The 56,382-nt window shown below is 44.1% G+C and overlaps 17 non-coding genes across 17 annotated transcripts; all 17 read right to left on the bottom strand.

Annotated features, from left to right (window-relative positions):
• Positions 1 to 1,296: 1,296 nt before the first annotated feature.
• On the bottom strand, positions 1,297 to 1,368 carry TRNAE-CUC (transfer RNA glutamic acid (anticodon CUC)). The gene has a single exon. It is a non-coding gene; the product is annotated as a tRNA-Glu (tRNA).
• Positions 1,369 to 4,073: 2,705 nt separating this feature from the next.
• On the bottom strand, positions 4,074 to 4,145 carry TRNAE-CUC (transfer RNA glutamic acid (anticodon CUC)). Its single transcript has one exon. It is a non-coding gene; the product is annotated as a tRNA-Glu (tRNA).
• A 2,712-nt stretch (positions 4,146 to 6,857) lies between these two features.
• Positions 6,858 to 6,929, bottom strand: TRNAE-CUC (transfer RNA glutamic acid (anticodon CUC)). Its single transcript has one exon. It is a non-coding gene; the product is annotated as a tRNA-Glu (tRNA).
• A 2,720-nt stretch (positions 6,930 to 9,649) lies between these two features.
• On the bottom strand, positions 9,650 to 9,721 carry TRNAE-CUC (transfer RNA glutamic acid (anticodon CUC)). Its single transcript has one exon. It is a non-coding gene; the product is annotated as a tRNA-Glu (tRNA).
• A 2,712-nt stretch (positions 9,722 to 12,433) lies between these two features.
• Positions 12,434 to 12,505, bottom strand: TRNAE-CUC (transfer RNA glutamic acid (anticodon CUC)). The gene has a single exon. It is a non-coding gene; the product is annotated as a tRNA-Glu (tRNA).
• A 2,758-nt stretch (positions 12,506 to 15,263) lies between these two features.
• On the bottom strand, positions 15,264 to 15,335 carry TRNAE-CUC (transfer RNA glutamic acid (anticodon CUC)). Its single transcript has one exon. It is a non-coding gene; the product is annotated as a tRNA-Glu (tRNA).
• A 2,720-nt stretch (positions 15,336 to 18,055) lies between these two features.
• TRNAE-CUC (transfer RNA glutamic acid (anticodon CUC)) lies at positions 18,056 to 18,127 on the bottom strand. Its single transcript has one exon. It is a non-coding gene; the product is annotated as a tRNA-Glu (tRNA).
• A 2,714-nt stretch (positions 18,128 to 20,841) lies between these two features.
• On the bottom strand, positions 20,842 to 20,913 carry TRNAE-CUC (transfer RNA glutamic acid (anticodon CUC)). The gene has a single exon. It is a non-coding gene; the product is annotated as a tRNA-Glu (tRNA).
• A 6,097-nt stretch (positions 20,914 to 27,010) lies between these two features.
• Positions 27,011 to 27,082, bottom strand: TRNAE-CUC (transfer RNA glutamic acid (anticodon CUC)). The gene has a single exon. It is a non-coding gene; the product is annotated as a tRNA-Glu (tRNA).
• A 6,046-nt stretch (positions 27,083 to 33,128) lies between these two features.
• On the bottom strand, positions 33,129 to 33,200 carry TRNAE-CUC (transfer RNA glutamic acid (anticodon CUC)). The gene has a single exon. It is a non-coding gene; the product is annotated as a tRNA-Glu (tRNA).
• Positions 33,201 to 37,442: 4,242 nt separating this feature from the next.
• On the bottom strand, positions 37,443 to 37,514 carry TRNAE-CUC (transfer RNA glutamic acid (anticodon CUC)). Its single transcript has one exon. It is a non-coding gene; the product is annotated as a tRNA-Glu (tRNA).
• A 2,751-nt stretch (positions 37,515 to 40,265) lies between these two features.
• Positions 40,266 to 40,337, bottom strand: TRNAE-CUC (transfer RNA glutamic acid (anticodon CUC)). The gene has a single exon. It is a non-coding gene; the product is annotated as a tRNA-Glu (tRNA).
• A 2,722-nt stretch (positions 40,338 to 43,059) lies between these two features.
• On the bottom strand, positions 43,060 to 43,131 carry TRNAE-CUC (transfer RNA glutamic acid (anticodon CUC)). Its single transcript has one exon. It is a non-coding gene; the product is annotated as a tRNA-Glu (tRNA).
• Positions 43,132 to 45,865: 2,734 nt separating this feature from the next.
• Positions 45,866 to 45,937, bottom strand: TRNAE-CUC (transfer RNA glutamic acid (anticodon CUC)). The gene has a single exon. It is a non-coding gene; the product is annotated as a tRNA-Glu (tRNA).
• Positions 45,938 to 48,673: 2,736 nt separating this feature from the next.
• TRNAE-CUC (transfer RNA glutamic acid (anticodon CUC)) lies at positions 48,674 to 48,745 on the bottom strand. The gene has a single exon. It is a non-coding gene; the product is annotated as a tRNA-Glu (tRNA).
• Positions 48,746 to 51,481: 2,736 nt separating this feature from the next.
• Positions 51,482 to 51,553, bottom strand: TRNAE-CUC (transfer RNA glutamic acid (anticodon CUC)). Its single transcript has one exon. It is a non-coding gene; the product is annotated as a tRNA-Glu (tRNA).
• Positions 51,554 to 54,292: 2,739 nt separating this feature from the next.
• Positions 54,293 to 54,364, bottom strand: TRNAE-CUC (transfer RNA glutamic acid (anticodon CUC)). The gene has a single exon. It is a non-coding gene; the product is annotated as a tRNA-Glu (tRNA).
• Between the last annotated feature and the right edge of the window lie 2,018 nt (positions 54,365 to 56,382).

The raw sequence follows: 56,382 nt of genomic DNA, 5'->3' as shown, positions 1-56,382 counted from the left end.
GCCTGGTGGCGAAGCTAGCGTGCTCTGTCACACTACAGACCCCTCCCTGTGTGCGTGCGTGTGCGTGTGTGTGCGCGCGCGCGGGTGTCTGTGTCTGCAGGGGGTATCTGTCCCATCCATAGATATCAGGGGTACTGCGGCTGCTGCTGTTCAAACTTTAGCATTAGGCACATCCCTTTGGTGTTACTGTAATAAGCGTTTCTAGTACCATCTTTTTTGCTCTGTTCACCCACATCTTTACATTGCAGATAGTGCTGTGTGTGTGTGTGTGTGTGTGTGTGCGTGTGTGCGTGTGTATAGCATGTGTTTGAAACACTATACTGTATCTGCATAGAAAAAAAGCCTTCTTTTAGTAATGTACAGTTCAAATATGAACATGACCCCATCTCATCTCATCCCCTGACTGGATACAAAACATTCATATATTCTTTTGCAACTTTTCATGCAATTTGCTTGCACCATTTCAGAGAAATTAAATATTTAAAATGGAAATAAATTGGTAACCGCAATAACAAACAACACTGTACATGCTAATGGGTACATCCATGTAAGCAGTACATACATGCTCAGGAGTCGTTTTTTTGGATCGGTAAATACTTGTCATTTTCCACTTCAGCCATTTTAATTCCCCCCCTTTAAATTATTGAACTGGTTGATGTGTATATATATATATATATATATATATATATATATATATATATATATATATTTCAACCATTATCACCTACAGTAGCATACAGTGCTCCCACTGCAGCAAGGGATTCTGGGAAATGACATGCAATGTTTACTCGCTCATCCCACAACGTGGCGGTATCAAATATAGCGTTTTCCCAGTTATTATATCCCTGCTGGATGTAGGATAATCCCAGCCAAACCCACATACTTATTACATTCCCGTTATGTCACATGTATTATTTCCTGTGAAGGAAGCACTAAGTATATTCCCATTATGGTCACAAATTGGACGATAATGTATTTCCATTATGTCTCCTATTATTTTCCCAGGATATCTCATAGAATACTGTCATCCAAAACCACCTATGGATTGAATGATTGAAAAATATGCCTCGGTTTTGTGCCAAGATTGTCTTTCCCCGACTAGCGTATTCTCTTCTTGGAATATTTCAATTGACATGCTCACTTAATACAATTCTTAACGTCACTTCCATGATCCTTTCAGTTTTATTAATTGAATTAGCAAGAGCTCTGTTTATGCAAATGTAAAAAAAAAAGGAAATTCTGTTCAACTTAAGACATGAAAAGAAAAAGAATCATTACGGTTTTCAAAACAAAGCTTTCCCTGACCGGGGATCGAACCCGGGCCGCGGCGGTGAGAGCGCCGAATCCTAACCACTAGACAATCAGGGAGGATGTGTAGTGTAGTGCTCTGTGGTGTGGTGACTATGGGTTTATTTACTGGGGTCTGATGATTCCACGATCATTCTCACCCAATCTTCCACAGCCCCTGGACTCAGAGCTATTTCTGATAACTAGCATTAAACAGTGCACGTTCACAGCCACATTTGCCCTGCAGAAAGTACTGTAAAGCAACCGGCACTGACAGCCACCCACCTCCAAAAGTGGGGGATTAGCTCAAATGGTAGAGCGCTCGCTTAGCATGTAAGAGGTAGCGGGATCTTTAACTTTTTTTGTGTTTAGTCAGTAAGGGAAGTTGTTTCAGATATTCTACTTAGAAATAAAAATTAGATCACTGATTTAAATGATGACTTTACTGTACTGAAGCTTGTTTGTGTTATTGATTGTAGCAAATACATTACAATAACTAAACTAGTGCTAGGCTTTTTACCCCCTCAAAGCTCTGAGACACCAAGGCAGGTGAATATTTCCTCCACCAGAGCTCCAAGAGACACCCACCTCAGCTCATAGACTCAAGAGAAGAAGACGACACACATAAAACCTTCTTGCATTATGTATATTCCAATTATGGTGACAAACTGGATAATATTTCCATTATGTCTCCTATTATTTTTCCATGATGTCTCTTATTATTATTATATCATACAGGATGTAGGATACTGTCATCCAAAACCACATCATTATTGAATGATTGAAAATGATGCCTCCGTTTTACGTCAAGATTGTCTTGACACTTAGACCCCCAAGATATCAATAGAGCCTCACTTAAAAGACTACATTATTTTTGATTCAAATGGACTTTTATGGTGCAGAAGCCGCATGGCGCCTGTGCCTACAGTGTATGTATTTGTCAGTGTGTCTCTATCTGCATTTCTGTCTCTTGATGGCCAGTCAGCCTGTGTGATGATGTCAGCCTGTCTGTGATGTAAGAGACACATTGTGATATCATCACATACTGTAGACTGGCTGGCAGGTGTAAAGCTTCTAAAAGAGAGAGGGAGAGAGGGAGAAAGAGAGAGAGAGAGAGAGAGGAGAGAGGGGGGGAGAGAGAGGAGAGAGGGGGGGAGAGAGAGAGAGGAAGAGAGAGAGAGGGGGAGGGGGAGAGAGAGGGGGGGAGAGAGAGAGGAAGAGAGGGAGCAAGCAGCTCCTCCCTCCCATGCAAATCACCTGGAGTGAGAGGAGAGGAGCAGAGGGACAGAAGCCTGTGCTGCTTCTTATGGGACAGGATTTGGGGTGCTGTTTCTTGCTCTATCTCCCTCCCTCCCACTGTCTCAGGTGCAGAAAGTTTTCAAGGGAGAGAGGAAAGGAAGGGGAAAATGGAAGCTGAGGAGAGCTGGTCCTGTCCCTCTTGTTGGTAAAGAGGGGGCATCCAGAAAGAGGTAAGGAGATAGTTTTATTTTAATTCAAGAAGGAGTGCCTGGTGGCGAAGCTAGCATGCTCTGTCACACTACAGACCCCTCCCTGTGTGCGTGCGTGTGCGTGTGTGTGCGCGCGCGCGGGTGTCTGTGTCTGCAGGGGGTATCTGTCCCATCCATAGATATCAGGGGTACTGCGGCTGCTGCTGTTCAAACTTTAGCATTAGGCACATCCCTTTGGTGTTACTGTAATAAGCGTTTCTAGTACCATCTTTTTTGCTCTGTTCACCCACATCTTTACATTGCAGATAGTGCTGTGTGTGTGTGTGTGTGTGTGTGTGTGTGCGTGTGTGCGTGTGTATAGCATGTGTTTGAAACACTATACTGTATCTGCATAGAAAAAAAGCCTTCTTTTAGTAATGTACAGTTCAAATATGAACATGGCCCCATCTCATCCCCTGACTGGATACAAAACATTCATGTATTCTTTTGCAACTTTTCCTGCAATTTGCTTGCACCATTTCAGAGAAATTAAATATTTAAAATGGAAATAAATTGGTAACCGCAATAACAAACAACACTGTACATGCTAATGGGTACATCCATGTAAGCAGTACATACATGCTCAGGAGTCGTTTTTTTGGATCGGTAAATACTTGTCATTTTCCACTTCAGCCATTTTAATTCCCCCCCTTTAAATTATTGAACTGGTTGATGTGTATATATATATATATATATATATATATATATATATTTCAACCATTATCACCTACAGTAGCATACAGTGCTCCCACTGCAGCAAGGGATTCTGGGAAATGACATGCAATGTTTACTCGCTCATCCCACAACGTGGCGGTATCAAATATAGCGTTTTCCCAGTTATTATATCCCTGCTGGATGTAGGATAATCCCAGCCAAACCCACATACTTATTACATTCCTGTTATGTCACATGTATTATTTCCTGTGAAGGAAGCACTAAGTATATTCCCATTATGGCCACAAATTGGACGATAATGTATTTCCATTATGTCTCCTATTATTTTCCCAGGATATCTCATAGAATACTGTCATCCAAAACCACCTATGGATTGAATGATTGAAAAATATGCCTCGGTTTTGTGCCAAGATTGTCTTTCCCCGACTAGCGCATTCTCTTCTTGGAATATTTCAATTGACATGCTCACTTAATACAATTCTTAACGTCACTTCCATGATCCTTTCAGTTTTATTAATTGAATTAGCAAGAGCTCTGTTTATGCAAATGTAAAAAAAAAAGGAAATTCTGTTCAACTTAAGACATGAAAAGAAAAAGAATCATTACGGTTTTCAAAACAAAGCTTTCCCTGACCGGGGATCGAACCCGGGCCGCGGCGGTGAGAGCGCCGAATCCTAACCACTAGACAATCAGGGAGGATGTGTAGTGTAGTGCTCTGTGGTGTGGTGACTATGGGTTTATTTACTGGGGTCTGATGATTCCACGATCATTCTCACCCAATCTTCCACAGCCCCTGGACTCAGAGCTATTTCTGATAACTAGCATTAAACAGTGCACGTTCACAGCCACATTTGCCCTGCAGAAAGTACTGTAAAGCAACCGGCACTGACAGCCACCCACCTCCAAAAGTGGGGGATTAGCTCAAATGGTAGAGCGCTCGCTTAGCATGTAAGAGGTAGCGGATCTTTAACTTTTTTTGTGTTTAGTCAGTAAGGGAAGTTGTTTCAGATATTCTACTTAGAAATAAAAATTAGATCACTGATTTAAATGATGACTTTACTGTACTGAAGCTTGTTTGTGTTATTGATTGTAGCAAATACATTACAATAACTAAACTAGTGCTAGGCTTTTTACCCCCTCAAAGCTCTGAGACACCAAGGCAGGTGAATATTTCCTCCACCAGAGCTCCAAGAGACACCCACCTCAGCTCATAGACTCAAGAGAAGAAGACGACACACATAAAACCTTCTTGCATTATGTATATTCCAATTATGGTGACAAACTGGATAATATTTCCATTATGTCTCCTATTATTTTTCCATGATGTCTCTTATTATTATTATATCATACAGGATGTAGGATACTGTCATCCAAAACCACATCATTATTGAATGATTGAAAATGATGCCTCCGTTTTACGTCAAGATTGTCTTGACACTTAGACCCCCAAGATATCAATAGAGCCTCACTTAAAAGACTACATTATTTTTGATTCAAATGGACTTTTATGGTGCAGAAGCCGCATGGCGCCTGTGCCTACAGTGTATGTATTTGTCAGTGTGTCTCTATCTGCATTTCTGTCTCTTGATGGCCAGTCAGCCTGTGTGATGATGTCAGCCTGTCTGTGATGTAAGAGACACATTGTGATATCATCACATACTGTAGACTGGCTGGCAGGTGTAAAGCTTCTAAAAGAGAGAGGGAGAGAGGGAGAAAGAGAGAGAGAGAGAGAGAGAGAGAGAGAGGAGAGAGGGGGGGAGAGAGAGGAGAGAGGGGGGGAGAGAGAGAGAGGAAGAGAGAGAGAGGGGGCGGGGGAGAGAGAGGGGGGGAGAGAGAGAGGAAGAGAGGGAGCAAGCAGCTCCTCCCTCCCATGCAAATCACCTGGAGGGAGAGGAGAGGAGCAAACGGACAGAAGCCTGTGCTGCTTCTAATGGGACAGGATTTGGGGTGCTGTTTCTTGCTCTATCTCCCTCCCTCCCACTGTCTCAGGTGCAGAAAGTTTTCAAGGGAGAGAGGAAAGGAAGGGGAAAATGGAAGCTGAGGAGAGCTGGTCCTGTCCCTCTTGTTGGTAAAGAGGGGGCATCCAGAAAGAGGTAAGGAGATAGTTTTATTTTAATTCAAGAAGGAGTGCCTGGTGGCGAAGCTAGCGTGCTCTGTCACACTACAGACCCCTCCCTGTGTGCGTGCGTGTGCGTGTGTGTGCGCGCGCGCGGGTGTCTGTGTCTGCAGGGGGTATCTGTCCCATCCATAGATATCAGGGGTACTGCGGCTGCTGCTGTTCAAACTTTAGCATTAGGCACATCCCTTTGGTGTTACTGTAATAAGCGTTTCTAGTACCATCTTTTTTGCTCTGTTCACCCACATCTTTACATTGCAGATAGTGCTGTGTGTGTGTGTGTGTGTGTGTGTGCGTGTGTGCGTGTGTATAGCATGTGTTTGAAACACTATACTGTATCTGCATAGAAAAAAAGCCTTCTTTTAGTAATGTACAGTTCAAATATGAACATGACCCCATCTCATCTCATCCCCTGACTGGATACAAAACATTCATGTATTCTTTTGCAACTTTTCATGCAATTTGCTTGCACCATTTCAGAGAAATTAAATATTTAAAATGGAAATAAATTGGTAACCGCAATAACAAACAACACTGTACATGCTAATGGGTACATCCATGTAAGCAGTACATACATGCTCAGGAGTCGTTTTTTTGGATCGGTAAATACTTGTCATTTTCCACTTCAGCCATTTTAATTCCCCCCCTTTAAATTATTGAACTGGTTGATGTGTATATATATATATATATATATATATATATATATTTCAACCATTATCACCTACAGTAGCATACAGTGCTCCCACTGCAGCAAGGATTCTGGGAAATGACATGCAATGTTTACTCGCTCATCCCACAACGTGGCGGTATCAAATATAGCGTTTTCCCAGTTATTATATCCCTGCTGGATGTAGGATAATCCCAGCCAAACCCACATACTTATTACATTCCCGTTATGTCACATGTATTATTTCCTGTGAAGGAAGCACTAAGTATATTCCCATTATGGCCACAAATTGGACGATAATGTATTTCCATTATGTCTCCTATTATTTTCCCATGATATCTCATAGAATACTGTCATCCAAAACCACCTATGGATTGAATGATTGAAAAATATGCCTCGGTTTTGTGCCAAGATTGTCTTTCCCCGACTAGCGTATTCTCTTCTTGGAATATTTCAATTGACATGCTCACTTAATACAATTCTTAACGTCACTTCCATGATCCTTTCAGTTTTATTAATTGAATTAGCAAGAGCTCTGTTTATGCAAATGTAAAAAAAAAAGGAAATTCTGTTCAACTTAAGACATGAAAAGAAAAAGAATCATTACGGTTTTCAAAACAAAGCTTTCCCTGACCGGGGATCGAACCCGGGCCGCGGCGGTGAGAGCGCCGAATCCTAACCACTAGACAATCAGGGAGGATGTGTAGTGTAGTGCTCTGTGGTGTGGTGACTATGGGTTTATTTACTGGGGTCTGATGATTCCACGATCATTCTCACCCAATCTTCCACAGCCCCTGGACTCAGAGCTATTTCTGATAACTAGCATTAAACAGTGCACGTTCACAGCCACATTTGCCCTGCAGAAAGTACTGTAAAGCAACCGGCACTGACAGCCACCCACCTCCAAAAGTGGGGGATTAGCTCAAATGGTAGAGCGCTCGCTTAGCATGTAAGAGGTAGCGGGATCTTTAACTTTTTTTGTGTTTAGTCAGTAAGGGAAGTTGTTTCAGATATTCTACTTAGAAATAAAAATTAGATCACTGATTTAAATGATGACTTTACTGTACTGAAGCTTGTTTGTGTTATTGATTGTAGCAAATACATTACAATAACTAAACTAGTGCTAGGCTTTTTACCCCCTCAAAGCTCTGAGACACCAAGGCAGGTGAATATTTCCTCCACCAGAGCTCCAAGAGACACCCACCTCAGCTCATAGACTCAAGAGAAGAAGACGACACACATAAAACCTTCTTGCATTATGTATATTCCAATTATGGTGACAAACTGGATAATATTTCCATTATGTCTCCTATTATTTTTCCATGATGTCTCTTATTATTATTATATCATACAGGATGTAGGATACTGTCATCCAAAACCACATCATTATTGAATGATTGAAAATGATGCCTCCGTTTTACGTCAAGATTGTCTTGACACTTAGACCCCCAAGATATCAATAGAGCCTCACTTAAAAGACTACATTATTTTTGATTCAAATGGACTTTTATGGTGCAGAAGCCGCATGGCGCCTGTGCCTACAGTGTATGTATTTGTCAGTGTGTCTCTATCTGCATTTCTGTCTCTTGATGGCCAGTCAGCCTGTGTGATGATGTCAGCCTGTCTGTGATGTAAGAGACACATTGTGATATCATCACATACTGTAGACTGGCTGGCAGGTGTAAAGCTTCTAAAAGAGAGAGGGAGAGAGGGAGAAAGAGAGAGAGAGAGAGAGAGAGAGAGAGGAGAGAGGGGGGGAGAGAGAGGAGAGAGGGGGGGAGAGAGAGAGAGGAAGAGAGAGAGAGGGGGAGGGGGAGAGAGAGGGGGGGAGAGAGAGAGGAAGAGAGGGAGCAAGCAGCTCCTCCCTCCCATGCAAATCACCTGGAGGGAGAGGAGAGGAGCAAACGGACAGAAGCCTGTGCTGCTTCTTATGGGACAGGATTTGGGGTGCTGTTTCTTGCTCTATCTCCCTCCCTCCCACTGTCTCAGGTGCAGAAAGTTTTCAAGGGAGAGAGGAAAGGAAGGGGAAAATGGAAGCTGAGGAGAGCTGGTCCTGTCCCTCTTGTTGGTAAAGAGGGGGCATCCAGAAAGAGGTAAGGAGATAGTTTTATTTTAATTCAAGAAGGAGTGCCTGGTGGCGAAGCTAGCATGCTCTGTCACACTACAGACCCCTCCCTGTGTGCGTGCGTGTGCGTGTGTGTGCGCGCGCGCGGGTGTCTGTGTCTGCAGGGGGTATCTGTCCCATCCATAGATATCAGGGGTACTGCGGCTGCTGCTGTTCAAACTTTAGCATTAGGCACATCCCTTTGGTGTTACTGTAATAAGCGTTTCTAGTACCATCTTTTTTGCTCTGTTCACCCACATCTTTACATTGCAGATAGTGCTGTGTGTGTGTGTGTGTGTGTGCGTGTGTGCGTGTGTATAGCATGTGTTTGAAACACTATACTGTATCTGCATAGAAAAAAAGCCTTCTTTTAGTAATGTACAGTTCAAATATGAACATGACCCCATCTCATCTCATCCCCTGACTGGATACAAAACATTCATGTATTCTTTTGCAACTTTTCATGCAATTTGCTTGCACCATTTCAGAGAAATTAAATATTTAAAATGGAAATAAATTGGTAACCGCAATAACAAACAACACTGTACATGCTAATGGGTACATCCATGTAAGCAGTACATACATGCTCAGGAGTCGTTTTTTTGGATCGGTAAATACTTGTCATTTTCCACTTCAGCCAATTTAATTCCCCCCCTTTAAATTATTGAACTGGTTGATGTGTATATATATATATATATATATATATATATATATATATATATATATTTCAACCATTATCACCTACAGTAGCATACAGTGCTCCCACTGCAGCAAGGGATTCTGGGAAATGACATGCAATGTTTACTCGCTCATCCCACAACGTGGCGGTATCAAATATAGCGTTTTCCCAGTTATTATATCCCTGCTGGATGTAGGATAATCCCAGCCAAACCCACATACTTATTACATTCCCGTTATGTCACATGTATTATTTCCTGTGAAGGAAGCACTAAGTATATTCCCATTATGGTCACAAATTGGACGATAATGTATTTCCATTATGTCTCCTATTATTTTCCCAGGATATCTCATAGAATACTGTCATCCAAAACCACCTATGGATTGAATGATTGAAAAATATGCCTCGGTTTTGTGCCAAGATTGTCTTTCCCCGACTAGCGTATTCTCTTCTTGGAATATTTCAATTGACATGCTCACTTAATACAATTCTTAACGTCACTTCCATGATCCTTTCAGTTTTATTAATTGAATTAGCAAGAGCTCTGTTTATGCAAATGTAAAAAAAAAAGGAAATTCTGTTCAACTTAAGACATGAAAAGAAAAAGAATCATTACGGTTTTCAAAACAAAGCTTTCCCTGACCGGGGATCGAACCCGGGCCGCGGCGGTGAGAGCGCCGAATCCTAACCACTAGACAATCAGGGAGGATGTGTAGTGTAGTGCTCTGTGGTGTGGTGACTATGGGTTTATTTACTGGGGTCTGATGATTCCACGATCATTCTCACCCAATCTTCCACAGCCCCTGGACTCAGAGCTATTTCTGATAACTAGCATTAAACAGTGCACGTTCACAGCCACATTTGCCCTGCAGAAAGTACTGTAAAGCAACCGGCACTGACAGCCACCCACCTCCAAAAGTGGGGGATTAGCTCAAATGGTAGAGCGCTCGCTTAGCATGTAAGAGGTAGCGGGATCTTTAACTTTTTTTGTGTTTAGTCAGTAAGGGAAGTTGTTTCAGATATTCTACTTAGAAATAAAAATTAGATCACTGATTTAAATGATTACTTTACTGTACTGAAGCTTGTTTGTGTTATTGATTGTAGCAAATACATTACAATAACTAAACTAGTGCTAGGCTTTTTACCCCCTCAAAGCTCTGAGACACCAAGGCAGGTGAATATTTCCTCCACCAGAGCTCCAAGAGACACCCACCTCAGCTCATAGACTCAAGAGAAGAAGACGACACACATAAAACCTTCTTGCATTATGTATATTCCAATTATGGTGAGAAACTGGATAATATTTCCATTATGTCTCCTATTATTTTTCCATGATGTCTCTTATTATTATTATATCATACAGGATGTAGGATACTGTCATCCAAAACCACATCATTATTGAATGATTGAAAATGATGCCTCCGTTTTACGTCAAGATTGTCTTGACACTTAGACCCCCAAGATTTCAATAGAGCCTCACTTAAAAGACTACATTATTTTTGATTCAAATGGACTTTTATGGTGCAGAAGCCGCATGGCGCCTGTGCCTACAGTGTATGTATTTGTCAGTGTGTCTCTATCTGCATTTCTGTCTCTTGATGGCCAGTCAGCCTGTGTGATGATGTCAGCCTGTCTGTGATGTAAGAGACACATTGTGATATCATCACATACTGTAGACTGGCTGGCAGGTGTAAAGCTTCTAAAAGAGAGAGGGAGAGAGGGAGAAAGAGAGAGAGAGAGGAGAGGGGGGGAGAGAGAGGAGAGAGGGGGGGAGAGAGAGAGAGGAAGAGAGAGAGACGGGGAGGGGGAGAGAGAGGGGGGGAGAGAGAGAGGAAGAGAGGGAGCAAGCAGCTCCTCCCTCCCATGCAAATCACCTGGAGGGAGAGGAGAGGAGCAAACGGACAGAAGCCTGTGCTGCTTCTAATGGGACAGGATTTGGGGTGCTGTTTCTTGCTCTATCTCCCTCCCTCCCACTGTCTCAGGTGCAGAAAGTTTTCAAGGGAGAGAGGAAAGGAAGGGGAAAATGGAAGCTGAGGAGAGCTGGTCCTGTCCCTCTTGTTGGTAAAGAGGGGGCATCCAGAAAGAGGTAAGGAGATAGTTTTATTTTAATTCAAGAAGGAGTGCCTGGTGGCGAAGCTAGCGTGCTCTGTCACACTACAGACCCCTCCCTGTGTGCGTGCGTGTGTGTGCGCGCGCGCGGGTGTCTGTGTCTGCAGGGGGTATCTGTCCCATCCATAGATATCAGGGGTACTGCGGCTGCTGCTGTTCAAACTTTAGCATTAGGCACATCCCTTTGGTGTTACTGTAATAAGCGTTTCTAGTACCATCTTTTTTGCTCTGTTCACCCACATCTTTACATTGCAGATAGTGCTGTGTGTGTGTGTGTGTGTGTGTGTGTGTGCGTGTGTGCGTGTGTATAGCATGTGTTTGAAACACTATACTGTATCTGCATAGAAAAAAAGCCTTCTTTTAGTAATGTACAGTTCAAATATGAACATGACCCCATCTCATCTCATCCCCTGACTGGATACAAAACATTCATGTATTCTTTTGCAACTTTTCATGCAATTTGCTTGCACCATTTCAGAGAAATTAAATATTTAAAATGGAAATAAATTGGTAACCGCAATAACAAACAACACTGTACATGCTAATGGGTACATCCATGTAAGCAGTACATACATGCTCAGGAGTCGTTTTTTTGGATCGGTAAATACTTGTCATTTTCCACTTCAGCCATTTTAATTCCCCCCCTTTAAATTATTGAACTGGTTGATGTGTATATATATATATATATATATATATATATATATATATATATATATATATATTTCAACCATTATCACCTACAGTAGCATACAGTGCTCCCACTGCAGCAAGGGATTCTGGGAAATGACATGCAATGTTTACTCGCTCATCCCACAACGTGGCGGTATCAAATATAGCGTTTTCCCAGTTATTATATCCCTGCTGGATGTAGGATAATCCCAGCCAAACCCACATACTTATTACATTCCCGTTATGTCACATGTATTATTTCCTGTGAAGGAAGCACTAAGTATATTCCCATTATGGTCACAAATTGGACGATAATGTATTTCCATTATGTCTCCTATTATTTTCCCAGGATATCTCATAGAATACTGTCATCCAAAACCACCTATGGATTGAATGATTGAAAAATATGCCTCGGTTTTGTGCCAAGATTGTCTTTCCCCGACTAGCGTATTCTCTTCTTGGAATATTTCAATTGACATGCTCACTTAATACAATTCTTAACGTCACTTCCATGATCCTTTCAGTTTTATTAATTGAATTAGCAAGAGCTCTGTTTATGCAAATGTAAAAAAAAAAGGAAATTCTGTTCAACTTAAGACATGAAAAGAAAAAGAATCATTACGGTTTTCAAAACAAAGCTTTCCCTGACCGGGGATCGAACCCGGGCCGCGGCGGTGAGAGCGCCGAATCCTAACCACTAGACAATCAGGGAGGATGTGTAGTGTAGTGCTCTGTGGTGTGGTGACTATGGGTTTATTTACTGGGGTCTGATGATTCCACGATCATTCTCACCCAATCTTCCACAGCCCCTGGACTCAGAGCTATTTCTGATAACTAGCATTAAACAGTGCACGTTCACAGCCACATTTGCCCTGCAGAAAGTACTGTAAAGCAACCGGCACTGACAGCCACCCACCTCCAAAAGTGGGGGATTAGCTCAAATGGTAGAGCGCTCGCTTAGCATGTAAGAGGTAGCGGGATCTTTAACTTTTTTTGTGTTTAGTCAGTAAGGGAAGTTGTTTCAGATATTCTACTTAGAAATAAAAATTAGATCACTGATTTAAATGATGACTTTACTGTACTGAAGCTTGTTTGTGTTATTGATTGTAGCAAATACATTACAATAACTAAACTAGTGCTAGGCTTTTTACCCCCTCAAAGCTCTGAGACACCAAGGCAGGTGAATATTTCCTCCACCAGAGCTCCAAGAGACACCCACCTCAGCTCATAGACTCAAGAGAAGAAGACGACACACATAAAACCTTCTTGCATTATGTATATTCCAATTATGGTGACAAACTGGATAATATTTCCATTATGTCTCCTATTATTTTTCCATGATGTCTCTTATTATTATTATATCATACAGGATGTAGGATACTGTCATCCAAAACCACATCATTATTGAATGATTGAAAATGATGCCTCCGTTTTACGTCAAGATTGTCTTGACACTTAGACCCCCAAGATATCAATAGAGCCTCACTTAAAAGACTACATTATTTTTGATTCAAATGGACTTTTATGGTGCAGAAGCCGCATGGCGCCTGTGCCTACAGTGTATGTATTTGTCAGTGTGTCTCTATCTGCATTTCTGTCTCTTGATGGCCAGTCAGCCTGTGTGATGATGTCAGCCTGTCTGTGATGTAAGAGACACATTGTGATATCATCACATACTGTAGACTGGCTGGCAGGTGTAAAGCTTCTAAAAGAGAGAGGGAGAGAGGGAGAAAGAGAGAGAGAGAGAGAGAGAGAGGAGAGGGGGGGAGAGAGAGGAGAGAGGGGGGGAGAGAGAGAGAGAGGAAGAGAGAGAGAGGGGGAGGGGGAGGGGGAGAGAGAGGGGGGGAGAGAGAGAGGAAGAGAGGGAGCAAGCAGCTCCTCCCTCCCATGCAAATCACCTGGAGGGAGAGGAGAGGAGCAAACGGACAGAAGCCTGTGCTGCTTCTAATGGGACAGGATTTGGGGTGCTGTTTCTTGCTCTATCTCCCTCCCTCCCACTGTCTCAGGTGCAGAAAGTTTTCAAGGGAGAGAGGAAAGGAAGGGGAAAATGGAAGCTGAGGAGAGCTGGTCCTGTCCCTCTTGTTGGTAAAGAGGGGGCATCCAGAAAGAGGTAAGGAGATAGTTTTATTTTAATTCAAGAAGGAGTGCCTGGTGGCGAAGCTAGCATGCTCTGTCACACTACAGACCCCTCCCTGTGTGCGTGCGTGTGCGTGTGTGTGCGCGCGCGCGGGTGTCTGTGTCTGCAGGGGGTATCTGTCCCATCCATAGATATCAGGGGTACTGCGGCTGCTGCTGTTCAAACTTTAGCATTAGGCACATCCCTTTGGTGTTACTGTAATAAGCGTTTCTAGTACCATCTTTTTTGCTCTGTTCACCCACATCTTTACATTGCAGATAGTGCTGTGTGTGTGTGTGTGTGTGTGTGTGTGTGTGTGTGTGTGTGTGCGTGTGTGCGTGTGTATAGCATGTGTTTGAAACACTATACTGTATCTGCATAGAAAAAAAGCCTTCTTTTAGTAATGTACAGTTCAAATATGAACATGACCCCATCTCATCTCATCCCCTGACTGGATACAAAACATTCATGTATTCTTTTGCAACTTTTCATGCAATTTGCTTGCACCATTTCAGAGAAATTAAATATTTAAAATGGAAATAAATTGGTAACCGCAATAACAAACAACACTGTACATGCTAATGGGTACATCCATGTAAGCAGTACATACATGCTCAGGAGTCGTTTTTTTGGATCGGTAAATACTTGTCATTTTCCACTTCAGCCATTTTAATTCCCCCCCTTTAAATTATTGAACTGGTTGATGTGTATATATATATATATATATATATATATATATATATATATATATATATATATATATATATTTCAACCATTATCACCTACAGTAGCATACAGTGCTCCCACTGCAGCAAGGGATTCTGGGAAATGACATGCAATGTTTACTCGCTCATCCCACAACGTGGCGGTATCAAATATAGCGTTTTCCCAGTTATTATATCCCTGCTGGATGTAGGATAATCCCAGCCAAACCCACATACTTATTACATTCCCGTTATGTCACATGTATTATTTCCTGTGAAGGAAGCACTAAGTATATTCCCATTATGGTCACAAATTGGACGATAATGTATTTCCATTATGTCTCCTATTATTTTCCCAGGATATCTCATAGAATACTGTCATCCAAAACCACCTATGGATTGAATGATTGAAAAATATGCCTCGGTTTTGTGCCAAGATTGTCTTTCCCCGACTAGCGTATTCTCTTCTTGGAATATTTCAATTGACATGCTCACTTAATACAATTCTTAACGTCACTTCCATGATCCTTTCAGTTTTATTAATTGAATTAGCAAGAGCTCTGTTTATGCAAATGTAAAAAAAAAAGGAAATTCTGTTCAACTTAAGACATGAAAAGAAAAAGAATCATTACGGTTTTCAAAACAAAGCTTTCCCTGACCGGGGATCGAACCCGGGCCGCGGCGGTGAGAGCGCCGAATCCTAACCACTAGACAATCAGGGAGGATGTGTAGTGTAGTGCTCTGTGGTGTGGTGACTATGGGTTTATTTACTGGGGTCTGATGATTCCACGATCATTCTCACCCAATCTTCCACAGCCCCTGGACTCAGAGCTATTTCTGATAACTAGCATTAAACAGTGCACGTTCACAGCCACATTTGCCCTGCAGAAAGTACTGTAAAGCAACCGGCACTGACAGCCACCCACCTCCAAAAGTGGGGGATTAGCTCAAATGGTAGAGCGCTCGCTTAGCATGTAAGAGGTAGCGGGATCTTTAACTTTTTTTGTGTTTAGTCAGTAAGGGAAGTTGTTTCAGATATTCTACTTAGAAATAAAAATTAGATCACTGATTTAAATGATGACTTTACTGTACTGAAGCTTGTTTGTGTTATTGATTGTAGCAAATACATTACAATAACTAAACTAGTGCTAGGCTTTTTACCCCCTCAAAGCTCTGAGACACCAAGGCAGGTGAATATTTCCTCCACCAGAGCTCCAAGAGACACCCACCTCAGCTCATAGACTCAAGAGAAGAAGACGACACACATACAACCTTCTTGCATTATGTATATTCCAATTATGGTGACAAACTGGATAATATTTCCATTATGTCTCCTATTATTTTTCCATGATGTCTCTTATTATTATTATATCATACAGGATGTAGGATACTGTCATCCAAAACCACATCATTATTGAATGATTGAAAATGATGCCTCCGTTTTACGTCAAGATTGTCTTGACACTTAGACCCCCAAGATATCAATAGAGCCTCACTTAAAAGACTACATTATTTTTGATTCAAATGGACTTTTATGGTGCAGAAGCCGCATGGCGCCTGTGCCTACAGTGTATGTATTTGTCAGTGTGTCTCTATCTGCATTTCTGTCTCTTGATGGCCAGTCAGCCTGTGTGATGATGTCAGCCTGTCTGTGATGTAAGAGACACATTGTGATATCATCACATACTGTAGACTGGCTGGCAGGTGTAAAGCTTCTAAAAGAGAGAGGGAGAAAGAGAGAGAGAGAGAGAGAGAGAGAGGAAAGAGGGGGGGAGAGAGAGGAGAGAGGGGGGGAGAGAGAGAGAGGAAGAGAGAGAGAGGGGGAGGGGGAGAGAGAGGGGGGGAGAGAGAGAGGAAGAGAGGGAGCAAGCAGCTCCTCCCTCCCATGCAAATCACCTGGAGGGAGAGGAGAGGAGCAAACGGACAGAAGCCTGTGCTGCTTCTTATGGGACAGGATTTGGGGTGCTGTTTCTTGCTCTATCTCCCTCCCTCCCACTGTCTCAGGTGCAGAAAGTTTTCAAGGGAGAGAGGAAAGGAAGGGGAAAATGGAAGCTGAGGAGAGCTGGTCCTGTCCCTCTTGTTGGTAAAGAGGGGGCATCCAGAAAGAGGTAAGGAGATAGTTTTATTTTAATTCAAGAAGGAGTGCCTGGTGGCGAAGCTAGCATGCTCTGTCACACTACAGACCCCTCCCTGTGTGCGTGCGTGTGCGTGTGTGTGCGCGCGCGCGGGTGTCTGTGTCTGCAGGGGGTATCTGTCCCATCCATAGATATCAGGGGTACTGCGGCTGCTGCTGTTCAAACTTTAGCATTAGGCACATCCCTTTGGTGTTACTGTAATAAGCGTTTCTAGTACCATCTTTTTTGCTCTGTTCACCCACATCTTTACATTGCAGATAGTGCTGTGTGTGTGTGTGTGTGTGTGTGTGTGCGTGTGTGCGTGTGTATAGCATGTGTTTGAAACACTATACTGTATCTGCATAGAAAAAAAGCCTTCTTTTAGTAATGTACAGTTCAAATATGAACATGACCCCATCTCATCTCATCCCCTGACTGGATACAAAACATTCATGTATTCTTTTGCAACTTTTCATGCAATTTGCTTGCACCATTTCAGAGAAATTAAATATTTAAAATGGAAATAAATTGGTAACCGCAATAACAAACAACACTGTACATGCTAATGGGTACATCCATGTAAGCAGTACATACATGCTCAGGAGTCGTTTTTTTGGATCGGTAAATACTTGTCATTTTCCACTTCAGCCATTTTAATTCCCCCCCTTTAAATTATTGAACTGGTTGATGTGTATATATATATATATATATATATATATATATATATATATATATATATATTTCAACCATTATCACCTACAGTAGCATACAGTGCTCCCACTGCAGCAAGGGATTCTGGGAAATGACATGCAATGTTTACTCGCTCATCCCACAACGTGGCGGTATCAAATATAGCGTTTTCCCAGTTATTATATCCGTGCAGGATGTAGGATAATCCCAGCCAAACCCACATACTTATTACATTCCCGTTATGTCACATGTATTATTTCCTGTGAAGGAAGCACTAAGTATATTCCCATTATGGTCACAAATTGGACGATAATGTATTTCCATTATGTCTCCTATTATTTTCCCAGGATATCTCATAGAATACTGTCATCCAAAACCACCTATGGATTGAATGATTGAAAAATATGCCTCGGTTTTGTGCCAAGATTGTCTTTCCCCGACTAGCGTATTCTCTTCTTGGAATATTTCAATTGACATGCTCACTTAATACAATTCTTAACGTCACTTCCATGATCCTTTCAGTTTTATTAATTGAATTAGCAAGAGCTCTGTTTATGCAAATGTAAAAAAAAAAGGAAATTCTGTTCAACTTAAGACATGAAAAGAAAAAGAATCATTACGGTTTTCAAAACAAAGCTTTCCCTGACCGGGGATCGAACCCGGGCCGCGGCGGTGAGAGCGCCGAATCCTAACCACTAGACAATCAGGGAGGATGTGTAGTGTAGTGCTCTGTGGTGTGGTGACTATGGGTTTATTTACTGGGGTCTGATGATTCTACGATCATTCTCACCCAATCTTCCACAGCCCCTGGACTCAGAGCTATTTCTGATAACTAGCATTAAACAGTGCACGTTCACAGCCACATTTGCCCTGCAGAAAGTACTGTAAAGCAACCGGCACTGACAGCCACCCACCTCCAAAAGTGGGGGATTAGCTCAAATGGTAGAGCGCTCGCTTAGCATGTAAGAGGTAGCGGGATCTTTAACTTTTTTTGTGTTTAGTCAGTAAGGGAAGTTGTTTCAGATATTCTACTTAGAAATAAAAATTAGATCACTGATTTAAATGATGACTTTACTGTACTGTAGCTTGTTTGTGTTATTGATTGTAGCAAATACATTACAATAACTAAACTAGTGCTAGGCTTTTTACCCCCTCAAAGCTCTGAGACACCAAGGCAGGTGAATATTTCCTCCACCAGAGCTCCAAGAGACACCCACCTCAGCTCATAGACTCAAGAGAAGAAGACGACACACATAAAACCTTCTTGCATTATGTATATTCCAATTATGGTGACAAACTGGATAATATTTCCATTATGTCTCCTATTATTTTTCCATGATGTCTCTTATTATTATTATATCATACAGGATGTAGGATACTGTCATCCAAAACCACATCATTATTGAATGATTGAAAATGATGCCTCCGTTTTACGTCAAGATTGTCTTGACACTTAGACCCCCAAGATATCAATAGAGCCTCACTTAAAAGACTACATTATTTTTGATTCAAATGGACTTTTATGGTGCAGAAGCCGCATGGCGCCTGTGCCTACAGTGTATGTATTTGTCAGTGTGTCTCTATCTGCATTTCTGTCTCTTGATGGCCAGTCAGCTTGTGTGATGATGTCAGCCTGTCTGTGATGTAAGAGACACATTGTGATATCATCACATACTGTAGACTGGCTGGCAGGTGTAAAGCTTCTAAAAGAGAGAGGGAGAGAGGGAGAAAGAGAGAGAGAGAGAGAGAGGAGAGGGGGGGAGAGAGAGGAGAGAGGGGGGGAGAGAGAGAGAGAGGAAGAGAGAGAGAGGGGGAGGGGGAGGGGGAGAGAGAGGGGGGGGAGAGAGAGAGGAAGAGAGGGAGCAAGCAGCTCCTCCCTCCCATGCAAATCACCTGGAGGGAGAGGAGAGGAGCAAACGGACAGAAGCCTGTGCTGCTTCTTATGGGACAGGATTTGGGGTGCTGTTTCTTGCTCTATCTCCCTCCCTCCCACTGTCTCAGGTGCAGAAAGTTTTCAAGGGAGAGAGGAAAGGAAGGGGAAATGGAAGCTGAGGAGAGCTGGTCCTGTCCCTCTTGTTGGTAAAGAGGGGGCATCCAGAAAGAGGTAAGGAGATAGTTTTATTTTAATTCAAGAAGGAGTGCCTGGTGGCGAAGCTAGCATGCTCTGTCACACTACAGACCCCTCCCTGTGTGCGTGCGTGTGCGTGTGTGTGCGCGCGCGCGGGTGTCTGTGTCTGCAGGGGGTATCTGTCCCATCCATAGATATCAGGGGTACTGCGGCTGCTGCTGTTCAAACTTTAGCATTAGGCACATCCCTTTGGTGTTACTGTAATAAGCGTTTCTAGTACCATCTTTTTTGCTCTGTTCACCCACATCTTTACATTGCAGATAGTGCTGTGTGTGTGTGTGTGTGTGTGTGTGCGTGTGTGCGTGTGTATAGCATGTGTTTGAAACACTATACTGTATCTGCATAGAAAAAAAGCCTTCTTTTAGTAATGTACAGTTCAAATATGAACATGACCCCATCTCATCTCATCCCCTGACTGGATACAAAACATTCATGTATTCTTTTGCAACTTTTCATGCAATTTGCTTGCACCATTTCAGAGAAATTAAATATTTAAAATGGAAATAAATTGGTAACCGCAATAACAAACAACACTGTACATGCTAATGGGTACATCCATGTAAGCAGTACATACATGCTCAGGAGTCGTTTTTTTGGATCGGTAAATACTTGTCATTTTCCACTTCAGCCATTTTAATTCCCCCCCTTTAAATTATTGAACTGGTTGATGTGTATATATATATATATATATATATATATATATATATATTTCAACCATTATCACCTACAGTAGCATACAGTGCTCCCACTGCAGCAAGGGATTCTGGGAAATGACATGCAATGTTTACTCGCTCATCCCACAACGTGGCGGTATCAAATATAGCGTTTTCCCAGTTATTATATCCCTGCTGGATGTAGGATAATCCCAGCCAAACCCACATACTTATTACATTCCCGTTATGTCACATGTATTATTTCCTGTGAAGGAAGCACTAAGTATATTCCCATTATGGTCACAAATTGGACGATAATGTATTTCCATTATGTCTCCTATTATTTTCCCAGGATATCTCATAGAATACTGTCATCCAAAACCACCTATGGATTGAATGATTGAAAAATATGCCTCGGTTTTGTGCCAAGATTGTCTTTCCCCGACTAGCGTATTCTCTTCTTGGAATATTTCAATTGACATGCTCACTTAATACAATTCTTAACGTCACTTCCATGATCCTTTCAGTTTTATTAATTGAATTAGCAAGAGCTCTGTTTATGCAAATGTAAAAAAAAAAGGAAATTCTGTTCAACTTAAGACATGAAAAGAAAAAGAATCATTACGGTTTTCAAAACAAAGCTTTCCCTGACCGGGGATCGAACCCGGGCCGCGGCGGTGAGAGCGCCGAATCCTAACCACTAGACAATCAGGGAGGATGTGTAGTGTAGTGCTCTGTGGTGTGGTGACTATGGGTTTATTTACTGGGGTCTGATGATTCCACGATCATTCTCACCCAATCTTCCACAGCCCCTGGACTCAGAGCTATTTCTGATAACTAGCATTAAACAGTGCACGTTCACAGCCACATTTGCCCTGCAGAAAGTACTGTAAAGCAACCGGCACTGACAGCCACCCACCTCCAAAAGTGGGGGATTAGCTCAAATGGTAGAGCGCTCGCTTAGCATGTAAGAGGTAGCGGGATCTTTAACTTTTTTTGTGTTTAGTCAGTAAGGGAAGTTGTTTCAGATATTCTACTTAGAAATAAAAATTAGATCACTGATTTAAATGATGACTTTACTGTACTGAAGCTTGTTTGTGTTATTGATTGTAGCAAATACATTACAATAACTAAACTAGTGCTAGGCTTTTTACCCCCTCTAAGCTCTGAGACACCAAGGCAGGTGAATATTTCCTCCACCAGAGCTCCAAGAGACACCCACCTCAGCTCATAGACTCAAGAGAAGAAGACGACATACATAAAACCTTCTTGCATTATGTATATTCCAATTATGGTGACAAACTGGATAATATTTCCATTATGTCTCCTATTATTTTTCCATGATGTCTCTTATTATTATTATATCATACAGGATGTAGGATACTGTCATCCAAAACCACATCATTATTGAATGATTGAAAATGATGCCTCCGTTTTACGTCAAGATTGTCTTGACACTTAGACCCCCAAGATATCAATAGAGCCTCACTTAAAAGACTACATTATTTTTGATTCAAATGGACTTTTATGGTGCAGAAGCCGCATGGCGCCTGTGCCTACAGTGTATGTATTTGTCAGTGTGTCTCTATCTGCATTTCTGTCTCTTGATGGCCAGTCAGCCTGTGTGATGATGTCAGCCTGTCTGTGATGTAAGAGACACATTGTGATATCATCACATACTGTAGACTGGCTGGCAGGTGTAAAGCTTCTAAAAGAGAGAGGGAGAGAGGGAGAAAGAGAGAGAGAGAGAGAGAGAGAGAGAGAGAGAGAGGAGAGAGGGGGGGAGAGAGGAAGAGAGAGAGAGGGGGAGGGGGAGAGAGAGGGGGAGAGAGAGAGAGGAAGAGAGGGAGCAAGCAGCTCCTCCCTCCCATGCAAATCACCTGGAGGGAGAGGAGAGGAGCAAACGGACAGAAGCCTGTGCTGCTTCTAATGGGACAGGATTTGGGGTGCTGTTTCTTGCTCTATCTCCCTCCCTCCCACTGTCTCAGGTGCAGAAAGTTTTCAAGGGAGAGAGGAAAGGAAGGGGAAAATGGAAGCTGAGGAGAGCTGGTCCTGTCCCTCTTGTTGGTAAAGAGGGGGCATCCAGAAAGAGGTAAGGAGATAGTTTTATTTTAATTCAAGAAGGAGTGCCTGGTGGCGAAGCTAGCATGCTCTGTCACACTACAGACCCCTCCCTGTGTGCGTGCGTGTGCGTGTGTGTGCGCGCGCGCGGGTGTCTGTGTCTGCAGGGGGTATCTGTCCCATCCATAGATATCAGGGGTACTGCGGCTGCTGCTGTTCAAACTTTAGCATTAGGCACATCCCTTTGGTGTTACTGTAATAAGCGTTTCTAGTACCATCTTTTTTGCTCTGTTCACCCACATCTTTACATTGCAGATAGTGCTGTGTGTGTGTGTGTGTGTGTGTGTGTGTGTGCGTGTGTGCGTGTGTATAGCATGTGTTTGAAACACTATACTGTATCTGCATAGAAAAAAAGCCTTCTTTTAGTAATGTACAGTTCAACTATGAACATGACCCCATCTCATCTCATCCCCTGACTGGATACAAAACATTCATGTATTCTTTTGCAACTTTTCATGCAATTTGCTTGCACCATTTCAGAGAAATTAAATATTTAAAATGGAAATAAATTGGTAACCGCAATAACAAACAACACTGTACATGCTAATGGGTACATCCATGTAAGCAGTACATACATGCTCAGGAGTCGTTTTTTTGGATCGGTAAATACTTGTCATTTTCCACTTCAGCCATTTTAATTCCCCCCCTTTAAATTATTGAACTGGTTGATGTGTATATATATATATATATATATATATATATATACAGTGCTCGACAAACCCGGTCGCCAACTCGCCAGCTGCGATCGGATATTGGCTCGTGGCCAGTAACTTTTCCCCTGCTCTGCAAAAAAAAATCCCCTGCTCGAAAAAAAAAAAATCACCTGCTCGGGAAAAAAAAAAAAATCCCTCTAGCTGATTGGCTGTGACGCGGCTTGGAGTTGCCAAGACTTCAAACCGCCCTTCCTTCTCTGCACGGGTAAGTCATGATGGGGGGGGGGGGAGGGGATGTGCGCGTGTATCTGCTGCTGCTGCTGCTGCTCCGCCTCCTCCTCTATATAGCCTTCTGTATAATTGTATCAGCTCCTGTAACTTACAAGACCTGCACTGATCCCGTCATGGAGGATTTTGAACAGATGCTTGAGGTGGGGGGAATTTAATGCACTTTAAAATATTTATATATACATTGATACATCCTGCCCCCGGTCCCTGGCGCTCCCGCTGTCCGCGCTGGTCGGGAGATACCCCCCCCCCCCCCACCTCCGGCACTCTCCAGCTGTGCGCACGGGTCGGGAGATACACCCCCCCCCTCCGGCGCTCTCCCGCTGTCCGCGCGGATACCCCCCTACCTCCAGCACTCTCCCGCTGTGCGCGCGGGTCGGGCGATACCCCCCCCACTTCCGGCACTTTCCCGCTGTGCGTGCGGGTCAGGAGATACCGCCCCCACCTCCGGCACTCTCCAGCTGTGCGCACGGGTCGGGAGATACCACCCCCACCTCGGGCACTCTCCCGCTGTGCACGCGGGTCGGGAGATACCCCCCCCTCCGGCACTCTCCCGCTGTGCGCGCGGGTCGGGAGATACCCCCCCACTTCCGGCACTCTCCCGCTGTGCGCGCGGGTCAGGAGATACCGCCCCCACCTCCGGCACTCTCCAGCTGTGCGCACGGGTCGGGAGATACCACCCCCACCTCGGGCACTCTCCCGCTGTGCACGCGGGTCGGGAGATACCCCCCCCTCCGGCACTCTCCCGCTGTGCGCGCGGGTCGGGAGATTCCGCCCCCACCTCCGGCACTCTCCCGTTGTATGCGCGGGTCGGGAGATACCCCCCCCCCCCTCCGGCGCTCTCCCGCTGTCCGCGTGGGGCGGGAGATAGTAGCCGTGTGTTTCTTCCCCACCCTCTCTCCCCTCCAGCGCTCCTGAGATACTGTGAGGTACTGACAGTGTGTGTGTATGTGAGAAAGAGATTGAGAGTGTGTGTGTGTGTGTGTGTGTGTGTGTGTGTGTGTGTGTATGTGTGTGTGTGTGTATGTGAGAGAGTGTGTGTGTATGTGTATGTGAGAGTGTGTGTGTGTGTATGTGAGAGAGAGATTGTGTGTGTGTGTGTGTGTGTGTGTGAGAAAGTGTGTGTATATATGGGGGAGAGAGAGAACGTGTGTGTGCAGGACACCAGAGGTAACCCCCCCAGTCAGTCATCCCACCCCCCACCCAGTCAGTCATCCCACCCCCATCCAGTCACCCCCCACCCAGTCACCCAGTCAGTAATCTCACCCAGTCACCCAGTCAGTCATCCCACCCCCCACCCAGTCAGTCATCCCACCCCCCACCCAGTCACCCCTCACCCCTCACCCAGTCAGTAATCTCACCCAGTCACCCAGTCAGTAATCCCACCTAGTCACCTAGTCACCCAGTCAGTAATCCCACCCAATCAGTAATCCCACCCCCCACCCAGTCAACCAGTCAACCAGTCAGTAATCCCACCCCCCACCCAGTCACCCCGTCAGTAATCTCACCCAGTCAGTAATCCCGCCTAGTCACCCAGTCAGTAATCCCACCCCCACCCAGTCAGTAATCTCACCCCCCACCCAGACCACCCAGTCAGTAATCCCACCCCCCACCCAGGCAGTAATCCCACCCAGTCACCCAGTCAGTAATCCCACCCAGTCACCCAGTCAGTAATCCCACCCAGTCACCCAGTCAGTAATCCCACCCAGTCAGTAATTCCACCCCCACACAGTCAGTAATCCCACCCCCCCCCACCCAGTCACCCAGTCAGTAATCCCACCCAGTCAGTAATCCCAACCCCCCACCAGTCACCCAGTCAGTAATCCCACCCAGTCACCCAGTCAGTAATCCCACCCCCACCCAGTCACCCAGTCAGTAATCCCACCCAGTCAGTAATCCCACCCCCCACCCAGTCAGTAATCCCACCCCCCACCCAGTCAGTAATCCCACCCCCCACCCAGTCAGTAATCGCACCCCCACCCAGTAATCCACCCCACCCAGTCACCCAGTCAGTAATCCCACCCAGTCACCCAGTCAGTAATCCCACCCAGTCAGTAATCCCCACCAAGTCAGAACCCCCCCCCCCCACCCAATCCTCCAGCCAGTCACCCCCCGTCAGTTCACCCCCCCCCCCGGTCAGTCAGTCACCCCCCCCCCTCTCCCACACTCTCCCAGTCTCTGTCTCTGTCTCTTGGTCTCTGTCTCTTGGTCTCTGTCTCTTGGTCTCTGTCTCTTGGTCTCTGTCTCTTGGTCTCTGTCTCTTGGTCTCTGTCTCTGGGTCTCTGGGTCTCTGGGTCTCTGGGTCTCTGTCTCTGGGTCTCTGGGTCTCTGTCTCTGGGTCTCTGTCTCTGGGTCTCTGTCTCTGGGTCTCTGTCTCTGGGTCTCTGTCTCTGGGTCTCTGTCTCTGGGTCACTGTCTCTGGGTCTCTGTCTCTGGGTCTCTGTCTCCGGGTCTCTGTCTCCGGGTCTCTGTCTCTTTGGGTCTCTGGGTCTCTCTCTCTCTCTCTGTCTCTCTGTCTCTCTCTCTCTCTGTCTCGCTCTCTCTCTGTCTCGCTCTCTCTCTGTCTCGCTCTCTCTCTGTCTCGCTCTCTCTCTGTCTCGCTCTCTCCCGCACTCTGGATCTGGATATCTTATTTAACTATATATCTTAACTGCCCTATACTACACCGAAATAACCGATACTGCTTTCTTCAAGATCTGACTCTGGAGCTTCACACGGAAGACATCGGAATCCCCCCTAACCCAGAAGACAGGTAGGGAACACCTCCCCTCCAACATATAACATTGCGGGTATGAGGGTACCTGGACATTGAGGGACTGCGGATCAGGTAAGATCCCAGGTGGGATTGCTGCTTTAGATATTGTGAAGAGGGGGCATCCAAACACTGGTTAATGGGTGCAGGAAAATAGTCACACACAACGTAACAAGGACTAATTGTAGTAAAGTATAAATGTAATACAATAAATAAACTTATGTCAAAAAAGAATGTTGTTCTACTAGGAATTTACTTAAAACATTTTTTACACGGGGCTGGGGGCGGAGCTAGGGGAGGAGCTGGGGGAGGGGCTGGGGGCGGGGCTAGGTGGCGAGTAGATTTTTTGGTTTGGCGAGTAGATTTTTGGGTGATTTGTCAAGCACTGTATATATATATATATATATATATTTCAACCATTATCACCTACAGTAGCATACAGTGCTCCCACTGCAGCAAGGGATTCTGGGAAATGACATGCAATGTTTACTCGCTCATCCCACAACGTGGCGGTATCAAATATAGCGTTTTCCCAGTTATTATATCCCTGCTGGATGTAGGATAATCCCAGCCAAACCCACATACTTATTACATTCCCGTTATGTCACATGTATTATTTCCTGTGAAGGAAGCACTAAGTATATTCCCATTATGGTCACAAATTGGACGATAATGTATTTCCATTATGTCTCCTATTATTTTCCCAGGATATCTCATAGAATACTGTCATCCAAAACCACCTATGGATTGAATGATTGAAAAATATGCCTCGGTTTTGTGCCAAGATTGTCTTTCCCCGACTAGCGTATTCTCTTCTTGGAATATTTCAATTGACATGCTCACTTAATACAATTCTTAACGTCACTTCCATGATCCTTTCAGTTTTATTAATTGAATTAGCAAGAGCTCTGTTTATGCAAATGTAAAAAAAAAAGGAAATTCTGTTCAACTTAAGACATGAAAAGAAACAGAATCATTACGGTTTTCAAAACAAAGCTTTCCCTGACCGGGGATCGAACCCGGGCCGCGGCGGTGAGAGCGCCGAATCCTAACCACTAGACAATCAGGGAGGATGTGTAGTGTAGTGCTCTGTGGTGTGGTGACTATGGGTTTATTTACTGGGGTCTGATGATTCCACGATCATTCTCACCCAATCTTCCACAGCCCCTGGACTCAGAGCTATTTCTGATAACTAGCATTAAACAGTGCACGTTCACAGCCACATTTGCCCTGCAGAAAATACTGTAAATCAACCGGCACTGACAGCCACCCACCTCCAAAAGTGGGGGATTAGCTCAAATGGTAGAGCGCTCGCTTAGCATGTAAGAGGTAGCGGGATCTTTAACTTTTTTTGTGTTTAGTCAGTAAGGGAAGTTGTTTCAGATATTCTACTTAGAAATAAAAATTAGATCACTGATTTAAATGATGACTTTACTGTACTGAAGCTTGTTTGTGTTATTGATTGTAGCAAATACATTACAATAACTAAACTAGTGCTAGGCTTTTTACCCCCTCTAAGCTCTGAGACACCAAGGCAGGTGAATATTTCCTCCACCAGAGCTCCAAGAGACACCCACCTCAGCTCATAGACTCAAGAGAAGAAGACGACATACATAAAACCTTCTTGCATTATGTATATTCCAATTATGGTGACAAACTGGATAATATTTCCATTATGTCTCCTATTATTTTTCCATGATGTCTCTTATTATTATTATATCATACAGGATGTAGGATACTGTCATCCAAAACCACATCATTATTGAATGATTGAAAATGATGCCTCCGTTTTACGTCAAGATTGTCTTGACACTTAGACCCCCAAGATATCAATAGAGCCTCACTTAAAAGACTACATTATTTTTGATTCAAATGGACTTTTATGGTGCAGAAGCCGCATGGCGCCTGTGCCTACAGTGTATGTATTTGTCAGTGTGTCTCTATCTGCATTTCTGTCTCTTGATGGCCAGTCAGCCTGTGTGATGATGTCAGCCTGTCTGTGATGTAAGAGACACATTGTGATATCATCACATACTGTAGACTGGCTGGCAGGTGTAAAGCTTCTAAAAGAGAGAGGGAGAGAGGGAGAAAGAGAGAGAGAGAGAGAGAGAGAGAGAGAGAGAGAGAGGAGAGAGGGGGGGAGAGAGGAAGAGAGAGAGAGGGGGAGGGGGAGAGAGAGGGGGAGAGAGAGAGAGGAAGAGAGGGAGCAAGCAGCTCCTCCCTCCCATGCAAATCACCTGGAGGGAGAGGAGAGGAGCAAACGGACAGAAGCCTGTGCTGCTTCTAATGGGACAGGATTTGGGGTGCTGTTTCTTGCTCTATCTCCCTCCCTCCCACTGTCTCAGGTGCAGAAAGTTTTCAAGGGAGAGAGGAAAGGAAGGGGAAAATGGAAGCTGAGGAGAGCTGGTCCTGTCCCTCTTGTTGGTAAAGAGGGGGCATCCAGAAAGAGGTAAGGAGATAGTTTTATTTTAATTCAAGAAGGAGTGCCTGGTGGCGAAGCTAGCATGCTCTGTCACACTACAGACCCCTCCCTGTGTGCGTGCGTGTGCGTGTGTGTGCGCGCGCGCGGGTGTCTGTGTCTGCAGGGGGTATCTGTCCCATCCATAGATATCAGGGGTACTGCGGCTGCTGCTGTTCAAACTTTAGCATTAGGCACATCCCTTTGGTGTTACTGTAATAAGCGTTTCTAGTACCATCTTTTTTGCTCTGTTCACCCACATCTTTACATTGCAGATAGTGCTGTGTGTGTGTGTGTGTGTGTGTGTGTGTGTGCGTGTGTGCGTGTGTATAGCATGTGTTTGAAACACTATACTGTATCTGCATAGAAAAAAAGCCTTCTTTTAGTAATGTACAGTTCAACTATGAACATGACCCCATCTCATCTCATCCCCTGACTGGATACAAAACATTCATGTATTCTTTTGCAACTTTTCATGCAATTTGCTTGCACCATTTCAGAGAAATTAAATATTTAAAATGGAAATAAATTGGTAACCGCAATAACAAACAACACTGTACATGCTAATGGGTACATCCATGTAAGCAGTACATACATGCTCAGGAGTCGTTTTTTTGGATCGGTAAATACTTGTCATTTTCCACTTCAGCCATTTTAATTCCCCCCCTTTAAATTATTGAACTGGTTGATGTGTATATATATATATATATATATATATATATATATATATACAGTGCTCGACAAACCCGGTCGCCAACTCGCCAGCTGCGATCGGATATTGGCTCGTGGCCAGTAACTTTTCCCCTGCTCTGCAAAAAAAAATCCCCTGCTCGAAAAAAAAAAAATCACCTGCTCGGGAAAAAAAAAAAAATCCCTCTAGCTGATTGGCTGTGACGCGGCTTGGAGTTGCCAAGACTTCAAACCGCCCTTCCTTCTCTGCACGGGTAAGTCATGATGGGGGGGGGGGGAGGGGATGTGCGCGTGTATCTGCTGCTGCTGCTGCTGCTCCGCCTCCTCCTCTATATAGCCTTCTGTATAATTGTATCAGCTCCTGTAACTTACAAGACCTGCACTGATCCCGTCATGGAGGATTTTGAACAGATGCTTGAGGTGGGGGGAATTTAATGCACTTTAAAATATTTATATATACATTGATACATCCTGCCCCCGGTCCCTGGCGCTCCCGCTGTCCGCGCTGGTCGGGAGATACCCCCCCCCCCCCACCTCCGGCACTCTCCAGCTGTGCGCACGGGTCGGGAGATACACCCCCCCCCCTCCGGCGCTCTCCCGCTGTCCGCGCGGATACCCCCCTACCTCCAGCACTCTCCCGCTGTGCGCGCGGGTCGGGCGATACCCCCCCCACTTCCGGCACTTTCCCGCTGTGCGTGCGGGTCAGGAGATACCGCCCCCACCTCCGGCACTCTCCAGCTGTGCGCACGGGTCGGGAGATACCACCCCCACCTCGGGCACTCTCCCGCTGTGCGCGCGGGTCGGGAGATACCCCCCCACTTCCGGCACTCTCCCGCTGTGCGCGCGGGTCAGGAGATACCGCCCCCACCTCCGGCACTCTCCAGCTGTGCGCACGGGTCGGGAGATACCACCCCCACCTCGGGCACTCTCCCGCTGTGCACGCGGGTCGGGAGATACCCCCCCCTCCGGCACTCTCCCGCTGTGCGCGCGGGTCGGGAGATTCCGCCCCCACCTCCGGCACTCTCCCGTTGTATGCGCGGGTCGGGAGATACCCCCCCCCCCCTCCGGCGCTCTCCCGCTGTCCGCGTGGGGCGGGAGATAGTAGCCGTGTGTTTCTTCCCCACCCTCTCTCCCCTCCAGCGCTCCTGAGATACTGTGAGGTACTGACAGTGTGTGTGTATGTGAGAAAGAGATTGAGAGTGTGTGTGTGTGTGTGTGTGTGTGTGTGTGTGTGTATGTGTGTGTGTGTGTATGTGAGAGAGTGTGTGTGTATGTGTATGTGAGAGTGTGTGTGTGTGTATGTGAGAGAGAGATTGTGTGTGTGTGTGTGTGTGTGTGTGTGTGAGAAAGTGTGTGTATATATGGGGGAGAGAGAGAACGTGTGTGTGCAGGACACCAGAGGTAACCCCCCCAGTCAGTCATCCCACCCCCCACCCAGTCAGTCATCCCACCCCCATCCAGTCACCCCCCCACCCAGTCACCCAGTCAGTAATCTCACCCAGTCACCCAGTCAGTCATCCCACCCCCCACCCAGTCAGTCATCCCACCCCCCACCCAGTCACCCCTCACCCCTCACCCAGTCAGTAATCTCACCCAGTCACCCAGTCAGTAATCCCACCTAGTCACCTAGTCACCCAGTCAGTAATCCCACCCAATCAGTAATCCCACCCCCCACCCAGTCAACCAGTCAACCAGTCAGTAATCCCACCCCCCACCCAGTCACCCCGTCAGTAATCTCACCCAGTCAGTAATCCCGCCTAGTCACCCAGTCAGTAATCCCACCCCCACCCAGTCAGTAATCTCACCCCCCACCCAGACCACCCAGTCAGTAATCCCACCCCCCACCCAGGCAGTAATCCCACCCAGTCACCCAGTCAGTAATCCCACCCAGTCACCCAGTCAGTAATCCCACCCAGTCACCCAGTCAGTAATCCCACCCAGTCAGTAATTCCACCCCCACACAGTCAGTAATCCCACCCCCCCCCACCCAGTCACCCAGTCAGTAATCCCACCCAGTCAGTAATCCCAACCCCCCACCAGTCACCCAGTCAGTAATCCCACCCAGTCACCCAGTCAGTAATCCCACCCCCACCCAGTCACCCAGTCAGTAATCCCACCCAGTCAGTAATCCCACCCCCCACCCAGTCAGTAATCCCACCCCCCACCCAGTCAGTAATCCCACCCCCCACCCAGTCAGTAATCGCACCCCCACCCAGTAATCCACCCCACCCAGTCACCCAGTCAGTAATCCCACCCAGTCACCCAGTCAGTAATCCCCACCAAGTCAGAACCCCCCCCCCCCACCCAATCCTCCAGCCAGTCACCCCCCGTCAGTTCACCCCCCCCCCCCCGGTCAGTCAGTCACCCCCCCCCCCTCTCCCACACTCTCCCAGTCTCTGTCTCTGTCTCTTGGTCTCTGTCTCTTGGTCTCTGTCTCTTGGTCTCTGTCTCTTGGTCTCTGTCTCTTGGTCTCTGTCTCTTGGTCTCTGTCTCTGGGTCTCTGGGTCTCTGGGTCTCTGGGTCTCTGTCTCTGGGTCTCTGGGTCTCTGTCTCTGGGTCTCTGTCTCTGGGTCTCTGTCTCTGGGTCTCTGTCTCTGGGTCTCTGTCTCTGGGTCTCTGTCTCTGGGTCACTGTCTCTGGGTCTCTGTCTCTGGGTCTCTGTCTCCGGGTCTCTGTCTCCGGGTCTCTGTCTCTTTGGGTCTCTGGGTCTCTCTCTCTCTCTCTGTCTCTCTGTCTCTCTCTCTCTCTGTCTCGCTCTCTCTCTGTCTCGCTCTCTCTCTGTCTCGCTCTCTCTCTGTCTCGCTCTCTCTCTGTCTCGCTCTCTCCCGCACTCTGGATCTGGATATCTTATTTAACTATATATCTTAACTGCCCTATACTACACCGAAATAACCGATACTGCTTTCTTCAAGATCTGACTCTGGAGCTTCACACGGAAGACATCGGAATCCCCCCTAACCCAGAAGACAGGTAGGGAACACCTCCCCTCCAACATATAACATTGCGGGTATGAGGGTACCTGGACATTGAGGGACTGCGGATCAGGTAAGATCCCAGGTGGGATTGCTGCTTTAGATATTGTGAAGAGGGGGCATCCAAACACTGGTTAATGGGTGCAGGAAAATAGTCACACACAACGTAACAAGGACTAATTGTAGTAAAGTATAAATGTAATACAATAAATAAACTTATGTCAAAAAAGAATGTTGTTCTACTAGGAATTTACTTAAAACATTTTTTACACGGGGCTGGGGGCGGAGCTAGGGGAGGAGCTGGGGGAGGGGCTGGGGGCGGGGCTAGGTGGCGAGTAGATTTTTTGGTTTGGCGAGTAGATTTTTGGGTGATTTGTCAAGCACTGTATATATATATATATATATATATTTCAACCATTATCACCTACAGTAGCATACAGTGCTCCCACTGCAGCAAGGGATTCTGGGAAATGACATGCAATGTTTACTCGCTCATCCCACAACGTGGCGGTATCAAATATAGCGTTTTCCCAGTTATTATATCCCTGCTGGATGTAGGATAATCCCAGCCAAACCCACATACTTATTACATTCCCGTTATGTCACATGTATTATTTCCTGTGAAGGAAGCACTAAGTATATTCCCATTATGGTCACAAATTGGACGATAATGTATTTCCATTATGTCTCCTATTATTTTCCCAGGATATCTCATAGAATACTGTCATCCAAAACCACCTATGGATTGAATGATTGAAAAATATGCCTCGGTTTTGTGCCAAGATTGTCTTTCCCCGACTAGCGTATTCTCTTCTTGGAATATTTCAATTGACATGCTCACTTAATACAATTCTTAACGTCACTTCCATGATCCTTTCAGTTTTATTAATTGAATTAGCAAGAGCTCTGTTTATGCAAATGTAAAAAAAAAAGGAAATTCTGTTCAACTTAAGACATGAAAAGAAAAAGAATCATTACGGTTTTCAAAACAAAGCTTTCCCTGACCGGGGATCGAACCCGGGCCGCGGCGGTGAGAGCGCCGAATCCTAACCACTAGACAATCAGGGAGGATGTGTAGTGTAGTGCTCTGTGGTGTGGTGACTATGGGTTTATTTACTGGGGTCTGATGATTCTACGATCATTCTCACCCAATCTTCCACAGCCCCTGGACTCAGAGCTATTTCTGATAACTAGCATTAAACAGTGCACGTTCACAGCCACATTTGCCCTGCAGAAAGTACTGTAAAGCAACCGGCACTGACAGCCACCCACCTCCAAAAGTGGGGGATTAGCTCAAATGGTAGAGCGCTCGCTTAGCATGTAAGAGGTAGCGGGATCTTTAACTTTTTTTGTGTTTAGTCAGTAAGGGAAGTTGTTTCAGATATTCTACTTAGAAATAAAAATTAGATCACTGATTTAAATGATGACTTTACTGTACTGAAGCTTGTTTGTGTTATTGATTGTAGCAAATACATTACAATAACTAAACTAGTGCTAGGCTTTTTACCCCCCTCAAAGCTCTGAGACACCAAGGCAGGTGAATATTTCCTCCACCAGAGCTCCAAGAGACACCCACCTCAGCTCATAGACTCAAGAGAAGAAGACGACACACATAAAACCTTCTTGCATTATGTATATTCCAATTATGGTGACAAACTGGATGATATTTCCATTATGTCTCCTATTATTTTTCCATGATGTCTCTTATTATTATTATATCATACAGGATGTAGGATACTGTCATCCAAAACCACATCATTATTGAATGATTGAAAATTATGCCTCCGTTTTACGTCAAGATTGTCTTGACACTTAGACCCCCAAGATTTCAATAGAGCCTCACTTAAAAGACTACATTATTTTTGATTCAAATGGACTTTTATGGTGCAGAAGCCGCATGGCGCCTGTGCCTACAGTGTATGTATTTGTCAGTGTGTCTCTATCTGCATTTCTGTCTCTTGATGGCCAGTCAGCCTGTGTGATGATGTCAGCCTGTCTGTGATGTAAGAGACACATTGTGATATCATCACATACTGTAGACTGGCTGGCAGGTGTAAAGCTTCTAAAAGAGAGAGGGAGAGAGGGAGAAAGAGAGAGAGAGAGAGAGAGGAGAGAGGGGGGGAGAGAGAGGAGAGAGGGGGGGAGAGAGAGAGAGAGGGGGAGGGGGAGGGGGAGAGAGAGGGGGGAGAGAGAGAGGAAGAGAGGGAGCAAGCAGCTCCTCCCTCCCATGCAAATCACCTGGAGGGAGAGGAGAGGAGCAAACGGACAGAAGCCTGTGCTGCTTCTTATGGATCAGGATTTGGGGTGCTGTTTCTTGCTCTATCTCCCTCCCTCCCACTGTCTCAGGTGCAGAAAGTTTTCAAGGGCGAGAGGAAAGGAAGGGGAAAATGGAAGCTGAGGAGAGCTGGTCCTGTCCCTCTTGTTGGTAAAGAGGGGGCATCCAGAAAGAGGTAAGGAGATAGTTTTATTTTAATTCAAGAAGGAGTGCCTGGTGGCGAAGCTAGCATGCTCTGTCACACTACAGACCCCTCCCTGTGTGCGTGCGTGTGCGTGTGTGTGCGCGCGCGCGGGGTGTCTGTGTCTGCAGGGGGTATCTGTCCCATCCATAGATATCAGGGGTACTGCGGCTGCTGCTGTTCAAACTTTAGCATTAGGCACATCCCTTTGGTGTTACTGTAATAAGCGTTTCTAGTACCATCTTTTTTGCTCTGTTCACCCACATCTTTACATTGCAGATAGTGCTGTGTGTGTGTGTGTGTGTGTGTGTGTGTGTGTGTGCGTGTGTGCGTGTGTATAGCATGTGTTTGAAACACTATACTGTATCTGCATAGAAAAAAAGCCTTCTTTTAGTAATGTACAGTTCAAATATGAACATGACCCCATCTCATCTCATCCCCTGACTGGATACAAAACATTCATGTATTCTTTTGCAACTTTTCATGCAATTTGCTTGCACCATTTCAGAGAAATTAAATATTTAAAATGGAAATAAATTGGTAACCGCAATAACAAACAACACTGTACATGCTAATGGGTACATCCATGTAAGCAGTACATACATGCTCAGGAGTCGTTTTTTTGGATCGGTAAATACTTGTCATTTTCCACTTCAGCCATTTTAATTCCCCCCCTTTAAATTATTGAACTGGTTGATGTGTGTATATATATATATATATATATATATATATATATATATATATATATATATATATATATATATATATATATATATATATTTCAACCATTATCACCTACAGTAGCATACAGTGCTCCCACTGCAGCAAGGGATTCTGGGAAATGACATGCAATGTTTACTCGCTCATCCCACAACGTGGCGGTATCAAATATAGCGTTTTCCCAGTTATTATATCCCTGCAGGATGTAGGATAATCCCAGCCAAACCCACATACTTATTACATTCCCGTTATGTCACATGTATTATTTCCTGTGAAGGAAGCACTAAGTATATTCCCATTATGGTCACAAATTGGACGATAATGTATTTCCATTATGTCTCCTATTATTTTCCCATGATATCTCATAGAATACTGTCATCCAAAACCACCTATGGATTGAATGATTGAAAAATATGCCTCGGTTTTGTGCCAAGAAAAGGGGAGAAAGAGAGAGAGAGAGAGAGGGAGAGAGGAGAGAGAGGAGAGAGGGGGGGAGAGAGAGAGAGGAAGAGAGAGAGAGGGGGAGGGGGAGAGAGAGGGGGGGAGAGAGAGAGGAAGAGAGGGAGCAAGCAGCTCCTCCCTCCCATGCAAATCACCTGGAGGGAGAGGAGAGGAGCAAACGGACAGAAGCCTGTGCTGCTTCTTATGGGACAGGATTTGGGGTGCTGTTTCTTGCTCTATCTTCCTCCCTCCCACTGTCTCAGGTGCAGAAAGTTTTCAAGGGAGAGAGGAAAGGAAGGGGAAAATGGAAGCTGAGGAGAGCTGGTCCTGTCCCTCTTGTTGGTAAAGAGGGGGCATCCAGAAAGAGGTAAGGAGATAGTTTTATTTTAATTCAAGAAGGAGTGCCTGGTGGCGAAGCTAGCATGCTCTGTCACACTACAGACCCCTCCCTGTGTGCGTGCGTGTGCGTGTGTGTGCGACGCGCGCGGGTGTCTGTGTCTGCAGGGGGTATCTGTCCCATCCATAGATATCAGGGGTACTGCGGCTGCTGCTGTTCAAACTTTAGCATTAGGCACATCCCTTTGGTGTTACTGTAATAAGCGTTTCTAGTACCATCTTTTTTGCTCTGTTCACCCACATCTTTACATTGCAGATAGTGCTGTGTGTGTGTGTGTGTGGTGTGTGTGTGTGTGCGTGTGTATAGCATGTGTTTGAAACACTATACTGTATCTGCATAGAAAAAAAGCCTTCTTTTAGTAATGTACAGTTCAAATATGAACATGACCCCCATCTCATCTCATCCCCTGACTGGATACAAAACATTCATGTATTCTTTTGCAACTTTTCATGCAATTTGCTTGCACCATTTCAGAGAAATTAAATATTTAAAATGGAAATAAATTGGTAACCGCAATAACAAACAACACTGTACATGCTAATGGGTACATCCATGTAAGCAGTACATACATGCTCAGGAGTCGTTTTTTTTGGATCGGTAAATACTTGTCATTTTCCACTTCAGCCATTTTAATTCCCCCCCTTTAAATTATTGAACTGGTTGATGTGTATATATATATATATATATATATATTATATATATATATTTCAACCATTATCACCTACAGTAGCATACAGTGCTCCCACTGCAGCAAGGGATTCTGGGAAATGACATGCAATGTTTACTCGCTCATCCCACAATGTGGCCGGTATCAAATATAGCGTTTTCCCAGTTATTATATCCCTGCTGGATGTAGGATAATCCCAGCCAAACCCACATACTTATTACATTCCCGTTATGTCACATGTATTATTTCCTGTGAAGGAAGCACTAAGTATATTCCCAATTATGGTCACAAATTGGACGATAATGTATTTCCATTATGTCTCCTATTATTTTCCCATGATATCTCATAGAATACTGTCATCCAAAACCACCTATGGATTGAATGATTGAAAAATATGCCTCGGTTTTGTGCCAAGATTGTCCTTTCCCCGACTAGCGCATTCTCTTCTTGGAATATTTCAATTGACATGCTCACTTAATACAATTCTTAACGTCACTTCCATGATCCTTTCAGTTTTATTAATTGAATTAGCAAGAGCTCTGTTTATGCAAATGTAAAAAAAAAAGGAAATTCTGTTCAACTTAAGACATGAAAAGAAAAAGAATCATTACGGTTTTCAAAACAAAGCTTTCCCTGACCGGGGATCGAACCCGGGCCGCGGCGGTGAGAGCGCCGAATCCTAACCACTAGACAATCAGGGAGGATGTGTAGTGTAGTGCTCTGTGGTGTGGTGACTATGGGTTTATTTACTGGGGTCTGATGATTCTACGATCATTCTCACCCAATCTTCCACAGCCCCTGGACTCAGAGCTATTTCTGATAACTAGCATTAAACAGTGCACGTTCACAGCCACATTTGCCCTGCAGAAAGTACTGTAAAGCAACCGGCACTGACAGCCACCCACCTCCAAAAGTGGGGGATTAGCTCAAATGGTAGAGCGCTCGCTTAGCATGTAAGAGGTAGCGGGATCTTTAACTTTTTTTGTGTTTAGTCAGTAAGGGAAGTTGTTTCAGATATTCTACTTAGAAATAAAAATTAGATCACTGATTTAAATGATGACTTTACTGTACTGAAGCTTGTTTGTGTTATTGATTGTAGCAAATACATTACAATAACTAAACTAGTGCTAGGCTTTTTACCCCCTCAAAGCTCTGAGACACCAAGGCAGGTGAATATTTCCTCCACCAGAGCTCCAAGAGACACCCACCTCAGTTCATAGACTCAAGAGAAGAAGACGACACACATAAAACCTTCTTGCATTATGTATATTCCAATTATGGTGACAAACTGGATGATATTTCCATTATGTCTCCTATTATTTTTCCATGATGTCTCTTATTATTATTATATCATACAGGATGTAGGATACTGTCATCCAAAACCACATCATTATTGAATGATTGAAAATGATGCCTCCGTTTTACGTCAAGATTGTCTTGACACTTAGACCACCCAAGATTTCAATAGAGCCTCACTTAAAAGACTACATTATTTTTGATTCAAATGGACTTTTATGGTGCAGAAGCCGCATGGCGCCTGTTGCCTACAGTGTATGTGTTTGTCAGTGTGTCTCTATCTGCATTTCTGTCTCTTGATGGCCAGTCAGCCTGTGTGATGATGTCAGCCTGTCTGTGATGTAAGAGACACATTGTGATATCATCACATACTGTAGACTGGCTGGCAGGTGTAAAGCTTCTAAAAGAGAGAGGGAGAGAGGGAGAAAGAGGAGAGAGAGAGGAGAGAGGGGGGGAGAGAGAGGAGAGAGGGGGGGGAGAGAGAGAGAGGAAGAGAGAGAGAGGGGGAGGGGGGAGAGAGAGGGGGGGGGAGAGAGAGAGGAAGAGAGGGAGCAAGCAGCTCCTCCCTCCCATGCAAATCACCTGGAGGGAGAGGAGAGGAGCAAACGGACAGAAGCCTGTGCTGCTTCTTATGGGACAGGATTTGGGGTGCTGTTTCTTGCTCTATCTCCCTCCCTCCCACTGTCTCAGGTGCAGAAAGTTTTCAAGGGAGAGAGGAAAGGAAGGGGAAAATGGAAGCTGAGGAGAGCTGGTCCTGTCCCTCTTGTTGGTAAAGAGGGGGCATCCAGAAAGAGGTAAGGAGATAGTTTTATTTTAATTCAAGAAGGAGTGCCTGGTGGCGAAGCTAGCATGCTCTGTCACACTACAGACCCCTCCCTGTGTGCGTGCGTGTGCGTGTGTGTGCGCGCAGGCGCGGGTGTCTGTGTCTGCAGGGGGTATCTGTCCCATCCATAGATATCAGGGGTACTGCGGCTGCTGCTGTTCAAACTTTAGCATTAGGCACATCCCTTTGGTGTTACTGTAATAAGCGTTTCTAGTACCATCTTTTTTGCTCTGTTCACCCACATCTTTACATTGCAGATAGTGCTGTGTGTGTGTGTGTGTGTGGTGTGTGTGTGTGTGTGCGTGTGTGCGTGTGTATAGCATGTGTTTGAAACACTATACTGTATCTGCATAGAAAAAAAGCCTTCTTTTAGTAATGTACAGTTCAAATATGAACATGACCCCATCTCAATCTCATCCCCTGACTGGATACAAAACATTCATGTATTCTTTTGCAACTTTTCATGCAATTTGCTTGCACCATTTCAGAGAAATTAAATATTTAAAATGGAAATAAATTGGTAACCGCAATAACAAACAACACTGTACATGCTAATGGGTACATCCATGTAAGCAGTACATACATGCTCAGGAGTCGTTTTTTTGGATCGGTAAATACTTGTCATTTTCCACTTCAGCCATTTTAATTCCCCCCTTTAAATTATTGAACTGGTTGATGTGTATATATATATATATATATATATATATATATATATATATATATTATATATATATATATATATATATTTCAACCATTATCACCTACAGTAGCATACAGTGCTCCCACTGCAGCAAGGGATTCTGGGAAATGACATGCAATGTTTACTCGCTCATCCCACAACGTGGCGGTATCAAATATAGCGTTTTCCCAGTTATTATATCCCTGCTGGATGTAGGATAATCCCAGCCAAACCCACATACTTATTACATTCCCGTTATGTCACATGTATTATTTCCTGTGAAGGAAGCACTAAGTATATTCCCATTATGGTCACAAATTGGACGATAATGTATTTCCATTATGTCTCCTATTATTTTCCCAGGATATCTCATAGAATACTGTCATCCAAAACCACCTATGGATTGAATGATTGAAAAATATGCTTCGGTTTTGTGCCAAGATTGTCTTTCCCCGACTAGCGTATTCTCTTCTTGGAATATTTCAATTGACATGCTCACTTAATACAATTCTTAACGTCACTTCCATGATCCTTTCAGTTTTATTAATTGAATTAGCAAGAGCTCTGTTTATGCAAATGTAAAAAAAAAAGGAAATTCTGTTCAACTTAAGACATGAAAAGAAAAAGAATCATTACGGTTTTCAAAACAAAGCTTTCCCTGACCGGGGATCGAACCCGGGCCGCGGCAGTGAGAGCGCCGAATCCTAACCACTAGACAATCAGGGAGGATGTGTAGTGTAGTGCTCTGTGGTGTGGTGACTATGGGTTTATTTACTGGGGTCTGATGATTCTACGATCATTCTCACCCAATCTTCCACAGCCCCTGGACTCAGAGCTATTTCTGATAACTAGCATTAAACAGTGCACGTTCACAGCCACATTTGCCCTGCAGAAAGTACTGTAAAGCAACCGGCACTGACAGCCACCCACCTCCAAAAGTGGGGGATTAGCTCAAATGGTAGAGCGCTCGCTTAGCATGTAAGAGGTAGCGGGATCTTTAACTTTTTTTGTGTTTAGTCAGTAAGGGAAGTTGTTTCAGATATTCTACTTAGAAATAAAAATTAGATCACTGATTTAAATGATGACTTTACTGTACTGAAGCTTGTTTGTGTTATTGATTGTAGCAAATACATTACAATAACTAAACTAGTGCTAGGCTTTTTACCCCCTCAAAGCTCTGAGACACCAAGGCAGGTGAATATTTCCTCCACCAGAGCTCCAAGAGACACCCACCTCAGCTCATAGACTCAAGAGAAGAAGACGACACACATAAAACCTTCTTGCATTATGTATATTCCAATTATGGTGACAAACTGGATGATATTTCCATTATGTCTCCTATTATTTTTCCATGATGTCTCTTATTATTATTATATCATACAGGATGTAGGATACTGTCATCCAAAACCACATCATTATTGAATGATTGAAAATGATGCCTCCGTTTTACGTCAAGATTGTCTTGACACTTAGACCCCCAAGATTTCAATAGAGCCTCACTTAAAAGACTACATTATTTTTGATTCAAATGGACTTTTATGGTGCAGAAGCCGCATGGCGCCTGTGCCTACAGTGTATGTGTTTGTCAGTGTGTCTCTATCTGCATTTCTGTCTCTTGATGGCCAGTCAGCCTGTGTGATGATGTCAGCCTGTCTGTGATGTAAGAGACACATTGTGATATCATCACATACTGTAGACTGGCTGGCAGGTGTAAAGCTTCTAAAAGAGAGAGGGAGAGAGGGAGAAAGAGAGAGAGAGAGAGAGAGGAGAGAGGGGGGGAGAGAGAGGAGAGAGGGGGGGAGAGAGAGAGAGAGGAAGAGAGAGAGAGGGGGAGGGGGAGGGGGAGAGAGAGGGGGGGAGAGAGAGAGGAAGAGAGGGAGCAAGCAGCTCCTCCCTCCCATGCAAATCACCTGGAGGGAGAGGAGAGGAGCAAACGGACAGAAGCCTGTGCTGCTTCTTATGGGACAGGATTTGGGGTGCTGTTTCTTGCTCTATCTCCCTCCCTCCCACTGTCTCAGGTGCAGAAAGTTTTCAAGGGAGAGAGGAAAGGAAGGGGAAAATGGAAGCTGAGGAGAGCTGGTCCTGTCCCTCTTGTTGGTAAAGAGGGGGCATCCAGAAAGAGGTAAGGAGATAGTTTTATTTTAATTCAAGAAGGAGTGCCTGGTGGCGAAGCTAGCATGCTCTGTCACACTACAGACCCCTCCCTGTGTGCGTGCGTGTGCGTGTGTGTGCGCGCGCGCGGGTGTCTGTGTCTGCAGGGGGTATCTGTCCCATCCATAGATATCAGGGGTACTGCGGCTGCTGCTGTTCAAACTTTAGCATTAGGCACATCCCTTTGGTGTTACTGTAATAAGCGTTTCTAGTACCATCTTTTTTGCTCTGTTCACCCACATCTTTACATTGCAGATAGTGCTGTGTGTGTGTGTGTGTGTGTGTGTGCGTGTGTGCGTGTGTGCGTGTGTATAGCATGTGTTTGAAACACTATACTGTATCTGCATAGAAAAAAAGCCTTCTTTTAGTAATGTACAGTTCAAATATGAACATGACCCCATCTCATCTCATCCCCTGACTGGATACAAAACATTCATGTATTCTTTTGCAACTTTTCATGCAATTTGCTTGCACCATTTCAGAGAAATTAAATATTTAATATGGAAATAAATTGGTAACCGCAATAACAAACAACACTGTACATGCTAATGGGTACATCCATGTAAGCAGTACATACATGCTCAGGAGTCGTTTTTTTGGATCGGTAAATACTTGTCATTTTCCACTTCAGCCATTTTAATTCCCCCCCTTTAAATTATTGAACTGGTTTATGTGTATATATATATATATATATATATATATATATATATTTCAACCATTATCACCTACAGTAGCATACAGTGCTCCCACTGCAGCAAGGGATTCTGGGAAATGACATGCAATGTTTACTCGCTCATCCCACAACGTGGCGGTATCAAATATAGCGTTTTCCCAGTTATTATATCCCTGCTGGATGTAGGATAATCCGAGCCAAACCCACATACTTATTACATTCCCGTTATGTCACATGTATTATTTCCTGTGAAGGAAGCACTAAGTATATTCCCATTATGGTCACAAATTGGACGATAATGTATTTCCATTATGTCTCCTATTATTTTCCCAGGATATCTCATAGAATACTGTCATCCAAAACCACCTATGGATTGAATGATTGAAAAATATGCCTCGGTTTTGTGCCAAGATTGTCTTTCCCCGACTAGCGTATTCTCTTCTTGGAATATTTCAATTGACATGCTCACTTAATACAATTCTTAACGTCACTTCCATGATCCTTTCAGTTTTATTAATTGAATTAGCAAGAGCTCTGTTTATGCAAATGTAAAAAAAAAAGGAAATTCTGTTCAACTTAAGACATGAAAAGAAAAAGAATCATTACGGTTTTCAAAACAAAGCTTTCCCTGACCGGGGATCGAACCCGGGCCGCGGCGGTGAGAGCGCCGAATCCTAACCACTAGACAATCAGGGAGGATGTGTAGTGTAGTGCTCTGTGGTGTGGTGACTATGGGTTTATTTACTGGGGTCTGATGATTCTACGATCATTCTCACCCAATCTTCCACAGCCCCTGGACTCAGAGCTATTTCTGATAACTAGCATTAAACAGTGCACGTTCACAGCCACATTTGCCCTGCAGAAAGTACTGTAAAGCAACCGGCACTGACAGCCACCCACCTCCAAAAGTGGGGGATTAGCTCAAATGGTAGAGCGCTCGCTTAGCATGTAAGAGGTAGCGGGATCTTTAACTTTTTTTGTGTTTAGTCAGTAAGGGAAGTTGTTTCAGATATTCTACTTAGAAATAAAAATTAGATCACTGATTTAAATGATGACTTTACTGTACTGAAGCTTGTTTGTGTTATTGATTGTAGCAAATACATTACAATAACTAAACTAGTGCTAGGCTTTTTACCCCCTCAAAGCTCTGAGACACCAAGGCAGGTGAATATTTCCTCCACCAGAGCTCCAAGAGACACCCACCTCAGCTCATAGACTCAAGAGAAGAAGACGACACACATAAAACCTTCTTGCATTATGTATATTCCAATTATGGTGACAAACTGGATGATATTTCCATTATGTCTCCTATTATTTTTCCATGATGTCTCTTATTATTATTATATCATACAGGATGTAGGATACTGTCATCCAAAACCACATCATTATTGAATGATTGAAAATGATGCCTCCGTTTTACGTCAAGATTGTCTTGACACTTAGACCCCCAAGATTTCAATAGAGCCTCACTTAAAAGACTACATTATTTTTGATTCAAATGGACTTTTATGGTGCAGAAGCCGCATGGCGCCTGTGCCTACAGTGTATGTGTTTGTCAGTGTGTCTCTATCTGCATTTCTGTCTCTTGATGGCCAGTCAGCCTGTGTGATGATGTCAGCCTGTCTGTGATGTAAGAGACACATTGTGATATCATCACATACTGTAGACTGGCTGGCAGGTGTAAAGCTTCTAAAAGAGAGAGGGAGAGAGGGAGAAAGAGAGAGAGAGAGAGAGAGGAGAGAGGGGGGGAGAGAGAGGAGAGAGGGGGGGAGAGAGAGAGAGAGGAAGAGAGAGAGAGGGGGAGGGGGAGGGGGAGAGAGAGGGGGGGAGAGAGAGAGGAAGAGAGGGAGCAAGCAGCTCCTCCCTCCCATGCAAATCACCTGGAGGGAGAGGAGAGGAGCAAACGGACAGAAGCCTGTGCTGCTTCTTATGGGACAGGATTTGGGGTGCTGTTTCTTGCTCTATCTCCCTCCCTCCCACTGTCTCAGGTGCAGAAAGTTTTCAAGGGAGAGAGGAAAGGAAGGGGAAAATGGAAGCTGAGGAGAGCTGGTCCTGTCCCTCTTGTTGGTAAAGAGGGGGCATCCAGAAAGAGGTAAGGAGATAGTTTTATTTTAATTCAAGAAGGAGTGCCTGGTGGCGAAGCTAGCATGCTCTGTCACACTACAGACCCCTCCCTGTGTGCGTGCGTGTGCGTGTGTGTGCGCGCGCGCGGGTGTCTGTGTCTGCAGGGGGTATCTGTCCCATCCATAGATATCAGGGGTACTGCGGCTGCTGCTGTTCAAACTTTAGCATTAGGCACATCCCTTTGGTGTTACTGTAATAAGCGTTTCTAGTACCATCTTTTTTGCTCTGTTCACCCACATCTTTACATTGCAGATAGTGCTGTGTGTGTGTGTGTGTGTGTGTGTGCGTGTGTGCGTGTGTGCGTGTGTATAGCATGTGTTTGAAACACTATACTGTATCTGCATAGAAAAAAAGCCTTCTTTTAGTAATGTACAGTTCAAATATGAACATGACCCCATCTCATCTCATCCCCTGACTGGATACAAAACATTCATGTATTCTTTTGCAACTTTTCATGCAATTTGCTTGCACCATTTCAGAGAAATTAAATATTTAATATGGAAATAAATTGGTAACCGCAATAACAAACAACACTGTACATGCTAATGGGTACATCCATGTAAGCAGTACATACATGCTCAGGAGTCGTTTTTTTGGATCGGTAAATACTTGTCATTTTCCACTTCAGCCATTTTAATTCCCCCCCTTTAAATTATTGAACTGGTTTATGTGTATATATATATATATATATATATATATATATATATATATATATATATTTCAACCATTATCACCTACAGTAGCATACAGTGCTCCCACTGCAGCAAGGGATTCTGGGAAATGACATGCAATGTTTACTCGCTCATCCCACAACGTGGCGGTATCAAATATAGCGTTTTCCCAGTTATTATATCCCTGCTGGATGTAGGATAATCCGAGCCAAACCCACATACTTATTACATTCCCGTTATGTCACATGTATTATTTCCTGTGAAGGAAGCACTAAGTATATTCCCATTATGGTCACAAATTGGACGATAATGTATTTCCATTATGTCTCCTATTATTTTCCCAGGATATCTCATAGAATACTGTCATCCAAAACCACCTATGGATTGAATGATTGAAAAATATGCCTCGGTTTTGTGCCAAGATTGTCTTTCCCCGACTAGCGTATTCTCTTCTTGGAATATTTCAATTGACATGCTCACTTAATACAATTCTTAACGTCACTTCCATGATCCTTTCAGTTTTATTAATTGAATTAGCAAGAGCTCTGTTTATGCAAATGTAAAAAAAAAAGGAAATTCTGTTCAACTTAAGACATGAAAAGAAAAAGAATCATTACGGTTTTCAAAACAAAGCTTTCCCTGACCGGGGATCGAACCCGGGCCGCGGCGGTGAGAGCGCCGAATCCTAACCACTAGACAATCAGGGAGGATGTGTAGTGTAGTGCTCTGTGGTGTGGTGACTATGGGTTTATTTACTGGGGTCTGATGATTCTACGATCATTCTCACCCAATCTTCCACAGCCCCTGGACTCAGAGCTATTTCTGATAACTAGCATTAAACAGTGCACGTTCACAGCCACATTTGCCCTGCAGAAAGTACTGTAAAGCAACCGGCACTGACAGCCACCCACCTCCAAAAGTGGGGGATTAGCTCAAATGGTAGAGCGCTCGCTTAGCATGTAAGAGGTAGCGGGATCTTTAACTTTTTTTGTGTTTAGTCAGTAAGGGAAGTTGTTTCAGATATTCTACTTAGAAATAAAAATTAGATCACTGATTTAAATGATGACTTTACTGTACTGAAGCTTGTTTGTGTTATTGATTGTAGCAAATACATTACAATAACTAAACTAGTGCTAGGCTTTTTACCCCCTCAAAGCTCTGAGACACCAAGGCAGGTGAATATTTCCTCCACCAGAGCTCCAAGAGACACCCACCTCAGCTCATAGACTCAAGAGAAGAAGACGACACACATAAAACCTTCTTGCATTATGTATATTCCAATTATGGTGACAAACTGGATGATATTTCCATTATGTCTCCTATTATTTTTCCATGATGTCTCTTATTATTATTATATCATACAGGATGTAGGATACTGTCATCCAAAACCACATCATTATTGAATGATTGAAAATGATGCCTCCGTTTTACGTCAAGATTGTCTTGACACTTAGACCCCCAAGATTTCAATAGAGCCTCACTTAAAAGACTACATTATTTTTGATTCAAATGGACTTTTATGGTGCAGAAGCCGCATGGCGCCTGTGCCTACAGTGTATGTATTTGTCAGTGTGTCTCTATCTGCATTTCTGTCTCTTGATGGCCAGTCAGCCTGTGTGATGATGTCAGCCTGTCTGTGATGTAAGAGACACATTGTGATATCATCACATACTGTAGACTGGCTGGCAGGTGTAAAGCTTCTAAAAGAGAGAGGGAGAGAGGGAGAAAGAGAGAGAGAGAGAGAGAGGAGAGAGGGGGGGAGAGAGAGGAGAGAGGGGGGGAGAGAGAGAGAGAGGAAGAGAGAGAGAGGGGGAGGGGGAGGGGGAGAGAGAGGGGGGGAGAGAGAGAGGAAGAGAGGGAGCAAGCAGCTCCTCCCTCCCATGCAAATCACCTGGAGGGAGAGGAGAGGAGCAAACGGACAGAAGCCTGTGCTGCTTCTTATGGGACAGGATTTGGGGTGCTGTTTCTTGCTCTATCTCCCTCCCTCCCACTGTCTCAGGTGCAGAAAGTTTTCAAGGGAGAGAGGAAAGGAAGGGGAAAATGGAAGCTGAGGAGAGCTGGTCCTGTCCCTCTTGTTGGTAAAGAGGGGGCATCCAGAAAGAGGTAAGGAGATAGTTTTATTTTAATTCAAGAAGGAGTGCCTGGTGGCGAAGCTAGCATGCTCTGTCACACTACAGACCCCTCCCTGTGTGCGTGCGTGTGCGTGTGTGTGCGCGCGCGCGGGTGTCTGTGTCTGCAGGGGGTATCTGTCCCATCCATAGATATCAGGGGTACTGCGGCTGCTGCTGTTCAAACTTTAGCATTAGGCACATCCCTTTGGTGTTACTGTAATAAGCGTTTCTAGTACCATCTTTTTTGCTCTGTTCACCCACATCTTTACATTGCAGATAGTGCTGTGTGTGTGTGTGTGTGTGTGTGTGCGTGTGTGCGTGTGTGCGTGTGTATAGCATGTGTTTGAAACACTATACTGTATCTGCATAGAAAAAAAGCCTTCTTTTAGTAATGTACAGTTCAAATATGAACATGACCCCATCTCATCTCATCCCCTGACTGGATACAAAACATTCATGTATTCTTTTGCAACTTTTCATGCAATTTGCTTGCACCATTTCAGAGAAATTAAATATTTAATATGGAAATAAATTGGTAACCGCAATAACAAACAACACTGTACATGCTAATGGGTACATCCATGTAAGCAGTACATACATGCTCAGGAGTCGTTTTTTTGGATCGGTAAATACTTGTCATTTTCCACTTCAGCCATTTTAATTCCCCCCCTTTAAATTATTGAACTGGTTTATGTGTATATATATATATATATATATATATATATATATATATATATATATATATTTCAACCATTATCACCTACAGTAGCATACAGTGCTCCCACTGCAGCAAGGGATTCTGGGAAATGACATGCAATGTTTACTCGCTCATCCCACAACGTGGCGGTATCAAATATAGCGTTTTCCCAGTTATTATATCCCTGCTGGATGTAGGATAATCCGAGCCAAACCCACATACTTATTACATTCCCGTTATGTCACATGTATTATTTCCTGTGAAGGAAGCACTAAGTATATTCCCATTATGGTCACAAATTGGACGATAATGTATTTCCATTATGTCTCCTATTATTTTCCCAGGATATCTCATAGAATACTGTCATCCAAAACCACCTATGGATTGAATGATTGAAAAATATGCCTCGGTTTTGTGCCAAGATTGTCTTTCCCCGACTAGCGTATTCTCTTCTTGGAATATTTCAATTGACATGCTCACTTAATACAATTCTTAACGTCACTTCCATGATCCTTTCAGTTTTATTAATTGAATTAGCAAGAGCTCTGTTTATGCAAATGTAAAAAAAAAAGGAAATTCTGTTCAACTTAAGACATGAAAAGAAAAAGAATCATTACGGTTTTCAAAACAAAGCTTTCCCTGACCGGGGATCGAACCCGGGCCGCGGCGGTGAGAGCGCCGAATCCTAACCACTAGACAATCAGGGAGGATGTGTAGTGTAGTGCTCTGTGGTGTGGTGACTATGGGTTTATTTACTGGGGTCTGATGATTCTACGATCATTCTCACCCAATCTTCCACAGCCCCTGGACTCAGAGCTATTTCTGATAACTAGCATTAAACAGTGCACGTTCACAGCCACATTTGCCCTGCAGAAAGTACTGTAAAGCAACCGGCACTGACAGCCACCCACCTCCAAAAGTGGGGGATTAGCTCAAATGGTAGAGCGCTCGCTTAGCATGTAAGAGGTAGCGGGATCTTTAACTTTTTTTGTGTTTAGTCAGTAAGGGAAGTTGTTTCAGATATTCTACTTAGAAATAAAAATTAGATCACTGATTTAAATGATGACTTTACTGTACTGAAGCTTGTTTGTGTTATTGATTGTAGCAAATACATTACAATAACTAAACTAGTGCTAGGCTTTTTACCCCCTCAAAGCTCTGAGACACCAAGGCAGGTGAATATTTCCTCCACCAGAGCTCCAAGAGACACCCACCTCAGCTCATAGACTCAAGAGAAGAAGACGACACACATAAAACCTTCTTGCATTATGTATATTCCAATTATGGTGACAAACTGGATGATATTTCCATTATGTCTCCTATTATTTTTACATGATGTCTCTTATTATTATTATATCATACAGGATGTAGGATACTGTCATCCAAAACCACATCATTATTGAATGATTGAAAATGATGCCTCCGTTTTACGTCAAGATTGTCTTGACACTTAGACCCCCAAGATTTCAATAGAGCCTCACTTAAAAGACTACATTATTTTTGATTCAAATGGACTTTTATGGTGCAGAAGCCGCATGGCGCCTGTGCCTACAGTGTATGTATTTGTCAGTGTGTCTCTATCTGCATTTCTGTCTCTTGATGGCCAGTCAGCCTGTGTGATGATGTCAGCCTGTCTGTGATGTAAGAGACACATTGTGATATCATCACATACTGTAGACTGGCTGGCAGGTGTAAAGCTTCTAAAAGAGAGAGGGAGAGAGGGAGAAAGAGAGAGAGAGAGAGAGGAGAGAGGGGGGGAGAGAGAGGAGAGAGGGGGGGAGAGAGAGAGAGAGGAAGAGAGAGAGAGGGGGAGGGGGAGGGGGAGAGAGAGGGGGGGAGAGAGAGAGGAAGAGAGGGAGCAAGCAGCTCCTCCCTCCCATGCAAATCACCTGGAGGGAGAGGAGAGGAGCAAACGGACAGAAGCCTGTGCTGCTTCTTATGGGACAGGATTTGGGGTGCTGTTTCTTGCTCTATCTCCCTCCCTCCCACTGTCTCAGGTGCAGAAAGTTTTCAAGGGAGAGAGGAAAGGAAGGGGAAAATGGAAGCTGAGGAGAGCTGGTCCTGTCCCTCTTGTTGGTAAAGAGGGGGCATCCAGAAAGAGGTAAGGAGATAGTTTTATTTTAATTCAAGAAGGAGTGCCTGGTGGCGAAGCTAGCATGCTCTGTCACACTACAGACCCCTCCCTGTGTGCGTGCGTGTGCGTGTGTGTGCGCGCGCGCGGGTGTCTGTGTCTGCAGGGGGTATCTGTCCCATCCATAGATATCAGGGGTACTGCGGCTGCTGCTGTTCAAACTTTAGCATTAGGCACATCCCTTTGGTGTTACTGTAATAAGCGTTTCTAGTACCATCTTTTTTGCTCTGTTCACCCACATCTTTACATTGCAGATAGTGCTGTGTGTGTGTGTGTGTGTGTGTGTGCGTGTGTGCGTGTGTGCGTGTGTATAGCATGTGTTTGAAACACTATACTGTATCTGCATAGAAAAAAAGCCTTCTTTTAGTAATGTACAGTTCAAATATGAACATGACCCCATCTCATCTCATCCCCTGACTGGATACAAAACATTCATGTATTCTTTTGCAACTTTTCATGCAATTTGCTTGCACCATTTCAGAGAAATTAAATATTTAATATGGAAATAAATTGGTAACCGCAATAACAAACAACACTGTACATGCTAATGGGTACATCCATGTAAGCAGTACATACATGCTCAGGAGTCGTTTTTTTTGGATCGGTAAATACTTGTCATTTTCCACTTCAGCCATTTTAATTCCCCCCCTTTAAATTATTGAACTGGTTTATGTGTATATATATATATATATATATATATATATATATATATATATATATATATATTTCAACCATTATCACCTACAGTAGCATACAGTGCTCCCACTGCAGCAAGGGATTCTGGGAAATGACATGCAATGTTTACTCGCTCATCCCACAACGTGGCGGTATCAAATATAGCGTTTTCCCAGTTATTATATCCCTGCTGGATGTAGGATAATCCGAGCCAAACCCACATACTTATTACATTCCCGTTATGTCACATGTATTATTTCCTGTGAAGGAAGCACTAAGTATATTCCCATTATGGTCACAAATTGGACGATAATGTATTTCCATTATGTCTCCTATTATTTTCCCAGGATATCTCATAGAATACTGTCATCCAAAACCACCTATGGATTGAATGATTGAAAAATATGCCTCGGTTTTGTGCCAAGATTGTCTTTCCCCGACTAGCGTATTCTCTTCTTGGAATATTTCAATTGACATGCTCACTTAATACAATTCTTAACGTCACTTCCATGATCCTTTCAGTTTTATTAATTGAATTAGCAAGAGCTCTGTTTATGCAAATGTAAAAAAAAAAGGAAATTCTGTTCAACTTAAGACATGAAAAGAAAAAGAATCATTACGGTTTTCAAACAAAGCTTTCCCTGACCGGGGATCGAACCCGGGCCGCGGCGGTGAGAGCGCCGAATCCTAACCACTAGACAATCAGGGAGGATGTGTAGTGTAGTGCTCTGTGGTGTGGTGACTATGGGTTTATTTACTGGGGTCTGATGATTCTACGATCATTCTCACCCAATCTTCCACAGCCCCTGGACTCAGAGCTATTTCTGATAACTAGCATTAAACAGTGCACGTTCACAGCCACATTTGCCCTGCAGAAAGTACTGTAAAGCAACCGGCACTGACAGCCACCCACCTCCAAAAGTGGGGGATTAGCTCAAATGGTAGAGCGCTCGCTTAGCATGTAAGAGGTAGCGGGATCTTTAACTTTTTTTGTGTTTAGTCAGTAAGGGAAGTTGTTTCAGATATTCTACTTAGAAATAAAAATTAGATCACTGATTTAAATGATGACTTTACTGTACTGAAGCTTGTTTGTGTTATTGATTGTAGCAAATACATTACAATAACTAAACTAGTGCTAGGCTTTTTACCCCCTCAAAGCTCTGAGACACCAAGGCAGGTGAATATTTCCTCCACCAGAGCTCCAAGAGACACCCACCTCAGCTCATAGACTCAAGAGAAGAAGACGACACACATAAAACCTTCTTGCATTATGTATATTCCAATTATGGTGACAAACTGGATGATATTTCCATTATGTCTCCTATTATTTTTACATGATGTCTCTTATTATTATTATATCATACAGGATGTAGGATACTGTCATCCAAAACCACATCATTATTGAATGATTGAAAATGATGCCTCCGTTTTACGTCAAGATTGTCTTGACACTTAGACCCCCAAGATTTCAATAGAGCCTCACTTAAAAGACTACATTATTTTTGATTCAAATGGACTTTTATGGTGCAGAAGCCGCATGGCGCCTGTGCCTACAGTGTATGTATTTGTCAGTGTGTCTCTATCTGCATTTCTGTCTCTTGATGGCCAGTCAGCCTGTGTGATGATGTCAGCCTGTCTGTGATGTAAGAGACACATTGTGATATCATCACATACTGTAGACTGGCTGGCAGGTGTAAAGCTTCTAAAAGAGAGAGGGAGAGAGGGAGAAAGAGAGAGAGAGAGAGAGAGGAGAGAGGGGGGGAGAGAGAGGAGAGAGGGGGGGAGAGAGAGGAGAGAGGGGGGGAGAGAGGAAGAGAGAGAGAGGGGGAGGGGGAGGGGGAGAGAGAGGGGGGGAGAGAGAGAGGAAGAGAGGGAGCAAGCAGCTCCTCCCTCCCATGCAAATCACCTGGAGGGAGAGGAGAGGAGCAAACGGACAGAAGCCTGTGCTGCTTCTTATGGGACAGGATTTGGGGTGCTGTTTCTTGCTCTATCTCCCTCCCTCCCACTGTCTCAGGTGCAGAAAGTTTTCAAGGGAGAGAGGAAAGGAAGGGGAAAATGGAAGCTGAGGAGAGCTGGTCCTGTCCCTCTTGTTGGTAAAGAGGGGGCATCCAGAAAGAGGTAAGGAGATAGTTTTATTTTAATTCAAGAAGGAGTGCCTGGTGGCGAAGCTAGCATGCTCTGTCACACTACAGACCCCTCCCTGTGTGCGTGCGTGTGCGTGTGTGTGCGCGCGCGCGGGTGTCTGTGTCTGCAGGGGGTATCTGTCCCATCCATAGATATCAGGGGTACTGCGGCTGCTGCTGTTCAAACTTTAGCATTAGGCACATCCCTTTGGTGTTACTGTAATAAGCGTTTCTAGTACCATCTTTTTTGCTCTGTTCACCCACATCTTTACATTGCAGATAGTGCTGTGTGTGTGTGTGTGTGTGTGTGTGTGTGCGTGTGTGCGTGTGTATAGCATGTGTTTGAAACACTATACTGTATCTGCATAGAAAAAAAGCCTTCTTTTAGTAATGTACAGTTCAAATATGAACATGACCCCATCTCATCTCATCCCCTGACTGGATACAAAACATTCATGTATTCTTTTGCAACTTTTCATGCAATTTGCTTGCACCATTTCAGAGAAATTAAATATTTAAAATGGAAATAAATTGGTAACCGCAATAACAAACAACACTGTACATGCTAATGGGTACATCCATGTAAGCAGTACATACATGCTCAGGAGTCGTTTTTTTGGATCGGTAAATACTTGTCATTTTCCACTTCAGCCATTTTAATTCCCCCCCTTTAAATTATTGAACTGGTTGATGTGTATATATATATATATATATATATATATATATATATATATATATTTCAACCATTATCACCTACAGTAGCATACAGTGCTCCCACTGCAGCAAGGGATTCTGGGAAATGACATGCAATGTTTACTCGCTCATCCCACAACGTGGCGGTATCAAATATAGCGTTTTCCCAGTTATTATATCCCTGCTGGATGTAGGATAATCCCAGCCAAACCCACATACTTATTACATTCCCGTTATGTCACATGTATTATTTCCTGTGAAGGAAGCACTAAGTATATTCCCATTATGGTCACAAATTGGACGATAATGTATTTCCATTATGTCTCCTATTATTTTCCCAGGATATCTCATAGAATACTGTCATCCAAAACCACCTATGGATTGAATGATTGAAAAATATGCCTCGGTTTTGTGCCAAGATTGTCTTTCCCCGACTAGCGTATTCTCTTCTTGGAATATTTCAATTGACATGCTCACTTAATACAATTCTTAACGTCACTTCCATGATCCTTTCAGTTTTATTAATTGAATTAGCAAGAGCTCTGTTTATGCAAATGTAAAAAAAAAAGGAAATTCTGTTCAACTTAAGACATGAAAAGAAAAAGAATCATTACGGTTTTCAAAACAAAGCTTTCCCTGACCGGGGATCGAACCCGGGCCGCGGCGGTGAGAGCGCCGAATCCTAACCACTAGACAATCAGGGAGGATGTGTAGTGTAGTGCTCTGTGGTGTGGTGACTATGGGTTTATTTACTGAGGTCTGATGATTCCACGATCATTCTCACCCAATCTTCCACAGCCCCTGGACTCAGAGCTATTTCTGATAACTAGCATTAAACAGTGCACGTTCACAGCCACATTTGCCCTGCAGAAAGTACTGTAAAGCAACCGGCACTGACAGCCACCCACCTCCAAAAGTGGGGGATTAGCTCAAATGGTAGAGCGCTCGCTTAGCATGTAAGAGGTAGCGGGATCTTTAACTTTTTTTGTGTTTAGTCAGTAAGGGAAGTTGTTTCAGATATTCTACTTAGAAATAAAAATTAGATCACTGATTTAAATGATGACTTTACTGTACTGAAGCTTGTTTGTGTTATTGATTGTAGCAAATACATTACAATAACTAAACTAGTGCTAGGCTTTTTACCCCCTCAAAGCTCTGAGACACCAAGGCAGGTGAATATTTCCTCCACCAGAGCTCCAAGAGACACCCACCTCAGCTCATAGACTCAAGAGAAGAAGACGACACACATAAAACCTTCTTGCATTATGTATATTCCAATTATGGTGACAAACTGGATGATATTTCCATTATGTCTCCTATTATTTTTCCATGATGTCTCTTATTATTATTATATCATACAGGATGTAGGATACTGTCATCCAAAACCACATCATTATTGAATGATTGAAAATGATGCCTCCGTTTTACGTCAAGATTGTCTTGACACTTAGACCCCCAAGATTTCAATAGAGCCTCACTTAAAAGACTACATTATTTTTGATTCAAATGGACTTTTATGGTGCAGAAGCCGCATGGCGCCTGTGCCTACAGTGTATGTGTTTGTCAGTGTGTCTCTATCTGCATTTCTGTCTCTTGATGGCCAGTCAGCCTGTGTGATGATGTCAGCCTGTCTGTGATGTAAGAGACACATTGTGATATCATCACATACTGTAGACTGGCTGGCAGGTGTAAAGCTTCTAAAAGAGAGAGGGAGAAAGAGAGAGAGAGAGAGAGGGAGAGAGGAGAGAGAGGAGAGAGGGGGGAGAGAGAGAGAGGAAGAGAGAGAGAGGGGGAGGGGGAGAGAGAGGGGGGGAGAGAGAGAGGAAGAGAGGGAGCAAGCAGCTCCTCCCTCCCATGCAAATCACCTGGAGGGAGAGGAGAGGAGCAAACGGACAGAAGCCTGTGCTGCTTCTTATGGGACAGGATTTGGGGTGCTGTTTCTTGCTCTATCTCCCTCCCTCCCACTGTCTCAGGTGCAGAAAGTTTTCAAGGGAGAGAGGAAAGGAAGGGGAAAATGGAAGCTGAGGAGAGCTGGTCCTGTCCCTCTTGTTGGTAAAGAGGGGGCATCCAGAAAGAGGTAAGGAGATAGTTTTATTTTAATTCAAGAAGGAGTGCCTGGTGGCGAAGCTAGCATGCTCTGTCACACTACAGACCCCTCCCTGTGTGCGTGCGTGTGCGTGTGTGTGCGCGCGCGCGGGTGTCTGTGTCTGCAGGGGGTATCTGTCCCATCCATAGATATCAGGGGTACTGCGGCTGCTGCTGTTCAAACTTTAGCATTAGGCACATCCCTTTGGTGTTACTGTAATAAGCGTTTCTAGTACCATCTTTTTTGCTCTGTTCACCCACATCTTTACATTGCAGATAGTGCTGTGTGTGTGTGTGTGTGTGTGTGTGTGTGTGTGTGTGTGTGTGTGTGTGTGCGTGTGTGCGTGTGTATAGCATGTGTTTGAAACACTATACTGTATCTGCATAGAAAAAAAGCCTTCTTTTAGTAATGTACAGTTCAAATATGAACATGACCCCATCTCATCTCATCCCCTGACTGGATACAAAACATTCATGTATTCTTTTGCAACTTTTCATGCAATTTGCTTGCACCATTTCAGAGAAATTAAATATTTAAAATGGAAATAAATTGGTAACCGCAATAACAAACAACACTGTACATGCTAATGGGTACATCCATGTAAGCAGTACATACATGCTCAGGAGTCGTTTTTTT

This window comes from Ascaphus truei, unplaced genomic scaffold (assembly GCF_040206685.1).
Source record: "Ascaphus truei isolate aAscTru1 unplaced genomic scaffold, aAscTru1.hap1 HAP1_SCAFFOLD_637, whole genome shotgun sequence".
NCBI classification, from domain to species: domain Eukaryota; kingdom Metazoa; phylum Chordata; class Amphibia; order Anura; family Ascaphidae; genus Ascaphus; species Ascaphus truei.
This window is presented reverse-complemented; position numbering and strand designations above follow the sequence as displayed.